This window comes from Miscanthus floridulus, chromosome 1 (assembly GCF_019320115.1).
Source record: "Miscanthus floridulus cultivar M001 chromosome 1, ASM1932011v1, whole genome shotgun sequence".
Taxonomy (NCBI): Eukaryota; Viridiplantae; Streptophyta; class Magnoliopsida; order Poales; family Poaceae; genus Miscanthus; species Miscanthus floridulus.
In genome coordinates this window covers 133,721,968-133,794,056 of record NC_089580.1, presented here as the reverse complement: position 1 = coordinate 133,794,056, position 72,089 = coordinate 133,721,968, and the positions used below count along the sequence as shown (strand labels likewise).

At 43.5% G+C, this 72,089-nt stretch overlaps 2 protein-coding genes and 1 pseudogene across 3 annotated transcripts in view; 2 read left to right on the top strand and 1 right to left on the bottom strand.

Annotated features, from left to right (window-relative positions):
* The first annotated feature begins 17,506 nt into the window (after positions 1-17,506).
* LOC136494170 (arabinosyltransferase RRA3-like) lies at positions 17,507-21,342 on the top strand. 2 transcript variants are annotated; one of them, XM_066490331.1, is made up of 2 exons: positions 17,507-17,851; positions 19,844-21,342. In XM_066490331.1, exons 1-2 carry the CDS (start codon positions 17,519-17,521, stop codon positions 20,930-20,932), a joined length of 1,422 nt encoding a protein of 473 aa, XP_066346428.1. In that variant the 5' UTR covers positions 17,507-17,518; the 3' UTR covers positions 20,933-21,342. The 2 variants fall into 2 exon arrangements, with proteins under 2 accessions (XP_066346428.1, XP_066346436.1); XM_066490339.1 differs by lacking the exon at positions 17,507-17,851 and adding an exon at positions 18,462-19,284.
* A 5,863-nt stretch (positions 21,343-27,205) lies between these two features.
* Positions 27,206-49,547, top strand: LOC136541774 (mechanosensitive ion channel protein 2, chloroplastic-like; annotated as a pseudogene).
* A 20,668-nt stretch (positions 49,548-70,215) lies between these two features.
* Positions 70,216-72,089, bottom strand: part of LOC136463570 (uncharacterized) — a 3,523-nt gene continuing 1,649 nt past the window's right edge. The window contains exon 3 of the mRNA XM_066462560.1: positions 70,216-70,331. Coding sequence (XP_066318657.1) covers positions 70,216-70,331 — 116 coding nt within the window. The remainder of the gene's footprint in view (positions 70,332-72,089) is intronic.

Below are 72,089 nucleotides of genomic sequence, written 5' to 3'. Positions count from 1 at the left end.
GACATGTGGTGAGCATCGCACGACCGGACGCTGGGCTCCTGCGTCCGGTCGATCTGACCGGCGCGTCTGGTCGCCCCGTGTTCAGTGCAGTGAGGAGCCCAACGGCTCTATTCATGGGGGATCTCTATTTAAGCCCCATGGCTAGCTCTAGTTCACTCTCTTGGCCATTTTACATTGACATAGCAACCTTGTGAGCTTAGCCAAAGCCCTCCCACTCATCTCCATCATAGATTCAACATCTTTGTGAGATTGGGAGAGAATCCAAGTGCATTGCTTGAGTGTTTGCATCTAGAGGCACTTGGTGTTCGTGTTTCACTGTGGGATTCGCCTGTTACTCTTGGTGGTTGCCGCCACCTAGATGGCATGAAGCAGCGAGGATCATCGAGCGGAGGTTGGTGATTGTCTCCCGCTCCGATCGTGGTGATTGTGAGGGGTTCTTGACCTTTCCCCGGCAGAGAGCCAAAAGGTACTCTAGTAAATTGCTCGTGGCTTGTGTGATCCTCATCTTGTGTTGGTTGTGTGGCACCCTATTGAGGGTTTGGCATGTGATGCAATTAGCGCATGAACCTCCAAGTGAGTGAATCGCCACAACGAAGACTAGCTTGCCGGCAAGCAAGTGAACCTCGGTAAAAAATCATTGTGTCATCATTTGATTCCGAGGTGATTGGTCTTCATTGGTATTTATCCTTGTGATTGATTGGTTCACTCCTCAACACGGCGGTATAACCATCTTGCTCACTCTCTCTACATTACCGCAAACTAGTGTTCAAGCTCTTTAGTGTAGCTAGTTGTGAGAGCTTGTTAGTTTGGTTAGTGTGGCTCTTTAGTTAGCCTTTGAGAGCACACTAACTTAGTGTAGTAACATAATTATTGTGTTGATAGAAACTACATAAACTAGAATTGTGATAGGTGGCTTGCATTTTTAGTATGCTAGCGCAACACTCGCTTCGCCTCATAATTGTCTAGCTGGTTTGTTAAGTGTTGTTGTAGAAATTTTTAATAGGTTATTCACCCCCCCCCCCTCTAGCCATTAGAACCTTTCAATTGGTATGCACATGAAGATTCTACCTCAAGCACACTTGGTGGTGATCTTGATGATGTTGGTTCATGCTCAAGCCATGATGATGATGCTACTACAAGCTCTCTAACTACATCACATTGCTTCATGTCACAAGGTGACACTATGGTATCTAATGCTAATGTAGTTGATCATGTTGATTCATATGATGAGCTTGTTAGTAGACTTACTAGCATAACCATGTCTTTAGAAAATGAGAAAGCTAAAACATTAAAATTGGAAAATGAAAACTCATTTCTAAAGAACGCTTGTGAAGAACATAAGAACTTACTTGATGCTTTTAAATCTTCACATGATGAGCTAAAATTAAATCATGAGACACTACTTGCATCTCATGATGAATTATTAGAACAACATGCTTCTCTCATTAAAGTGTTAACAAAGAAACTTAAAAATAGTGAGAGCTCATCACATGGGTCAATTAATCAATCACATATTGTTGCTAACCCTTGTGATGTAGACAAGAAGCATGTATCCACCTCTAGTGATGATTTATTAGAAATGCCATGTTCTGCACAATTAGATGCTTGTTCTACTTCTATGTCTTGTGAGACTAACCTTTTGAAGGAGAACAATGAGCTCAAAAATGAAGTGAAGAATTTGAGCAACAAGTTAGAGAGGTGCTACAATTCAAAAGTCACCTTTGAGCACATGTTGAAGACTCAAAGAAACTATGGTGACAAGTGTGGCCTTGGCTTCAAGAAGAAGATGACAAAGGGTGAAAGAAAGAGAGAAAGAAAGATGAAGAAGCTACAACAAAGAAAGCTCTCCCATACCATGTGCTATCGGTGTCATAAAGCGGGACACCTTGCAAATGGTTGCCCTAACATTGAGAAGCTCAAGAAGATAAAAGAAGAAGAGAGGCTCAAGCATGTGAAGTGCTTCAAGTGCCGCACTTGGGGTCATCTTACCTCAATGTGCCCAACCAAGCAATTGGTGAAGCAACTAGAAGAGCCTCAACTAAAGCCACAAGTTGAGCAAGAGAAGACACCCCAAGAGCAAATCAAGATCAACCATGAAGATGGTGGTGATTTGATGATAAAGAAGAAGAAAACTAGAAGGGGTGGAAAAGCAAGAGAAAGAGCAATGCGTCCAAGAATGAATCAAGATCCAAAGCAAATGAGCAAGAACAAAGAAGAGAAAATAGAGAAGATTGCTCGCATGAGATGCTATAGTTGTGACACATTGGGCTACCTAGCTTCGGGGTGTCCAAACAAGTTTGAGAAGAAGGCTCAAGCAAACAAGGAGAAGCAAGGCAATGAGAAGCACATCATAAGCAAGGAAGAAAAGGCTCAAGCAAAGAGAAAGTGCTACTCATGCCGGGAAAGGGGATACATGACACATTCATGTCCCCTAGGTAACACCCCTAAGCTTATTTCAATTAATGATGATTTTATGCTTAGGAAGGGTGGTAATGGTACCTCTATGGTTGCTATTGCAAAGCATCCCACTATTCATACTAAGGCTACGCCTAAATATGTTGCACCTAACTTGAGAGGACCCAAAATTGTTTGGGTATCATCAAAAAGTGGATGATTGTTTGTAGGTACCATCGGCATTGGAGACTTGATTCAATTGATCTCACATTGTTCATCATATATTGAATCAAGTTATGAAGCTTAGTGCACATCCAAACCCAATGCCAAGTGAAAATTGAGTGAAGTCCAAGTGCTATCAACAAACAAGTGCGGAATTTAAACTATCGGTATAGCCAAGACTACACCCCTCTATCTATGTTCTCTAGCACCTCGCTAAGATCCTAATTAAGCAACAAAGGTGCCGGGCTAGCTAGAGCTCACCTAACCAATTCTAGGAGCAAGGTCACACAAACCTATGCCACTAGTACTTCAAGCAATGAGGGAGCTCCTACACATGCTAGTAAGCAAAAGCACAAAGCCAACTAAGCTCACTAGCAATGCTCAATAACAAGGCAACCAATGCCAAATTAGACAGCGCAAATACTTAGCTACATAAACTAAGCAATGTGACTAACAAGGTTACACCAACCCAAATTAGCCATGCAAGGGAGCTACTTCTATGCTACACAAGCAAGAAGGTAACTAGTGAGCTACACAAGCTAACTAATTACAAGAGCAACTACACAAGCACAATGTATATAAAAGTAATCACAAGCTTGTGTAAAGGGATTGCAAACCAACAGAAAGAACAAGGTTGACATGGTGATTTTCTCCCGAGGTTCACGTGCTTGCCAACACGCTACGTCCCCGTTGTGTCGACCGCTCACTTGGTGGTTCAGCGGCTAATTGGCATCACCCGCCAAGCCCACACATCGAGCACCGCAAGAACCTACCCCGAAAGTGAGGGTAGTTCAATGACATGCTTTACTAGAGTTGCTCTTCATGGCTCCTGCAGGGCGAGCACAATGCCCCTCACAAAGCTCTTCTCTGGAGCACCGCACAAGCTTCTTGCGGGCTTCGATGGAGACCACCACTAAGCCATCTAGGAGGTGGCAACCTCCAAGAGTAACAAGCACCAATGGCTTGCAACTCAATCACCTAGTGCCACTCGATGCAACCTCATGATGCAATCGCACTAGAATCGCTCTCTCACACAATCGGATGATCACTATCAAGCATATGTGAGATGGAGGGCTCCTAAGCACTCTCAAGCATGGACACAAAGTCCCCCGAGGTGCTCAGCACCGGCCATGGCCGAGACCCCCTTCTATTTATAGCCCCACGGGCTAAAATAGTCGTTACCTCTTCACTGGGTGTTTTTTTGGGTTGACCAGACGCTCTGATCAGATCGACTGAACGCACCCTGCTAGTGTCCAGTCGCTCTACGCCGTCCACGTGTCGCTCTACGTTCAACCGGAGCCGCCCGATCTCAATGGTTAAGTTGCGACCGGACGCTGCATAGTGAATGACCGAACGCTGCTGCGCCTGAGTCCGGTCATTTCCAGAGAGCTCCCTGAGCCTCTATTTTGCGACTAGACGCATCCAATCCACCATGACCGGATGTAGACCAGCGTCAGATCAGTTTTGTGCCCATGCGCCTAACTCCAGCGCTACCTATGTCACCATACGTCAGCACTGACCGGACGCAGACCCTGAGCATCCGGTCACTCTTCGCGCCAGCGTCCGGTCACGAGACCGAGACCGCACGCTCACTGCTGCCACTGACTAGATGTAGGACCCCAGCATCTGGTCACCACATGACTAGCGTCTGGTCCACTCTATGAGACCCTATCTTTTCTATATAGGGTGTCGGTGGCACCGTTGGATTGTCCGCACTCTACGGGTGGACACTCTGCCGGTGGAGTTTCGAACCCTAGCCTCCGTTCCTTCACCGAGTTGATCCACATCAACTCCAACTTCTTCTCCTTTGCAAATGTGCCAACACTACCAAGTGTACACCACCATGTGTATGCGTGTTAGCTTTTTCACAATCATTTTCCAAAGGATTAGCCACTCAACTTGCCATGCCATTCAATCCAAGCAACGATGCAAAGTTAGGTCACTCGAGTGGCACTAGATGACCGATATGCAAACAAGTTTGCCCCTCTTAATAGTATGGCCATCTATCCTAAACCCGGTCATCAACTTCTCTACACACCTATGACCGGTGAAATGAAATGCCCTAGGTTATACCTTTACCTTGCGCATTCCATTCCATCTCCTCCAATGTCGATGCAACACATGCACCAACATGATCAACAATGATATGATCCACTTCATATCATCACATGATCATATTGGTTCATCGATCTTGACTTCACTTGCTTTTCACCATTGCCTTCGTCCATCGGTGCCAAGTCTTTCTTAAGCTTCACCGCCATGCGGTCCATCGCTCCAAAGCCTCTGACTTGCCCTTCACGCTTGCAACTGGTCCATCAAGCCAAGTTATGTCTTGATCTTCTCCACCTTGATCACATGACTCAATGTCATGTCTCATTTGCAATGAGCTCCTTCATCATCACATGTGTGAGCTTTGCAACATCTCCAAGCCATTTTCACCTTCATGGCATATGTTGCTCACACACATGTACCTATAAACTAATCACATGTGTATCTCACATAAACACAATTAGTCCACCTAGGTTGTCACTCAATTACCAAAACCACACAAGGACCTTTCAATCTCTCCCTTTTTGGTAATTGATGACAACTCTACAAAGATATGGAAATTAAGCTCTTTTGGATTCATGTTGCTTGCCCAAGCAATTTTACCATGTGTAAATGATTTTGGACAAGTACCACAAACCCGAAATGGTAGTATTAGCTCCCCCTACATATGTGCTAGAGTGTTTGATTTGAAGCTTGCACATATGCATAGATTGAAATTGTGGGAGTGTAATTACTACTAAATGATGCTAAGGTGTATAGAGTAAACCTTTAAAGTGTGATACCAATTGGAGTTGCACCTTTAAGTTCATACTTAGCACCATGGTTAGCTAGATAACACTTTGAAATAAAAAAGCACTAGATACCTCGTGAGATCAACATTAAAAGCAAGGTACTAGCATTACTTGAAAAACATACCAAGTGTCTGGCTATCATCCTATGCATGCTAGTTTTCATTTCATCAATCAAATTCTACAACTAGCATACATCACACAAGTATGCATATTGAATTTAAGAACTTATGCAATGCAAGCAAGCACATGAATATGCACATATCAAATGTAATCTATCAAAGTTCATGAGCTTACTCCCCCTACTTGTGTGCTTCTCTTGTCCAAGAATTTTGATCCATCTCTTTTCTTCAATGTTGCTCCCTCTTTGTCCATGTCCATGTCCAACCTCTACTTCTTTATCTCAATCTCTCCCAAAGCTTTCATATCTTATCTTATCTTATCTCTCTTGTACAATCTCAATCTCAAGGCTTTCATATCTTTGTACAATCTCTCCCCCTTTGTCATCAATTTCCATAAAAGGTGTGCTTCTCATTGATGCAAAGGTATGCATTTGGGGTAGATGGTTGAGGCTTAAATCTTACATTTTTTATGGACATCACTTGATTGTTGGAATGACACCACTTGTAACTTGTACCACTTGTATCTTGTGTAGGGCTTTCTTGAGATACCACACATAGGATCTTTGATCTTGATATTAATTTGTGGGACACCTCCCCCTATGTGATAGCATGGGTCATCCATTTGATACACTTGAGCTCTTTTAGGTGAGGGATGCATTCTTCATTTGATGATCACTTAAAGTTGAGGATCACTTGTGGAACCATCATCTTGCATGATTGATACCATGTGTAGATGTGATACCACCTGAAAGAATCTTTTAGTATGGAACCACTTGTTGGATTTATCAATAAAAACCATTTCTTGAACATTTGCTATCTTCATGAGTACCACTTATAGGATATCACTTGTGAGTTGATCTAGACATCACTTGTAGATTCTTGATGAAATACTTGAGTCTAGATACCACTTGTAACAAACAAACTAGATATCCATTTGCATTATTGTCTTGTGCTTGTACTCTTATCACTATCATGAGCTTCTATGGTTGACTTGAACTAAATTGATTTGCCTAAGCTACCAAGTCCAGTTTGAACCAATGACTAGCTTCTTCACACCTCTTGCAAGGGTTATCTTGCCAATGTTGTACTTATCACTTGTTGGCAATCCAAATTAAATAAAGTACTTGGGTTTACTTAGCTCATGAACAAATTCATATACTAACCACTAGATCAATTAATCATTCAAGCAATAGTGGTAGGCTATGAATTTAAACATTTCATTTGTTATGCATGATCCTATGAAGTTTGAACTATATGCACTAACCGCATACTAGTAAGAGATGAAATGATCATGCACATTACAATGATACCTTTGCTATGTTGGAGTAGAGGATAGTCACATAGATTCTAATTCATTACTCCAATAGCAATGTGAAGTCCAATTATAGGCTTGGTGAAGACCAATAGATACCATTTTGAATTCCATTCTTCACCCATATGAAATGAATACCACTTATGATCAAGTGCACTTTCTTGTTGTGGTTGGCTTGCTTCATCTTTTGATCTTTGCTTGCATGAGAGAACTATTTGGAATACCACTTGAAATATCATGACTTGCTCTCTTTTGGGTGTTGCTTAATTAGGATCTTAGCGAGGTGCTAGAGAACATAGATAAAGGGGTGTAGTCTTGGCTATACCGATAGTTTTAATTCCGCACTTGTTTTGGTTAGTCGACGTGATTAAGTTTTAGTAACGACTATTCACCCCCCTCTAGTCGCCATCTTGACCCTACAACAGGGCACATCGCACTACTGTTAGGGACATCATTGTCCAAGAACGTGTTTCTGTGGTTTGCCTTCAGGAAACCAAAGTCGTAGACTTCTCTGTACCCATGACCAATGAGCCAATAGGACCAGACTTTGACTACTCCTACTTGCCTTCTATTGGTGTTTTGGGGGGTGTACTTATAGGTTGGCACAGGGATTCATGGCGGGGCTTAAACTCTATTGTCGCTGTTTTCTTAGTAACGGTCTTCCTTTCACCAATCAACGAGGCCAACGTGTGAGGTTGTTGGCTCACCTCAGTCTACGGCCCAACCGACCACTCCTTGAAGGAAGACTTCCTTGTGGAACTTGAGGGTTTGGCCTCTACCTATACTGGGGCTTGGTTGATATGTGGTGACTTCAACCTAATCTACCAGGCTCAAGACAAGAATAATGATAGACTAAACCGTCGCCTAATGCGATGCTTCCGTCGCACCATCGATGACCTATAGCTTGCTGAGCTACACCTCATCGGTCAGCTCTACACCTAGAGCAATGAGAGGAGTAGGCCGACAATGGAGCGCATCGACTGAGTCTTTGCCACAATACTATGGTTGGAAGGCCATCCGCATCACCACTTGCATTGTCGCTCTACAGACTGCTCTAACCACACACCTTTGCTGCTGGTCTTAAGTACGGAGCCTTGGGTGTGGCCATGGTTCCAGTTTGAGATCATTCTGGTCCAAATTTGATGGGTTCCTTGATGTGGTCACAGCTGCATGGACTTGTCCCCTCCAGGAGGTTGACGTCTATAGATCCTTGGACTATAAGTTGCGTGGTGTGGCTAAAGCATTGAAGAGCTAGGGCGCCCAGTGCATCGGCAGCATCTGGCTGCAGCTGGCGGTGGCACGTGTTGTCGTCTACGCGCTCAACGTCACGTAGGAGTCTAGAATGTTGTCGTCGGAGGAGGACGACCTACACCGTGAACTCAAGGCAGCCACGCTGGGCCTTGCCTCACTGGCCAGAACAATAGCCAGACAAAAATCTCAGTGCTGGTTTCTAAAGGATGGCGATGCCAACACCAGGTTCTTCAATCTATAGGCCTGTCATAGAAAATGTAAGAGCTACATACCTACAATAAGCCATGGGGGCAGACCTTCACCTTGGAGGAGGCAAGGTCTAGTGTAGTGTTTGATTACTATGATGGCCTCCTAAGGACTAGGTTTCATCGCCTTCACCGAATTAATCTGGCACATCTTGACCTACCAACGCTAGATCTTCAGGAGCTTGCGGTTGAATTCATGAAGGAAGAAATTGCTAGGGTGGTCCAGGAAACCCCAGCTGGTCGCGCACCAGGGCCAGATGGTTTTTACTGGAAGGTTCTATCATGCCTCCTGGATGGTTATAAAGGGGGACATATGCGTTGCTTTCCACTCGCTCTGGTCGCAAGATTGGAGGAGTTTTTACCTCCTCAACGATGTCTTGAAAGCTCTAGTTTGGTTTTGGTGAATTGATGAAACCCTAAGTGCTAACCTAGTTTATCAAGTGATCATGAGATAGGTAGCACATTCCAAGTGGTGAAGCAAATGAAGATCATGACATGATGATGGTGATTCCATGGTGATGATCTAGTGCTTGGACTTGAAAAGAAGAAAGAGAAAAACAAAAGGCTCAAGGCAAAGGTATAAATGGTAGGAGCCATTTTGTTTTGGTGATCGAGACACTTAGTGAGTGTGATCACATTTAGGATCGATAGCCGTACTATTAAGAGGGGTAAAACTCATATCGAAATGCGGTTATCAAAGTGCCACTAGATGCTCTAACTCAATGTATATGCATTTAGGATCTAGTGGAGTGCTAACACCCTTGAAAATGTTTGTGAAAATATGCTAACACATGTGCACAAGGTAATACACTTGGTGGTTGGCACATTTGAGCAAGGGTTAGGAACTTCACCAGCGGAGTGTCCGCCCGTAGAGTGCAGATAGTCCGACGATGCCATCGGTGCCCTAGACAGAAAAGACAAAGGTCACTTTAAGTGACCGGACGCTAGTCTCGGTTGGACCGACGCGTCCGATCAGTGGTAGCAGAGAGCGCGCAGCGTCGGTCTCTGACCGGACGCTGGGTCACAAACTGACCAGACGCTAGAAGGCTGTGTCTGGTCCTACTGACGTGGCAACACACAGTGTTGAGGGTGATTGACCGGACGCTGGTTGTGTCCGGTCAAGCATAACTGGACGTGTCCGATCAAGAAAAGTCGTCTCTAGATGCTTACTGGAAATGACCGGACGCTGGGGTTCAGCGTCCGGTCACTTTGAGCTGCTGCGTCCGGTCATAACTTGATCGTTGAGATCAGGCGATCAACATTTGAAGAAAGGGGACACGTGGCACGCATCGCATGACCGGACGCTGAGGACCAGCGTCCGGTCACCTCGTGTTGTGCCCAGTGAAGGGGTACAACAGCTCTATTTTGTGGGGGCTTCTATTTAAGCCCTATGGCCGGTTCAAGCTCACTCTCTTGGCCATTTGCATTGACATAGCAACCTTGTGAGCTTAGCCAAAGCCCTCCCACTCATCTCCATCATTGATTCATCATCTTTGTGAGATTGGGAGAGAATCCAAGTGCATTGCTTGAGTGTTTGTATCTAGAGGCACTTGGTGTTCGTGTTTCGCTGTGGGATTCGCTTGTACTCTTGGTGGTTGCCGCCACCTAGACAGCTTGGAGCAGCGAGGATCATCGAGCGGAGAGTGGTGATTGTCTCCGGCTCCGATCATGGTGATTGTGAGGGGTTCTTGACCTTTCCCCGGTGAAGAGCAAAAAGGTACTCTAGTGGATTGCTCATGACTTGTGTGATCCTCATCTTGTGTTGGTTGTGCGGCACCCTATTGAGGGTTTAGCGTGTGATGCCAATTAGCTCGTGAACCTCCAAGTGAGTGAATCGCCACAACGAGGACTAGCTTGCCGGCAAGCAAGTGAACCTCAGTAAAAAATCATTGTGTCTTCATTTGATTCTGAGGTGATTGGTCTTCATTGGTATTCATTCTTGTGATTGATTGGCTCCTTCCTCGACATGGCGGTATAAACAAATTGCTCACTCTCTTTACATTACCACAAACTAGTTGTTAAGCTCTTTAGTGTAGCTAGTTGTGAGAGCTTGTTAGTTTGGTTAGTGTGGCTCTTTAGTTAGCCTTTGAGAGCACACTAACTTAGTGTAGTGACATAGCTATTGTGTAGATAGAAACTATATAAACTAGAATTGTGGTAGGTGGCTTGCTACTTTAGTAGGCTAGCGTAACACTTGCTTCGCCTCATATTTGTCTAACCGGTTTGTTAAGTGTTGTTGTAGAATTTTTAATAGGCTATTCACCCCCCTCCCCTCTAGCCATTAGGACCTTTCAAGTGGTATCAAAGCCAAGGTCATCGTGATTTGAGGCTTAATAACCTTTGGTGTAAAAATGGCTCAAATCAACAACACCAAGAAGCCACCCCAATTTAATGGCACAAATTATCCGTATTGGAAATCAAAGATGACCACACATATCAAGTCAATCAATATAAAAGTGTGGAAGGTGGTAGAAACCAAAATTGAGATTGGTGATCCGGAGAATCCCACCGTGGCCGAAGAAGTGCTTCTCCAAAACAATGACATTGGTCTAAGTGCCATTCATGATGCAATTGATGAGAGAACATTTGAGCAAATCAAGAATATTGAGATGGCTCATGAGGCTTGGAAGAAGTTGGAAGAATCATTTAAAGGCACTCAAGCCGTGAAGGGTGCAAAGGCATACATTCTCAAAGAGAAGTTTGTAAGCTTCAAGATGAAGGAGGATGAGAGTGTGCCAGAGATGTTCCATAGGCTTCAAGTGCTTGTCAATGATCTCAAAGCACTTGGAGAAGAGGTGAAGGACAAGGACTTCTCCCACAAGTTCTTGAGATGTTTACCTTCAAGATTTGGCACATTGGTCACTATTCTAGTGAGAAGTGGTTTGGACACCATGACACCAAACCAAGTGTTGGGAGATATAATGACCGATGATACATATAGAGATGATGATGAGAAGGAAGAAAAGAAGGAGAAGAAAGAGGAGAAGAAGAGTGTGGCATTCAAGGCCACATCATCCAAGGGCAAGGCTAAGCAAGAAACATCAAGTGAAGATGATGGCTCATGGGATGATGATGATGATGAGAAGATGGCTCTCTTAGTCAAGAAATTTGGCAAGTTCATGATGAAGAAAGGGTACCATGCTAGAAGAAAGAAATCTTCATCCAAGAACAAGGAAGAGTCAAGAAGGTGCTTCAAATATGGAAGCAAAGATCATCTTGTTGCTCAATGTCCATACAATAGCGACAATGATGATGATAACAAAAAGAACAAGAAGAAGGACAAGAAGGAAAAGAAAGAGAAGAAGGACAAGATGACCTTCAAGAAGAAGAAGGGTGGTTCATATGTGGTCACTTGGGATAGTGATGCCTCCTCAAGTGATGATGATGATGATAGTGATGATAACAAGACCACCAAGAAGAAGGCACTTGCAAGCATTGCTATCAATGAGAAGTCTTCTCTCTTCGACACTCCATCATGCTTCATGGCTAAGGCCACTAAGGTACAAACTTGTGATGATGATAGAAGTGATGATGAACATGATAATGAAAATGATAGTGATAGTGATGATGATGAACCTACTAAAGATGAATTATTTGACATGCTAGAAGATACCAAAGAACACTTTAACATTAAGAGAAGGGAATGTAAGAGCTTGAATAAGGAGGTAAAAACCCTTAAGTAAGCCCTTGATGAGATCAAAGCAACTCATGAGAGGCTAGAGGAAGCCCATGAGAAGCTTGGTAAGGCTCACAAAAAGCTTGAAAAGGCTCATTCCTCTTTGCTTAATGAGCAAGATAAAAAGAAGCATGTTGAGACTTGTGATGTAGGTTTAACTTGTGATATAATTGATGAATCATTATATATGCCTATCATTGTTGCTCCCAATAACCCTTCTTGTAGTACTTCTACTTCCACCTCATCTAGTAGTGATGATCTCACTTGTGATGCCTCACTAATGGTTGAGAATGAGAACCTCAAGAAGGAGGTCAATAAGCTCACTCACACCTTGGCTAAGGCCTATGGTGGTGAGGACCGCTTGCTTATGTGCTTGGGTAGCCAAAGAGCTTCTCTCTACAAAGAGGGATTGGGCTATACCCCCAAGAAAGGCAAGGCGACCTTTGCTCCTCACAAGACTAGTTTTGTGAAGAACAATGGTCGGTTTTGCACTAGTTGCAAGCAAGTTGGTCATAAAGAGCATGAATGCAAAAACAAGAGCAAAAATGCTAATGTATCCTCCATTAAGCTTGATTCTTTCTATATGCTTACCAAGGGTGCAAATGGTGTAAAGGCTAAGTTCATTGGTAAACCATGGATGGGCTCAAAGAAGAAAGACATTTGGGTACCAAAGAGCTTAGTAACTAACCTTCAAGGACCCAAGCAAGTTTGGGTACCTAAAAAGAATTTATCTTTTTTTGTAGGTCAATTACAAAGCCAGAGGAAGGCATTGGGTTCTTGATAGTGGGTGCACTCAACACATTACCGGTGATGCAAGAATGTTCAACTCAATCAACACCAATGGCAATGATGGTTATGATAATATCATATTTGGTGACAATGGCAAAGGCAAGGTCAAAGGGCTTGGTAAGATTGCCATATCCAATGACATGAGCATTTCCAATGTGTTGCTAGTAGAGAGCTTAAACTTCAATTTGCTATCCATGGCTCAATTGTGTGATCTTGGATTCAAATGCATATTTAGGGTAGATGATGTAGAGATCATAAGTGTAGATGGCTCTAACTTGATCTTCAAATGCTCTAGATATGAGAATCTATACTTAGTTGATTTCAATGCTAGTGAAGCTAAATTGTCCACATGTTTGTTCACTAAGTCTAGCATGGGTTAGTTATGGCATAGAAGGCTTGGTCATGTTGGAATGAAACAATTGAATAGATTGGTTAAGCATGACTTGGTTAGAGGCTTGAAAGATGTTGTGTTTGAAAAGGATAAGCTTTGTAGCTCTTGTCAAGTCGGAAAACAAGTTGGAAACACACATCCTAAGAAAAGCATGATGAGCACTAGTAAAGCATTTGAGTTATTGCATATGGACTTGTTTGGACCAACACAATACACTAGCATTGGTGGAAATAAATATGGCTTTGTGATAGTGGATAATTATACTAGATACACATGGGTATTCTTTCTAGTGGACAAAAGTGATGTGTTTGCATCATTCAAATCATTTGTTAAGGGCATTCACAATGAGTTTGAAACAACCATCAAGAGAGTTAGAAGTGACAATGATAGTGAGTTCAAGAACACTAGAATTGATGAGTTGTATGATGAATTTTGAATTAGACATCAATTCTCGACCAAGTACACTCCATAATTAAATGTCCTTGTTGAGAGAAAGAATAGAACACTCATTGATATGGAAAGGTCTATGCTTAGTGAGTACAATGTGAGTCAATCTTTTTGGGCCAAAGCTATCAACACGGCTTGCTATTGTAGCAACCGCCTCTATTGTCACCCATTGAAAGAGAAGACACTATATGAGCTCTTGAATGGTAGAAAGCTCAACATTGCATATTTTCGGGTCTTTGGTTGCAAATGCTATATCTTGAAGAAAGGCACTAGATTGGGCAAGTTTGACAAGAAATGTGATGAAGGATTCTTACTTGGCTACTCCACTACAAGCAAAGCATATAGAGTTTGGAGATAGTGGTACTCTTAAGGAAGTTCATGATGTAGAATTTGATAAAACCAAGGGTTCACAGGTAGAGAATGAGAACTTGGAAGATGTTAGAGGCATTCAACTTTCAAATGCCATGAAGAACATGGGTATTGGTGAATTGAGGCCTAGACAAGTGAATGATGATGAAGATGATCAAGTGCAAATGCTCTCTAACTCAAATATGCAAGATGATACAAATCAAGCTAGTACAAGTGGCTCTCATGATAATGAATAAGATCAAGTGGCTAGTACATCATCTCAACCCAATGATCAAGCAAGTGCAAGCAATCAAGTTCTAATACTCCAACCAACAAATATTGCAAGAGATCATTCTTTGGACACTATAATTGGAGATATTTCTAGAGGTGTGCAAACTAGATCAAGATTGGCTTCATTTTGTGAACACTTTTCATTTATATCATCCATTGAACCAAAGAAGATAGATGAAGCATTGAAGGATATTGATTGGGTAAATGCTATGCATGAAGAATTGAATAACTTTACAAGAAATCAAGTATGGGAATTAGTAGAGAGACCAAAGGGACATAATGTAATTGGAACCAAATGGGTCTTTAGAAACAAGCAAGATCAAGATGGGATAGTAATAAGGAACAAAGCAAGATTGGTAGCACAAGGCTATACACAAGTTGAAGGTCTTGACTTTGGAGAAACATATGCCCCGGTTGCTAGATTGGAAGCAATTAGAATCTTGCTAGCCTATGCTTGTGCCCACAACATCAAGCTCTATCAAATGGATGTTAAGAGTGCATTTCTCAATGGTTATATCAATGAAGAAGTATATGTTGAGCAACCTCCCGGTTTTGAAGATGACAAGAAGCCCGACCATGTGTACAAGTTGAAGAAGGCATTGTATGGCTTGAAGCAAGCACCTAGAGCATGGTATGAGAGATTGAGGGACTTCCTACTCTCTAAAGGGTTCATGATGGGCAAGGTTGACACCACTCTTTTCATCAAGAAGATTGGAAAAGACTTATTTGTGTTGCAAATCTATGTTGATGACATCATATTTGGATCAACCAATTAAGACTTTTATGATGAGTTTGGAAAGATGATGGCTAATGAGTTTGAGATGTCCATGATTGGAGAGTTAAGTTACTTCCTTGGTCTTCAAATCAAGCAATTGAAGAATGGTACATTTGTGAGTCAAGGCAAGTATATCAAGGACATGATCAAGAAGTTTGGCATGAGTGATAGCAAGGCCATTAGCACACCAATGGCAACCAATGGCAACTTGGATAGTGATGCAAGTGGAAATATGGTGGATCAAAAATTGTATCGGTCTATGATTGGAAGCCTACTCTATGTGACCACATCAAGGTCGGATGTCATGTTTAGTGTATGCATGTGTGCAAGATTTCAAGCCTCACCAAGAGAAAGTCATTTGGAGGCTACTAAGAGAATATTGAGGTACTTGAAGAATACACAAAATGTTGGTTTGTGGTATCCCAAAGGAGCAAAGTTTGAACTAGTTGGTTACTCTGACTCGGATTATGCGGGATGCAAGGTTGAAAGGAAGAGCATCTCGGGCACATGTCAATTGTTGGGAAGATCACTTGTTTCATGGTCATCAAAGAAGAAAGATAGTGTGGCATTATCAACCGCCGAAGCCGAAGACATTGGAGGAAATACACGTGAAGTCGTGTTCTAGAAAAAAAACACATATCCATAATTCCATATATGTATTCCCCCTTTTCTATTATTTTGAAAGTGAAGGCTACTATGTCATTTACTCACCATATGTGTAGTGATAGTGATGTATTGCGTTTTTATTTACACATCACCATATATGTATACTGTTGTGTATTGCATCCATTTACTCTCATCACCATGTGTATTGCATTTATATTGTATTATTACAGGACGGTATGCAAGCACTCTATTAAATGTTCTACGCGCTCTAACTTCAGTCGTTTCGTCTGGTTTTCTAAAGTTTATGATAAATTTGCTAGAAGGCACTGTGCTCATTTTCGGATGAGTAAGAGAAAGAAATATCAATTTCGCCCATGGCTCTTTCTTCTCCTCCTCCTCCCTCCCTCCCTTCTTCTCTCTAATCTTCTCTCCCGTGCACCTAATACAGGAGCAGAGAGCAAAGCCATCGGGCTATTGGGAGCACAAGTCGTGGCGACGGTGGTAGGAGGCACATGGCGAGAGCCAGGGGGTGATTGGAGCTGAGTGAGAGCCGACGGTGAGAAGGAGGTTGTGCTCACCAAGCCACACAAGCTTGGTCGCTAGGAGCTAGGATTGCAGCGTCGAAGTCCATGCCGAACACCCTCCTTCTGCCCAATTTCTGCCACAGGACAAGGAATTGAGGTCGAACACCACCACGATGCTCGAATTCCTCGTGCTAACTCGAAGCTAGAAAAGAGCCAGGGTGGCGATCAACTACAAAGTGGTTGAGGACGATCAAGAGTCGCGCAAAAGCACATCCAAATTAGTAGGGGGAGTGTAGGCGCTATCGGAGAATCAACAGAGGTGGACCCATGGAAGTTGTGGGAAAGGGCGAGTGAGTCCCCAAATTTTACTAAACAAACTTAACTGGGCTAAACAAAATTTAGTGTTTTTACTTGATATTGATTTATTTATTATCATATCACATCTAAAAGGCTGAATCGATAGTTCTCAAGATTAATAGTCACTATAGACGCACTGCTGTCAATGGGCACGTCGTATATTACTAAAAGAATAACGTAAAAAATCTGAGAATAAATATAAAAAATACAAACACCCACTCAAAGTCAAGGGTGGGCACAAGAAACTGCGAGTACCATGCCTAACATGACTCAAAGACTGTCATACATATTCAAGAGGACATTTAGATTGACACCGAATTTTCCTACCACATACTCCGTAGGTCGGCATCATCAAAATTCTATCACTAATTTGCCCAAATATTGGCAAAGAAATTATTCTTTTTCTGAAACAGCAAGGAAATTAATTTGCATGAGAACAGAGAAATAAAAACGCAATCAAAATTTGGAGGCAAGACAAGTACTCTATATGTCCCGAAAAGAATATAATTCTCATTTTCGAGGAAACAATTTTAATTTGATCAAATCTATATAAAAATATTAATTTTTATGATACCGAATATGTAGTATTGAATTAATTGTAGAATATACTTTTGATAAAAATTATTTGAAGACATAATATTGATAGTATTTTCTACAAAGTTGATCAAACTTAAAACAAAATCTAGAAATAGATTCTGTTTAGGACGGATTGACAACAGTTACTTGACCACTTAGTAAGGATCTGTTTGGATCTCATTCTTATAGTGAATGTAGAATCTGGATTAGAATAGGTTTGAGGTTCTGGATTCTAGAATGAGTGTTTTGATCCCATTTTTATTTTTCCTGCCTCATTTTCGTTTTTCTTATATGAGATGAAACAGGGCCACAACCACACCGACGAATGGGATAGGGTCCGTTGATTTGCAGACGAATGGTTGAACACGAGGCGAAGATCCACCACCCTCGTCGCATCACTTCTCCCCCACTGCAAAAGGACAGAAAAAGGTGCTCTAAACCCCACCTCCGGCTTCCCCTCCGATCTCACCCCACCGCCGCCGGCGAGATCTCCAGGATGGCGTTGCCTGGGCGGCGGGACGGCCCCTTAATGGTACGAGGCGGCGGAGGCGGGAAACCCCTGTCACGCGGGTCCCGCATCGCGGTGGCCGTCGCTGTCGGCGTCGCACTCGGCTGCGTCTGCGCCTTCCTGTACCCCAACGGCCTCTTCTTCCGCCCGTCTGCCTCTGCCCTCCAATGGCCGCGCCAGGTATTGCTCTTTTATTCTCTTTTTCTTAGTTCATACCTGCCCTGAAGATTACTGGAAAGTGGAAACGGAGATGTTGGTGGTTACTTTGCTCGTCACGGATAGCGTTCTACCTTGGACCAACTAGGAATGATGTTAAGGAACTTAAAGGGCAATCTCTGAGAGCATGCAGTGCATAGATCCATAAAAGTGCTAGCATATCAAGCTAAACTAGATTAACCTTGCAGCAAAATAGTATTTAGTCTACCTTATCTTTTTAAGGATGGTGTCGACGAGAGATTAAACGGGTAGTGTCTTATTGATGTATATCAAACCTCGGTGCATGGAGTTCCAGCATCTTTGAAGAAATGATGTGGTCTTTTGGGCTGGTTCCATTATCAACCAATTATTTTGTCTGTCAGTTACTCAGTAGTGTCTTTGGTAGGAGTACTGATAAACCCGAATGCAGATCAATGATTCTCATAGACACATTTGCATAGGTCTCATTGAAATTTGAGGTACACAGGAATTGTGTCCATGGCTGACAATCTTTGTTATGTTTACCTGCATGTGGACCACTTTACATCCCCATTCCTCACTGGCATTTTACCAAAATTTCGTGCAGTGTCCTTGATTCAACCCTTGCTACCAGTCCATCCCAATGTATCACATTAAGTATGCCTCTGCAAACTAGGTGTAAGAACATTTGATAAACCAAAAGGATAGTAAGGAGCACTGGAGCTGCATGGCTGTTAGAATAGGGAAAGTTGGCTTTCTAGGTGTCAAGGATGCATCAGCAAGCCACGGCAGGACATAGTGACAAAATGGTTGCAAAATGAATCTTGCTCTCAAGGGTGCAAAGCTACCAGTATCTGTTGCGGCTTGTGTTTTTACCTTGGATGAGGAATAGGACTGCATGGATGTCAGCCCAACATTCAACTTTTATCCTGAGGTTCTTCAGTTTCATTTGTTCATCCTGTTCATACTGTGCTCGTTGCAAAATGAATCTTGCTCTCAAGGGTGCAAAGCTACCAGTATCTGTTGCGGCTTGTGTTTTTACCTTGGATGAGGAATAGGACTGCATGGATGTCAGCCCAACATTCAACTTTTATCCTGAGGTTCTTCAGTTTCATTTGTTAATCCTGTTCGTACTGTGCTCGTCAGGACTCAAGGTTCAGCTGAATGGCCTTAAGAGCTGGTTCAGACTTCAGACTGGACTCAAGTTGAGCTCAACTTAGATCAGAGTTTGAGCCAAGTCTGGGATTATTTTTGTATGCTAACTAGAAGTATAGAAGAATACAGTTTCTAATTTATTAAGAATGTTGTTGCTTTGTTGTTCTACAAGAGAACACTTAATTAGGACTTGGCTGCATCCCACCTCCTACACTAATCCATTGCATAAGCTGTGGGATGGTATTTTGATCAAGTGGCCACCTAATCTGCTCTTTAAATGGCAGGTTGTTTCAATAGCTGTTGTGTAAAAACAATGTTTCCCTCATTCCCTGTACCTGCATTATTGGTTCCTGTATTTAATAAATACTGCTGCTAGATAACTGAACTCGTTTACCGATGAAATGCTGTGAAGTCGTGTTTGTACTTGTACTGTTGTACAGCTCGGTAGATGTAACTTACAAGTGGTTTCTTGTAGTCTGGATTTGCAGTATTCTTGTCATCCTAGACAGTGCACTCAGTCTAAAATATACTTTCAAGTGAAGATCAAAGTAGACTTTACGAAGCTACAGAAATGAACAGAACAAATTCTTCCTGGACCTACATTTTCTCAATTGTTACTTCACCTCATAGTAATTTATTTTGCTAAATTGATCTGCTTTTTCTATGATGTTACATTAGCAACATAGCTATACAAATAACTGCTGAGTATGATTATGCCATTAATTCATTTGTTTTCTCCGTGTGCTTTGTTCATTTAGTTTTTGTTCTTATTCATTTAGATGTACTCCTGAAACGTAGTTAAATTCTAATACTAATACAATGTGTATTCTGCTCATTCGTTAGGTTGACTCAACTGCTTGCGAATCATCAGGACGAGTTACCAACCTTAAGTCCCAGTTGTCATCATTGGAGAGAGAGAATGTTGAACTTAGGAGGCAGATTAATGAACTATCCATGAAACTTCAAAAAGCTGGACAAGGAAAAGATGAGACTTTGTACAAGCCTGGTCCGTTTGGAACTGTCAAGGCTTTGAGAACAAATCCAACAGTAACCCCTGATGAATCTGTTAATCCCAGGTTGGCCAAGGTATTGGAAGAGGTTGCTGTGAAAAAGGAACTCATTGTTGCATTGGCAAACAACAATGTGTGGGAGATGCTCGAAGTTTGGTTTACCAATATCAAACGAGTTGGTATTCCAAACTACCTGGTTGTGGCATTGGATGATAATATAGAAAGCTTATGCAAATCTAAAGGGGTTCCAGTTTACCGGCGTGATCCTGATGAAGGCATCGATAACATTGCAAAAACTGGTGGAAACCATGCCGTCTCTGGACTTAAGTTTCGTGTTTTAAGGGAGTTCTTGCAACTTGGATATAGTATTCTCCTCTCTGACATTGATATTATTTTCTTGAGGAATCCATTTGAGCACCTTTACAGAGATTCTGATGTGGAGTCCATGAGTGATGGCCACAATAACATGACAGCTTATGGTTTCAACGACGTGTTTGATGAGCCTTCTATGGGTTGGGCCAGATATGCTCACACAATGCGGATTTGGGTTTACAACTCTGGGTTTTTCTATATTAGACCAACAATTCCTTCTATTGAACTTCTTGATCGTGTGGCTGGCCGCCTTTCTCATGAGCCAAAGTCATGGGACCAGGCAGTTTTCAATGAGGAGCTGTTCTTCCCGTCTCATCCTGGTCATGAAGGCCTTCATGCATCCAGGAGAACCATGGATATTTATCTTTTCATGAACAGCAAAGTCCTCTTCAAGACAGTGAGGAAAGACGCTCAGCTCAAGAAGCTAAAGCCAGCGATTGTGCATTTGAACTACCATCCTGACAAGTTAAAGCGAATGAAAGCGGTCATCGAGTTCTATGTCAATGGCAAACAAGATGCACTGCGTCATTTCCCTGATGGGTCAGAATGAGGAAATTACAGATTTTGCCGGTAAAGAAACCTATACCCTCTGTATCCTACTCATTTCGGGGTTGTTCTGGCATTTGGATCTACTACATGTGGCCGATGTGGGATCTTCACACGTGCGAGAATGTTTGGCGAGTGCAACATGGATGCATTGACCTTGAGCTATTTGGATATCTCCTTGGTCTCTAGTCTCTACTAACCTCAACAGTTCTGTAGCAAATTTGTACAAGCTTAGATAGATGGCTGATCACATTTTTCTTTCCCGTGTGATTTTTTGAGGTTCGAATTTAGGAAATGAAGGCGGTTTGTTCTGAACTAGTGATACGATTTGATGCTAGCGTTTTCTTGTGTGGTGGTTTGCTTGTGAATTGAGAACCTTTTACAGTTTCAAATTATTAATTTTGATATTATCCACAGTTGAAGCACTGTTGTGGACAGGATTTGAGCACGGGATTCTTTGGTCCTCCCGTGCCTGTCATGTGTCCTGGGTCTAGAGGTAGTACAGCTAGTGATGTGATCTTGGTTTGTTTGTTTCTGCCGCGTCGCTCGAACAAAAGGCAACGTGGGGAACAGGTAGGGCGTGTTTGGGACCGCGGTCGTCGACCGCGTGGTGCGGTATGGGCACCGCGAGCTCCGAGTCACGGTGGCGTAAACGCGAGCACCATGAGCTGCTAGTTCATTTTCGTGACTCCCGTGCCGAGTGCGGTTGAAAGAATCATCGCAGGCCGTTTGGCGCGATTGTTCGATTCTTTCCACCGTCACCATGGAATACGCGGTCCCAAACACGCCCGTAGTCGTGTATAGATTCCCAGCATATGTCCGTTCGTCCAATGCAAACGTCGGCCTGGCACCTCCTATAGTGTATAGCGGGCCATGCTATCAAATTGCCGAAGGCAGGCGTGACAATAACGACATGTCCGGGACTATTCTGCTCTATGTTTTTGAGCTTTGCTATGTATTTTTTAGCTAAATAGGTGTAGCTCTAAAGATTCTGTTCTAGAAAAAAAATGTGAAGTTGAGAGAGCCTAATTAGGTGTTTCAGAAACTTTCTTTTACGGAACTACTCTTTGATAGAGTTTGTGGAGCACGGTTAGTGAAGTTTACGAAGCAGAGTTAGTGAAGCAGTGCGAAACAAACCAAAATACTACACCGCTCCACTGTGTGCGTGGTGTTGAGGCCAAAACATTCTCATGCCCTTTTCGTGTGCCCCTTCGCCAAAGTAATTTTATTTTCCACACACTTTGTGAAGTGGCTCATATAGTTCATTTAGATATCTCAGCTATTGTTCCACCAGTTCATAACAATTTATTTCCAATTTGAAAATTACTTTAAAGTGTAGAGAGTTTTTGGTCAGTAAGTTTGCAGTGTTCGTTCCACGTGAGGTTTTTTTTGTGTTCCATGTGACAATTTTTTTTCTCCTCTTATACAAAAATTGTTCCACCCGAACATTTTTTTTTTGTTCCAAGAGAACTTTGGCTTTAGCTGATATGTTCCTTGGCTAATTTGGACCGACTAACATAAAGGGTTAGTGGGATGCTCGACAAGTGTAAAATATTGTGGTTATCAATTGGTTTTGGTGCAAATATTAGCCTCTGTTTGCATGCCATGGTTTTAGAAGAACTATTATAAAAAAAAAACTATGATTTCATAAGCCAAAAACGTACAAAACTATGGCCTAGAGTGTGGATTTTTAAACTCCAAAAAACTATGATTTTACAAACTAAAAAGTCTATTGCATCTGAAACCCAACACATCTAGAAAACAATTATAGTATTTTTTTCAACACTCCACAAGCACTTTGCATCTAAACCAAGCCTTAATTAGTTGGCAAAATATTCAGTGCCAACTACATCTTTGGTGTAATCGCGAAAATTTTATTGAAAAACGTAATTGAAAGTTTTCAAAAAAAATGAAACCATGAACATCCATAGTGTATCTGTTGATGAATATTGGCACAAAGTTTGAGATTCAAACTCAAATTCATACGAAAATAACAAATTTCAGATGCATATGCACTGCTAGAAGACAAAATTCCTGGGCATTTATCTTCTAATGCATATGCACCTGAAATTTATTGTTTTCGTATGATTTTTACAAAAAACGAGTTTGAATCTCAAATTTTGTGGCAATGTTTATCAATAGATGCACTATGGATGTGCATAGTTTCAAACTTTTTGAAAACTTTTAATTATGTTTTTCAATTGGGTTTTCACGATTGCACCGAGAATGTGGTTTGCACATAATATTTTACTTAGTTAGTCAATGGATTTGTTTTTTTTTCTTATATAAATAGAAAAAAAGACATGGGTGGTCAATAGCAGATAAGAAGTTCGCTTGTGTAATAAACTCATCAATGTCCTTGTGCTGCTCGTGAAGATGTCGTAGCTCCAACATCGTTTTGATTGGGATGAACCAAATAATATGGTGCAGCGAAATAATCTCATCTACTACTCTTTCGTTACTTGAATCACCTTGTCCCACGTGTCCTATAAGATACTGTTTGGTTCAGAGTCATTATAGAGAAGTATATTCTCTCTAGATGCCAGACAACACCGTCCCCAAACAAACAGAGGTACCAACCCATCCCTCTTGCACGCGCGTGAGTGTCCACATGTGCTTCCCTCTTCTCTAGGTCAAACCGTGAGCTAGAGCCCATGGGGGCAATGGGAAGCATAGTGATGGGCGAAGCAAGTGAGGGCAGGAGCGGGGGTAAGTGGTGAAGGCGAACACATCGGCCAACTGGGGATGAGTGCAGCGAGCGGATACGAGCAAAGGGATGCGAGCAGGGGAGCGATCAGCAAGGGGGCAAGCTTCTTCGATAGGCCTCAATCTTAGCAAAGGGAGCGCCTATGGTCTGTGCGCAGGGGACAATGGAAAAGAGATCAGGCATAGAGATAGCAAATGAGCCTATGGATTGCATGTGGGGCCCACAATATAACTATTTTGCTAACGATGTGATAAACAAAAATTAGATTAGAGGTGACGCGTCCCTCCAACTAAACAGCAAAATGGGACCATTCTATCCCCTGGTTTCCAAACCAAACACAATGTGTCGGTGCAGAATGTAACCAACTAGTAAATATTTGTAGTTTTGCCGTATGTTGTGATCAGAGGTGGCCTAGCACTCAATGACACATGGTTTATACTGGTTCAGGCAACGTGCCCTACGTTCAGTTTGGGTCGGTTAGTGACTTTATTCCTGAGCCCATGTACTCGAAGTTTGCAGTGGGGTTACAAACGAGAAAGAGAAAGATAGGGTGTACGAGAGGTCCGGTCGGAAGAGCCAAGAGCGACAGGAGCTACGCTATAAGCTAAGTGTTCAAGCGTGTGCTTGGGGCATGAATCCGGCGATTCTGTGGTTGTGAGCTAGTGAACTTGATCGGTGCTTGTTATCTTCAAGAAGGGCTCTTTTTTTTTGGAGGAGGCGCATCCCCTTTTATAGATAAAGGGGATAACTTTACAAGTGAGAGGGTGAGGGTACGTATGCTACCGAGCCTTGTTGCCCACGCCTACCGAGCCTTGTTGCTCACGCCGGCGGGTACAACATAATGGTAGGCGCCTACAACACTGTTGATGTTACTGTAGAATGTCAGATGCATGTGGGAGGTCGTGCTGCCTTCAGAATGGTAGACGTCAGTTCCTGCAAATACTGTTTGATGCCTAGAGGCGAGGAGTCTCACCACATTTACCCGGTACGGTAAATCCCGGCGCCCATAACACTATCGATGCCTAGAGGCACGTGGGGGGGGGGCTTACCGTATGGGAGTTTTAGTGGCGCCTACAATATTGTAGAGGGAGATGTCGGCGCCTACAATACTGTTTGTATCAGGGTGGCTGCAGAGTACTGTTCCGTGCAGGGTATGGTCCCTGGTATAGTGGTTTTGACTTGTGAGCCTTGCCTTGCTTTTCTCCGCACGTCTCCTGGTTCCTACCGAGCGGGCGTCCCCGGTCGGATGGCTCCAGTCGGCTCTGAGTGCGCCGGTCGGAGAAGAGCGGTGAGCAGGGTTCCTGCGATCCCCGGTTGGAGACGCGGGGTCGGAGTCGGAAGTAGTGTTTTGGGCCAGGCCTTCCGATCGGAGAGACCGTCCGGTGGCGGCTGGAGTCGAAGCGGACGCTCCGATCGGAGAGGTGGGCCGAAGCAGCCGACGAGCGGGCGCTGTTCCTCTTTGGCCAGACCTTCCGGTCGGTGACTGGGCCGCCCTTCCGGTCTGTCATTTTTAGACTATTGGGCCGGCCCACGAGTTACGTGCTGTCGGCTCGGGCCAAGCCTTGGCGTGGAAGCCGGTCCCCGAGGGACCCCCGGGTTTATGAACCCGACACAATGTCTACCTCATACTTTCTTACTTCGCTCTCTCCTTGATACTTTAAATGCCCCCCTCCAAGTCTAGCATACATCAAACCCAAGTTCATCAAGAAGTTCGACATGTTATTTAGGTTGGGGTCTATGCCACCATCATTAGAAATACTCAAATATTACACCAAGAGGAGACATTAAAAGCATGGGTGACATTATTATGATGTTGGATGGCACAAAAGATACATTATAGTTGTTTGGCAATGAACTATGAACTGCAAAAGCAACAAATTATGGTCTTTGAGCAACACATACATATCTGAAACATGATAGCATCACCCCTAATCTCCCTTACTTGATTCCACAAACTGTATTTTCAAGTCATGGATCTAGGTGGACATTTTCACAAGTTTTGAGGAATAGGCTGGCACCCATTATCTATGCCACGTTGAAGGTCCAAGATGACCGAAGGGGAGACGTGGCTCAAAAATCCCCATTTTGGCAGAGTTTGGAAGGTCGAAAAGGACATAATAAGGCAGTGAATCAAGTGGGAATCATCCCGTCAGAAGCCAAGATAGATTGAAGGTAACAAATGCCTTATTATAAGCAGGGGACAAAGTGATTTTAAATGCCTTCGGCCATGAAAACACATTCAGAAAAAGGAGAGAAGTACCATACTAAGAGAAGACAGTTTAAGGAAGGCCGTCAAAGATCAGAACATACTACTAAAGGATGGAGGAGGTGGAGATAACTTCTTGGATATCCTCCACGCGTCTTGTATATAGGGATAAATAGTAAAGAACATAGGATAGGTGAGGGGTTCCCTAGACTTTGGGTATAACTCAACTAATTTTCATCCAAATGAAATATTTTGTGCCATTGTGTTGTGTTCTTCCATCCCGAAAACTCTTTGGAGTCTCTTTCGGTTCTAGGGCCAACTACCTTGGTCTTCACATCCATCAACAATAAAATTTACAAACTCGTGGGCATAATTTTCTTGGTGTATGGCCGGCTGGAAAATCTCGATGCAATGTAACAGTTACATGTTCGACTCATGGACTTGAGTCACTGGTTTTGAACACGAGTAGCAGACTCCAAACTGAACCCGGTTGCGGACCATTTGCGGAGACCAGGTCAGGTGTCAGTACTTTTCCTGGACGCGTGACGGAAAAATCCTTTTCCTTTTATACACACCGAAAGGTAAAAAAATTTGCGACAAAAAGGAGAAAGAAGAAAAACCCAACGAGTCAATGAACAACAGCGGCACATCGGAGAGAAAAAGAAAAGGATGCGGAGAAACCAAACCAGAAACTGGCGCGGCCGATAAGGCACCACGTCCACGTGCGTGGCTCGGCCCTTCCGCCCGTCGCTCTCGTCCTCCTCCCTCTCCCTGCGTCGCCGCGCGCGGAAGGCGTTATCGCCTTCGCCGTCCTCTTCCTCTCTGATTTGAATTATTTGTGTGTCATTAAAAAAAAAAAGATCGTAATGTTACGTAAGTCTTTGAAAAAATTCAGCGGTCTTCTTTTTTATGCCCTCTATGCTAACACTGTCAAACTGCAGGTGTGAAAAATCGAAAATACTCTTAAATCTAAATATTTCCTTAATTTTTTTGAGCATCTTAACGACTTTAAATGAAAAAACTCAAAACTAGAAAGTTGTAGATCACGTCGAGATCTATAATTTTTATATAAAAATTATCTTCATTTAATTTCGCAAAAAATTATAGATCTCGATGAGATCTACACCTTTCTCGTTTTGAGTTTTTTCATTTGAAGTCGTTAAGATGCTAAAAAAAATCAATGACATATTTAGACTTAAGTGTATTTTCGACTTTTCATACCTGTAGTTTAACGGCGTTAGAGTCTAAATTGACGGCAGTAGCATGGCATAAAAAAGTTAGAGCAGTAGCACTGAAGACCGCTGAACTTTTCCAGAACATTATGATTTTTTTTAATGGCAGGAATTCCCCATTTCTATTCCACTCCCTCGGTCCCTCCCTCCCCTCCTCGCTTCTCTCCCGGAGAAGAAAAAAAAATCCCAATCCCTCTCCGGAATCTACCGATCCTCGGCCGCGCCGGGGCCCTAGGCGCCACCGCCGTCGCGCCCCGCCGCGGCCGGCCACAGGACCACTCGCCGTCACCCTTCCTGACCCGGCGCCGCCACTGGTGCCCAGGTAAGGGGTTCGTCGCGCCTTTTGTTTTCTGCCGCCTCACGTACGCAACTCTTGTTTCAGCAGTTTTGGTCGGCTAACCAGCTGTTTAGATTTCACCTTGCGATCCATGCCGATATTGAGCTTAGCGTGCGTAATCATAACCCAATCAGTTATGCAGGATGCCTGGTTTTTTCCCCTTAGGAACCTGCGTTGGTAATTAGTTCCGTCGGAAGACATTGGTAGGGTCTGAGTATTATCCAACTTGAACCAGTGATTTTCCCTACGTTATCTATGTTGGCCCAATAGATTTTGTTGGGGATCCATTCATATTTCCCTCCCAATTTCTGGTTCACTGGTTGGGATGCCTCCGGGAAATGTAGAGAGAGAAGATTATAACACTCTTAACATCCATGGGGAGACAAGTTCATTCACCTACCTAGCAGTTTCTGGTATTTGAACATGGCTATAAAATCATAAAACGTTGATTGTGATGATCGAGCAATACGGCTTCGGATCAAATAATAATGCATTGGCTAGGTAGCCAAAGTTTTTCTGTTCAGCTTGTTGGTCAAATATTCAGCAAGGATCTGTAGGAAAGACCCAAAGCAAACTAAATATTGGCTAAATAGCTAGTGCAGCGTTTACAATTTTTTGGCAGGCTAAATGAGTTTCGCAGAAGCAAACATACACACATCACTTATTTATTTCGCCCCCATATTGACATAGCATTAATGTTTTTTTTCCTTTAGAATTATCGTAGCTGATGAACTTAGGGTCCCATTTTCAAATAACCAAGACTACTTATTGCTACTGAAATGAAACAATCATAGCGATATTAACTTCAGCTTCTATCTTTGCAAAATGATTGTAGTTTAGTGAGTACACTTAGTCTTTTAACTGTTTTGAGATCCACTTAGTTTCTCATCTGCCCTTCACCATAGCCTTTGTGGCGCTGATGCTCCATCTCTGCAAGAGGAATGAAATACTTTATACTTTGAATAAGATCATGTAAATGGATAATTTGACAGCTCAAAAAATCACCTGTTCTAACTTCTAACCGTGATTGTATTTCAGGGGTGTAAGCTAGCCATATTACACATCAGTGACTGATGAAAGACTGTGTCCAGTGGATGTGAATTTCATTCAGTTTGAGTTTTGCTTGAGATGGCAGTTGGATTGACATCTCAGCTGTTCCAAAGAGTAACTGCTACTGACATATTTTGCCAAAGGAACAAATTTAGGGTACACATTCCTCCTTGCTTTTCTTGTACTAATACATAGTCCTTTTTTATATTATTTTGGGATTCTCTCTGTTTTTTTCCAGAGTCCTGAGATGAGGAGTTGTCTTCCCTTGCCATCCACCTCGTTTCCTTCAGTTGCTGATGTATGGCCCATTCTTTTTAATTGCTAAGCTAACAGCACAGTACATTCATTTGTGACCAATTTTTGAAAGAGGATAATGACTAGTATGCCTCTTTTATCATGCAGAAGACATCAAAGATTTTTTGTGTATCAGTTTTTTCACTTTTCTTTTGTTTTCGAAATTTTAAATATGGTCAGTACAACCAATTTAGCTGGAGCACATGGTTTCTTCCAAGTTTGTGGATGTGTGGCAGAAAGAATTAAGTAACCACTGTTAATCTGTTTCTACGTGAGAGAAACAGACAACTCTCCATGTAGATATCGTTTTTAAGCCTATTTTTGTTTTGCAAAATTTTCTTATCTATGTTAGACCTACTCCAAAAGAATGAGGTATTTGAGTGTAGTTGGTTCGAGTTATGTAGATCACACAGCCACACACCATACCACAAGGCATTAGCAATACTCACTAGTCACTAGGAAATACATATAAACAATATGGTGCTGCATTTGATTGTAAAGGTGTTTTGTGACCTAAAGTTTATCTGCACCCCTTATGATCAATCATTACTTTCATATTTTTTGATAGTTTCAGAATGAGAACTAATTGATGTTGATAACTGTAATGTATTTTACCAGTGCCTGCATCCAGTGCCTACGCATAAAAGCAACAGTGTTCTTTATTAAATCATACTCTCCTATATGCACTTTTGGGAGTTGGAGTAAAAATCTGTCAAGCTTATTGGCGCAGTGGTAAAGCTGCTGCCTTGTGACCATGAGGTCACGGGTTCAAGTCCTGGAAACGGCCTCTTGCAGGAATGCAGGGAAAGGCTGCGTACAAAAGACCCAAGTGGTCGGACCCTTCTCCTGACCCTACGCAAGCGGGAGCTACGTGCACTGGGGCTGCCCCTGTTAGAGGAGCCAAGGGCCTATTGGGCCTTAGCCCATTAGGGTTAATTAGTCGTTTGCTTAGGGGTCAAGTCAGACCTCTCTATATAATGAGAGGAGATGTATCAATCTAGAATCAAGCAAGAGATTAGAAGGAAATCCCTTCTCTCTTGCCGGCCGTGGGCGAAGCCCCGCGGCCGGCCTCCCCTTGCGCCCCTAGCCCTAGCCGCCGCCACCACCACGTGAACAGTACCCGCGGATACTGTAGCGCTGCGGGTACTGTAGCACACACATCGCCGCCACTTCCCTCAGCTCGCTCCTCTCGATCCCAACAACCCCAACGCCATCCATAACAATATGGTATCAGAGACCATGGCCGGATCCTACGCCGCCGTGCCCTTCTCCACACCGCTCGGCGCACATCCCTGGGCTGCGCCAGCCCTGTTCTCCGCAGCGCCGCCAGCCGGATCCTACGCCGCCGTGCCCATCTCCACGCCGCTCGGCACACATCCTTGGGCTGTGCTGGCCCTGTTCTCCGCAGCACCGTCGGCCCTGTCCTCCGCAGCTCCGCCCGTGTTCACCACCGCCACAGCCACTGTGGCGCCCTTGCCTGCGCAGCAGCCTGCACCTTCCACAGGCGCCTTCGGTGAGTGGATGGCGACCTTCGACCACCTGCAGCGCCAGATGGACGTCCTCGCGACCCTCGTCCATAACATTGGCGCACAGCCGGCGTCGGTGCCGAGCAGCAGTCTCGCGCTGCTTTCCACCTCTCCTTCATTGATCCTGTCGTTCACCACCCCCATCCCCGTGCCGCCACAGCAGGACAGCGATGGCGTCTTCTACGGGGGCGTGGATGACATCCAGGCATCGGCGGCGCAGCTGCAGGCGGTGGCGTATTGCCTCCTAGCCGGCCGGCAGGGACGACAACACCCCATCTTCAAGCGGCGGCAGCCAGTCGTCCCTACAGCAGCAGCCTTGCAGCTCACGGAGAGGAAGGCGATTGCGCGGGCAAGTGCCTGCAAGGTGTTTGCGGCGGTGCGGCTGCAGGCTGCGGCGCGTGGCCTCCTAGCGCGCCGGCGGCTGCAGAAGATGCACTCACCTATGCACAAGGCGACCTTGGCGGCGGTCGACCTTAGCATAGGGGAGCGTAATCTAGCATGGTCGGTCGACCTCGCCTGGTCGGACGGCCACCAGCAACCGCGCCGACCTGCTGTTGTCTTCAGGCGCAAGCATGGTGTTTTTTTCCGTGGGCGGCGAACTCCAACTCTGCGGCATCGGCGATATGGGAGCAGCTTTCCTCCTTGTCACCGGCGGGGACGCACTGCCTAGCGCCATCGCATTCCGCCACGAGCACGTCTCCGCTGGTTGCTGTTGCCACTAATTCTAGGTGGCCATACCCGTGCACCCCTCTCGTTCCGATGGTCTCCATGGGATCCAGGTGGCTACACACGTGCTGGTCCAGCAAGCGGAGGGTGCCCGCCGTATCTTCAGGAGTAAAAAATAAAGAGTCGTAGTCTTCTTCAGGTCAATAAAATAAGCCGAGATGTAAAAGGCTTATTTTTAGGTGTTAGGTTTGTGTCTAGTGGAGGCATCGTTAGTGTCATCGTTAGATTGCAGCTCGAGGACGAGCTGCATGTCCAGGTGGGGTGTAGTGTTAGAGGAGTCAAGGGCCTATTGGGCCTTAGCCCATTAGGGTTAATTAGTCGTTTGCTTAGGAGCCAAGTCAGACCTCTCTATATAATGAGAGGAGATGTATCAATCTAGAATCAAGCAAGAGATGAGAAGGAAATCCCTTCTCTCTTGCCGGCCGTGGGCGAAGCCCCGCGGCCGGCCTCCCCCTGCGCCCCTAGCCCTAGCCGCCGCCACCACCACGTGAACAGTACCCGCGGACACTGTAGCGTTGCGGGTACTGTAGCACGCGCATCGCCGCCACTTCCCTCAGCTCGCTCCTCTCGATCCCAACAACCCCAACGCCATCCATAACAGCCCCCTTTCATGAAAATGACATCTGTAGTTCCATTGCTAAAATTACTTTACAACATTTTTGTTTATAGTTTTTTATCAACATTTTGGCATGAATACTATTTTCAAATGTGTGCTTTTTTCCAACCATAAAACTTACCTTTTTAGGTATCAAAGAACTATTTATGTAGAACTGAATACTTGTCATACTTCATCCCTCACAATCTAATGTGTAATTACATCCTCCTCTTGTTTTCATCCTAACTTGAGTCTTACATTTGTTCCAAGATAACAGCTCTGTGATACTATCGTTGTATGACACTATAGTTCTTTTTTCTTTCTAAATTTGTGCCAGTACAATAGTTAAAAACAGTGTTACTTAGACATGACTACGCGTGTTGGTGTCTGATTCTGGTGTGGGCCTGACTTGGCAAATTTTTTTTTTTTGCCATACAAAATACCACTTGGAATTCACCATGTCTGGCTGGGGAAACCCTTTTTAGGACTCTGGTGTCCAAGTTGTACAGGTTAAAAGGTACACTGGTTTTGCCTCCTAATTGTAGATCTTACAGAGTAACTCTGGTTTTCTTTGCAGAGGCGATACTGTTGGGATCACAATGTGTTAGAGAGTAGCTACAGGCCCATGCTTTATACACCTCGCAGATATAGATCTTTGGGCTTTAGATCTTGTGCCTTGCCAGTCCCTTTGAAGGAAATTCCTCTTGTCAAGAACGCATCATTAGCACTAACTAGGTACTTCCCTTGTACAATTCTTTATTTATGAACTTTCTGATTATACAGACTTGGTAATGAGCAAACAGCGAAACAGTAGTTTGGATCGGATCCTACCATTGTCGTGTTGCACTCAGTTAATCAGGACATTGGAGAAAGTCATCTACTCTATAGTACGCAGTACCACTGGTTGGTGTATCCATAAGTGGTGGCACGGAAATCATACATTCCGTAGGGTGATTACCTATACCTCTTGTTGTGAGTGTTGAGGTTTTCACTCTTCAGTAACCTGTTGAAGTTAGATAATAAAGTAACCAACTATGGCAATAAATTTTATGTTTTGGCATATGATGCAACGTATATATTTGGCAGTGTGTTATCTTTTAAATGTTTTGATTACTAAAGTAACATATGGATTAGTCTAACACTCTACCCGCTTGTTAGATAGTATAGGTTGATAGCTAACATAATGGAGCTTGAATTTTGAGCCTGTCATGCTCTTGTGTTGGCTACACTTCTTGGGCAGTTTTAATTATCTCTTATTTGTTCCTGACCTAAGTCTTTCTTAAGGTCATTACTATGACTATGCAAATTCATTAGGTTCATACTTGAATTCTCTTTAATTTTAGTAGGGAGATGCAAATATGTGCATGGAAACAGTACCATTGTTCGCGTAGTGCACTATTAAATAATCTAAAAAATAGAGATGTGAAACATGTTTGATTTTATTTACTTGGAAAACTGTCCATTTATATATATTACATCTGAATGTACTTCATATCATTTTTAGTAATTGTTTTTTTTTGCGTTGACAGGTCATGTGATACTTTACTTGCAAATGCTGCTACCTCACTTGTGGTCCCTGCAATCGGGATTATTGTGTTTGCTCTGTGGGGTTTTTTTGCCTCTAGTGCGGGATATTAGAAACCGTTTTGATGTATGTGTTCTGCTACATGTAACCATATTGTATTATTTTTCATTTATTTTTGATTTACATGATCATATACTAGGCTAGCTTTTTCTTGAAGGCATATACTACGCTAGTTAAAATAGTTCATAATGGACCTTTACAGCATGGAGGCAACTGGAAGAAGAGCCCTACATATTTGATTTCTTCGTCGTACCTTCAACCTCTACTTCTCTGGACAGGAGCAACACTAATCTGCAGGTATAGCTCCACCATATTATAATGATCCTTTCTGAAGTGGCAACTCTAGCCACTTGATATCATTGCTGCAATGCTGTGACCCTGTTTGTAATATTGAAATTATTCCTGTTTCCACTGGAATTGTACTGCAGACAGTCAGTGTTCATCTGACTGCTAAACGCTAAACAGTTTGTGACCCATCGTTTAGCCAACTATCAGACAGCTAAGAAAATTATGCACACAGTTCCTACAAGATTCATGTGTTTGAAATGGGCTATAAACATTTTCCTTAGTTTTTGTTTTCTTTTATTTATCTTTCTCTTTGTCCATGCAATGTCTTGCAGGGGTTTGGATCCAGTTGTCTTGCCTTCAGCAGCAAGCCAAGCTGTGAAAACACGCCTGATAACTTTTGTGAGATCATTATCAACTGTCCTGGCTATTGCATATATTCTCACAAGGTGCACATGCTACATCCTCAGAAAAACTTCAGTTGTTTTTTACAAGTTGTAGCTTTGATTCGATCATGCCCATTTAAGTTATGTATAGGTAATGGCACCGTTTATGCAGTCAAGTACTCAAGATAACTGTAACTGCAAAAGCACATGTTGGAGATTACAATTTACAATTTTGGCTATGGACGATTCTTTTCTCCCCAACTTTAGTTTTGTCTATCATCTTCAAGTACAAATGGTTTGCTGGCTACATAGCATGATTCTGGTACAACTAGATAAACTAATTACCTATTGGCGATAGAACTATTTACTTAAAAGATGTGGCCAGTGACGGTATATATCAAAAAATATAAAAAACCTTGACCTCGGGGGGGGGGGGGGGGGGGGGGGGGGGGGGGTAAGACAGCCCCCAGACATTGCATTAAGAAGACCTTCTCAGGTTGGTCGAGAAACCCCTGTCCCACCCATACACAGTGGCACCGTAGCCCATGTGAGAACGACCAGGGCTGGGCCTTAGACCTGTGCTTTGGCGTGGGAGACGAGGGGATTTTTAATACCCAGCCTGAAATTCGCTCCCATGAGGAGTCGAACCCAGGACCTGAGGAGTGCTACTCAAGCCACCTAACCAACTCAGCTAGGCCACTTACAACAACAACAACAACAACAAAGCCTTTAAGTCCCAAACAAGTTGGGGTAGGCTAGAGTTGAAACCCAACAGAAACAATCAAGGTTCAGGCACGTGAATAGCTGTCTTCCAAGCACTCCTATCTAAGGCTAAGTCTTTAGGTATATTCCATCCTTCCAAGTCTCCTTTTATTGCCTCTACCCAAGTCAACTTCGGTCTTCCTCTGCCTCTCTTCACGTTACTATCCTGACTTAGGATTCCACTACGCACCGGTGCATCTGGAGGTCTCCGTTGCACATGTCCAAACCATCTCAACCGGTGTTGGACAAGCTTTTCTTCAATTGGCGCTACCCCTAATCTCTCACGTATATCATCGTTCCGAACTCGATCCCTTCTTGTATGACCGCAAATCCAACGCAACATACGCATTTCCGCGACACTTAGCTGTTGAATATGTCGTCTTTTCGTAGGCCAACATTCTGCACCATACAACATAGCAGGTCTAATCGCCGTCCTATAAAACTTGCCTTTTAGCTTCTGTGGTACCCTTTTGTCACATAGGACACCGGACGCTTGCCGCCACTTCATCCACCCTGCTTTGATTCTATGGCTAACATCTTCATCAATATCCCCGTCCCTCTGTAGCATTGATCCTAAATATCGAAAAGTATCCTTCATAGGCACTACTTGACCTTCCAAACTAACATCTTCCTCCTCCCGAGTAGTAGTGCCGAAGTCACATCTCATATACTCAGTTTTAGTTCTACTAAGTCTAAAACCTTTGGACTCCAAAGTCTCCCGCCATAACTCCAGTTTCTGATTCACTCCTGTCCGGCTTTCATCAACTAGCACTACATCGTCCGCGAAAAGCATACACCAAGGGATGTCCCCTTGTATGTCCCTTGTGACCTCATCCATCACTAAAGCAAACAAATAAGGGCTCAAAGCTGACCCTTGATGTAGTCCTATCCTAATCGGGAAGTCATCCGTGTCTCCATCACTTGTTCGAACTCTAGTCACAACATTGTTGTACATGTCCTTAATGAGCCCGACATACTTCGTTGGGACTTTATGTTTGTCCAAAGCCCACCACGTAACATTCCTTGGTATTTTATCATAAGCCTTCTCCAAGTCAATAAAAACCATGTGTAGGTCCTTCTTCTTCTTCCTATACCGCTCCATAACTTGTCTTATTAAGAAAATGGCTTCCATGGTTGACCTTCCGGGCATGAAACCAAATTGGTTCATAGAGACCCGCGTTATTGCTCTCAAGCGATGCTCAATAACTCTCTCCCATAGCTTCATAGTATGGCTCATCAACTTAATTCCCCGGTAATTTGTACAACTTTGAATATCCCCTTTATTCTTGTAGATCGGTACCAATATACTTCTCCACTCATCAGGCATCTTGTTCGATCGAAAAATATGGTTGAACAGCTTGGTTAACCATACTATAGCTATGTCCCCGAGGCATCTCCACACCTCGATTGGGATACCATCCGGTCCCATCGCCTTACCTCCTTTCATCCTTTTCAACGCCTCTCTGACCTCAGATTCTTGGATTCTCCGCACAAAGCGCCTATTGGTGTCATCAAAAGAGTCATCCAACTGAAAGGTTGTGTTCATATTCTCACCATTGAATAATTTGTCAAAATACTCTTGCCATCGATGTCGGATCTCATCCTCCTTTACCAAGAGATGCTCCCTTTCATCCTTAATGCACTTAACTTGGTTGAAGTCCCGTGTCTTTCTCTCACGAACCCTAGCCATCCTATAAATGTCCTTCTCTCCTTCCTTCGTACTCAAATGTTGGTAAAGATCCTCGTACGCTCTACCCTTTGCCACACTTACAGCTCGCTTTGCAGTCTTCTTTGCCACCTTGTACTTCTCTATGTTGTCCGCACTCCTATCATGGTACAAGAGTCTATAGCATTCTTTCTTCTCCTTAATAGCCCTTTGAACTTCCTCATTCCACCACCAAGTATCTTTAGCCTCGCGTCCCCTTCCTTTGGTTACTCCACACACCTCTGAGGCTACCTTCCGAATGTTGGTTGCCATCTTGTCCCACATATTGTTTATGTCGTCTTCTTCCTTCCAAAAGCCCTCTTTGATAACCCTTTCCCTAAATACCTCTGACGTCTCCCCTTTCAGCTTCCACCACTTTATTCTTTCAATCTTAGCTTGTTTATCCCTACGGGCACGCACCTGAAAACGAAAATCTGCCACCAAAAGCTTATGTTGAGAAACAACACACTCCCCTGGTATCACCTTGCAATCCAAGCATGCTCGTTTGTCCTTTCTTCTTGTGAGGACAAAGTCAATCTGGCTACAGTGTTGTCCGCTACTGAAGGTCACTAGATGAGATTCTCTCTTTCTAAAGAAAGTGTTGGCTATCATCAGGTCAAAAGCTACTGCGAAGTCCAGAACTTCCTCCCCCTCCTGATTCCTACTACCATACCCAAAACCTCCATGAACTGCCTCGAAACCTGCGCTTGTAGTACCTACATGTCCATTAAGATCTCCTATAAAAAGCTTCTCACTACTAGGTATAGCTCTAACCAGGTCATCTAAGTCTTCCCAGAACTGTCTCTTAACACTCTCGTCGAGGCCTACTTGGGGGGCATACGCACTAATTACGTTCAATACCATATCACCAACGACAAGCTTGACTAAGATAATCCTATCTCCTTGCCTTCTCACTCCCACCACACCATTCTTGAGGCTCTTATTAATCAAAACTCCTACTCCATTTCTATTCGCGACTGTCCCTGTGTACCAAAGCTTGAAACCTGTATTGTCCACCTTCTTCGCCTTCTGACCCTTCCATTTAGTCTCTTGAACGCATAATATATTTACACGCCTCCTAGTCGCGGTATCAACTAATTCTCTTAACTTACCTGTAAGTGACCCTACATTCCAACTACCTAAACGGATCCTAGTTGGTTCGACTAGCTTCCTTACCCTTCGCACCCGTCGACTCTGATGCGAAGACCCTTGCTCATTTTTCACTACACCCGGGCGCCGATGTAGCGCGCCACTAAGGAAGCGACGACCCGATCCTTGGTTACTTGACACCATGCCCAGATCACGACACGGCGCGTCACGGGGGGTGACGACCCGGCCCTTGCCCATTTAACACCATACCCGGGTTCCGATATGGCGCGTCGCTAAGAGGGTTACGCCCCAACGATTTTCTTTCGGGTTTCATCTCCATTTAAGTGGCTAAGTTTTTACATTGGCTCGCCACGCCTAACACAACCCTCCTCCTTTACCAGGGCTTGGGACCTGCTATGCTGGGACACCAAAGGCGCCCCACCATAGGCGGAGTTTCAGCTAGGCCACTTATCAAAAAAAAAAAAAAACTCAGCTACAGGCCCTTTCGCATATATAAAAAAATATAGTTGGTGAGATTGTGAGAATAAACGAAGATTAGCTTCAGTTTGTGCTATACAAATACAAATAGATGAGGAATGTATTGGAACTTTTTTGTACTTACATGTGGGGAATGCTAGAACTTATAACTTTATAAGCATACAAAAGGTATTCAGAAATGAAATTTACTGATGTGCTGGTATATGTGAGTGCCATTCTGCGCTAACATTATCAATCGTGTTGTGATCTGTGTTAAGATAATTTTGACATTGTTTGTCAAGGAATCAAGGATGTGATATTTGTGGAATTATTTTCTTTGCTTTATTGAACATATCCAGATGAAATCAAATAACTAACATATTAGTTAAGTTACAATGGTGTTTCATGTATTGCAATGGGAAGATGTGCAGATCCGTGTTAGTCCTTGCTGCCTTGATTTGTATGAAATTTAAGGTGTCTATATCTATGTTATCATCTTGTATGATTGATTTGGTTTCATTGTGTTCTGTTTTATTCAGTTCTGTTAACGCTAAGATTGTTTTTCTTCTTTTTAGCTTGATTCAGCAGGTACAGAAGTTTCTTATGGACATGCGCAATCCCAATGATGCAAGAAAAGTAAGATCCTTATATCGTAACACGTAAAATCTTGTTATCTACCAAAGTTCTTTGTTACCCTTTTTCCATCTGCTATTTGTCTCTTTATTCACAAAGGTCCTCCCTCCCCCTTTGTAAGACACACAAAAACATAGGAATATGTTTCACTGACTGTAGAAAGTAGAACTCTTTAAGGATCTTCTTGAGTCCTATCTCTTGATCTCTAAATAAGGGTTCAGGAGGTGCCAGAACCAGCATAATTACTTATAATACTTCACTGAGGTCACCCTCATCTAAATTCCATCAGCAGGAATCTTCTTCCCCGATGATTGGTTTACTGCCTCAACTTTGAGTGCCTTATGACTTTATGAGGTTTAGGTCATCACCAGGAACCAATAAGAAAGACAACAGCGCCCATGTTAGGCTCACTGCCTTTCGCAAAGAGAGCAAAGAGAATGAGCAAGATGATATAATTAGAAGTTAGAGCATCTCCAAGAGTACCCAATAATTTGTTCCAAAAAACATGGTGTTTTCTAACTCCCAAAGAAGTATTGGGAGGAATAAATAAGACCATCTCCAACAGTTTGCAATAATTCACTCCTAAAATATAGAAGACAATTTTACATCAGGAATCCTATACTATTTCTAAATTATCCCAACCACTTTTATATATTCTCTCTTGTACATTTGCATCAGGAACCCTTTCCTACTCTTTATTCTTTTTCACGCCCTTCCACCTTTAGATTGGGAGACCGATACGTGCGTGGTAGACGCGCGGATCTTTGCGCGCGTTGGGTGATTTTTTCCAAGTGCCAAAAGATTGGGAGGTGGTATTGGGAACTCTTGGAGATGGGTTTTTTCTATTCTTGCCAAAAATCCTAGATTAGGAGGCTTTATTGGGAACTCTTGGAGATGCTCTTATAAGAAGTGAACATTTGGGAAGAAACAGCATGCAACACAAGATCCTAAGTACAAAGCAACTTTTTATGTACACATCAGGTATTAAAAAAATTAAGATGCAGCTTAAACAAACCAACAAGCTTAGCCATTAGAGTGAAGGCCGCCATCAAGATCATATGGCCAGCTGCTAAGCACCACCAATGTGCGCCAGCAGGTTACTTTTTGATCTGTGAGGAACTAGAGAAGGGGAGGCGAAAGTTCCATGTGGATGCCACATCAACATTCATTATTCAATATATTTATTAGTTGCCACCTCAAGTTATCTGGACATCATCTGACAATCTTAGTCAATGGTGATCATGAGAAAGGCTGCCGTGCAAGTCCAGGATCTGTTAGTTTGATTTTTAAATGAGGTAGATAGTTGGAGTCATGCTAGTTTACGAACCTACGGTGCAATTTTCTCGTGGTGATATGAGGGCCCTTCCAATGCACAGATTTTCTTGGAGAAGAGAGAATATTGAAAGCAATGGAATTGCACGGGAAAACAGTAGATTGATTATGGGACCATGGGGTACATGTACATATATAAGCAAGGATGATCTAGGGGTGGTTTATGGAAGTATGACCACTGTCGGATATCCTTGATTATTATGACAGCAATCAATCTATAGAATCTGTAACAGGCTCAAGGCCCATACCCCTACAGCAGGACCAGCCAACAAGGCCAAGCCTAGCGTATCTGTCTAGCATCTGTCTAAAAAATATATTTAATGTATGTTTAGAATAGCCCTTCCAATGTATAGTGTCTGAATGCCCTAATCGACACTACCTTCCTCCAGTGTAGTATTTTGTTGTTTCTACTCTTCTGGATTTTGCAGCTAGAACCTAAAAGTTTCATGGATTTATCCCAGATTTAGTGCAGTTGGCACTGTTTGTTTGGGACTGAAATATATATTGGATGTGAGTACATTGAGGAAGTTATTGGCCCACTCTTTTCTTCAGTTTTTAATATGGAATTAGAGACTGAAACTTTTGCTGAATGATTGGTTTATTGGAAGCACATAATTTGATGCCCAACAGTTACTTGGCAGCAGCCCTAAATTCTCTGTTTGCTAAACTTCTGAGGGCCCATTTGTTACTTAACCTTACCAAGTCTAGAAATAAGTAATGAAGTCAAGATATTGTTCTGATATTTGAATCACATAGAATAATATTAGTACATTTTTTCCTTCAAACTGCAGTATTACTTATGTAAGTTTGTTTCTGGCAGATGGGGTTTGATTTTACCATGAAAGCTCTTTATACTGGTGTTTGGATTGCTGCTTTTTCTCTCTTTATGGAGTTGCTGGGTTTCAATACCCAAAAGTGGATAACTGCTGGAGGGTTTGGGACAGTGTTGCTTACACTTGCTGGTCGTGAGGTACTACAAAACATGTGGCTGATATGATTAATTTGTGCTGTGGTGCTAATATCTATCATAATTTGTTGCAGATTTTCACTAACTTCCTCTCGAGTATCATGATCAATGCTACACGCCCATTTGTAGTCAATGAATGGATTGATGCAAATATAGATGGTGTTGATGTCTCTGGCACTGTTGAGGTATGCCTTGATTTAACTTTGGGCTAAAACTACACCATCTAGTTATGATATTATTTGTAACATGCTTTAAGGTTTTATTTGTATGTACTATCAGTTTTTCCCATGGAAGATTTGGTCAATACTTTGAATCATTTCTCTAACTTGAAGTTATTTGATTTGATTTTCAGCATGTTGGTTTGTGGTCTCCAACAATCATTAGAGGTGTTGATCGAGAAGCAATATACATTCCTAACCATAAGTTTACAGTTTCTATATTAAGGAATAACACTCAGAGGACCCATTGGCGTATTAAGACCTATCTTGCTATTAGCCACATGGATGCCGGAAAAATTGGGGTAAGTACCACAAGGAATTACTTAACATAATCCCCTTCTCTTATCTGTTCGATTTTTTTCCAGTGTATTAAAACTCTATCTTTCCATACATCTTTGTTTTTCTTTGGCAGACTATAGTTGCTGACATGAGGAAAGTGTTGGCAAAAAATCCGCATATAGAACAACAAAAGCTGCACAGAAGAGTATTCTTTGAGAAAATTGATCCAAAAAATCAAGCACTTATGGTAATTCCTTACATCGAGTAATTCCATCTTTTAGTTGAAGTACTATTGCACAATCAGTCCTCGCTAAGATCTATGTGATCAGCATTGGTACATCTTTTTAGTATTGAGTTGCATGCACCAACCTGTTCAACCCAAAGTCTTAAGCTGATGGGGTGAGGTGGACAATTCACTTAGGGCAGCTCCAGTGTCGCGTCGAACTGAACTGCGACTGTCAGGCCACACATGCAAAGATTCCACTCCTCTGTGAACGAACCGAGCATGCTCCAGTGTAAGCTCCACTTTTCTCTCCATGGGGTCCACAACAAACAATAAATAAAAGAGAGATCACAGCACATTTGAGTGGGGGCTCGCTCATTTGCATGCGCAGAATCAATATTCTATTCCCTTGCGTCGAACCAAGGAATCTTTTCCTACGGTTCGGTTGCTCCAGCGTATGAAGCGAACTTTCACTGCTTTCTCTTTCCCCTCGGTTCGTTTCTCTGGCACACTGGAGCTGCTCTTATACTCCAACACTCCCCCCTCATGTGGAGGCTCCCGCAGGTCTCACACGTGGAATAGGAGCGAGCAACAATTATTTTATTTACTTGCGCTAACCAGGATTTGAACTCAAGACCTTTGGTTTTGATACCATATTGAGTTGCATGCACCAACCAGTTCAACTCAAAAGCTTAAGCTGATGCAATTCACTTATACTCCAACACTTAGGCATAGCCTTATTAAGCTGTCGGGCAAAGACCTCCCCTATATTATTACCATTGGCCTTTTCACCGATGTTTAATGTAAATTTAGCCTTTTTTACGTTTATGTTACCTAATAAAACCTACCTTAGCTAGTTAACTATGCAAAATACCTGGTTCTTCGGAATCATTTCATTGTGTTTTACTCTGAGAACTTGTGCTGGATGGGATGCTAGTTTCTAGATGGCTGTAGCCTATAGGTATCTGGTCTTGAATTGGCGTCGGTTGCTAACTTTCAAGCAGCTACCAAGTTGGTTTAGAATTATCCATAACCACATGAATACATGGATCATATGTTGGCCTTATTTTCTTAAGGTCCTGTTTGGATGTTTGTTTATTTTTCACACCTGGAATCAGCTTCCAGTTATAATATTCTGTGCACAAGATACAACCGGAATTTTTTGACTTGTAGAATGTCATTTGGGTAAATGCTGTTAGGAAGCACCTGGATTGAACTTAATGATGCCCAGATAAGCTCTCTGCCACCTAGCTCAAGATCCTCTCAGCCACAGGCTTCACATCCTTGCCATCAGAATCGAGCTTGCTGCCACCGAGCTAAATGAGCTAAATGCCACACAGAACGAGCTTGAGCTCCAGTGCAGTTGTTGATTGAGGCCCTGGCAATATGAATTGAGGCCGAGGTCATGCCATGGTACCATGTTCTGCAACTACTACAAAATAATCAGTACCAAGGGAGGGGTAGGTAGGTAGGTTAGCATAGCTAGTATAACTGAGGAGAGCAACCACGCTGAGACTCCGAAGCGAACAATCTTCAGTCCTTTGCATCAGCGCTTCCTTTTGTGCCCGAGTTGATACCCAAATCATACAGAGACTTGACTGCAGATGCAACAAGCGATTAAAGCATAAAATTGAACTTGGAGTTGAGAGAAATTTTAGATTGGAGCTCTCAAGATGGATCCCCAAATCATCCAAGATCTTGATTGCAAATGCAACAAACAATTAAGCCATTAAATTGAACTTGGGACTAAAGAAATTTCATATCAGAGCTGTCAAGAGGGATCCAGATCTTGATTACAGGCGCAACAAACGATTAAAGCATCAAACTGGACTTGGAACTAAATAATTCAGATTGGAGCTCTTAAGGTGCAGATTGTTTGGGACGATTGGCGAGCGCTTCAGGGTGCCCAATGGCCAATGCAAGTCGCTTCACCAGCGTTATGCCCTTTGTGTGTGGAGGCAGCGCAGGTGGAGGCTGAGATGACAACATGCCGTGGATTGAGGCTTCAACAGTGATGGCGGTGATTGGGAATTTGATCGATTGGCTAGCTGTCGCCTCCAGCGTGCACGGACGAGGGAATGGGCGGCGCTCCTGATAGTTGTCGTTTTAATTTCCTAACCTCCAGAGACTATTATTTTTTACAACAGCATAGGCCAAATTTTCAGTGTGCTAACCATTCATCTAAACAAATTTTCAGGCTCACAAGTTAAAAAAACAGGGAATGCAATTTACCGGTGTTTTAGCTCTAAAACCTGTCATCCAAACAGCCCCTAAGGATTGTTTAGACGAGGGGGATTCTCTTGGAATAATTGGTGTTTAGTGCATGTTAAAATTGAATCCCAAGGATTTGGATCCAAATCAAGCAGGTCCTTGCATTTTCAGAGAATATTTTGATTTGTCAAAATCTCAGAATGAAATCCTTATGTTTTGATGTTTAAGTTGTTTCCTAGTCCAAATAGGTCCTTAGCTTTTTCATAGAATATTTTGCATTCTCAGTCTCAGCATGAAATCCAGTCTGCGCTGTTCTGATATTTAAGTTGGCCTGCTTTATGAAATGCTGGCAGTAAAACCACCAACCTATTGGTTATTTTTTGGTTTTCTTTTGTTAACCATTAAATTGTTCCTCTTTCTAAAAAAGGCAGCGCCTCGCCTAGCACCTAGTATTCTGTCTAGGCATGGTGCCTACGCGCTAAGCACTGTTGCACCGCCTCGCCTAGCACCTGGGCATTTTGTCTAGGCCTTTTCCACGTAGATGCGTTTTGGGCTTGATGTATGCATGAAAATGGGGCAAATAGAGATGGAAGAAGTTTTTTTTTCTCAAACACACAGGAGAGCTGTGTATCGTTATGTTAAGAAGAAAAAAGGGTATAAAGGAATGAAGATATGCAAAAGGCTATTAAGGAAAAGAAGGAATGCTATAAGCGCTTGTATCATGACAGGTATGCAAACAACATAGAGAAGTACAAGGTGGCAAAGAAGACTGCAAAACGAGCGGTGAGTGAGGCAAAGGGGCGGGCCTACGAGGACCTTTACCGACGTTTGAGTACGAAGTAAGGAGAGGACATTTATAGGATGGCTAGGGTTCGCGATAGGAAGACAAGGGACTTCAACCAAGTCAAGTGCATAAAGGATGAGAGGGAGCAGCTCTTGGTGAAGGAGGATGAGATCAGACATAGATGGCAAGAGTATTTTGATAAATTGTTCAATGATGAGAACGAGAACACCACCGTTCAGCTGGACGACTCGTTTGATGACACTAACAGGCGCTTTGTGCGGAGGATTCAAGAATCGGAGGTCAGAGAAGCCTTGAAAAGGATGAAAGGGGGCAAAGCGATGGGCCCTGATGGTATCCCAATCAAGGTGTGGAGATGTCTCGGGGATATAGCTATAGCATGTCTAACCAAGATGTTCAACAATATCTTTCGATCGAACAAGATGCCTGAGGAGTGGAGAAGAAGCATTTGGTACCAATCTACAAGAACAAGGGAGATATCTAAAGTTGTACTAATTATCAGGGAATTAAGTTGATGAGCCACACTATGAAGTTATGGGAGAGAGTCATCGAGCAGCGCCTGCGAGGAACGACGCAGATATCAACAAACCAATTTGGTTTCATGCCCGGAAGGTCAACCACAGAAGCAATCTTAATAAGACAGGTTATGGAGCGGTTTAGAGAGCAAAAGGACCTCCACTTGGTTTTCATTGACTTGAAGAAGGCTTATGACCTAAGTTGCACGGATATGGATATGCGTATCGGTATCGGAAGGATACGGATACGCGGATACGGCAATTTCCTAAGAAACCCGATACGCGGATACGTTTTACTATTTTTTTAATAAATAGATAACAATGCATATGAAATTGCAAAATAGATGTTAAGTTCAACATAGAGACATTTAAGGTCTATTACACTCAAAATAACATGATAGCAGGTTCTAATATAGGAAATTAATAAAAGGTCTATTATACTCGTAGCAAACTAGCAATATATGAGGAGCAGCTCACAAATCCCTATGTGATCTGCAAACGGTACTGATTTGGCTACATTGCATAATCCACCCCCGCAACCAGCAATCGCACCAATAGACAGTGGAAACAATGAATGAAGCCGCATATGGATTGGGGATCGAGCAACTTCCGGGTGGACTTACCTTGGAGCAGCGGAGGGGCGGGTTGAGGTCCTCGGAGAAGAGGAAGTGTAAGAAGTCGTCAACGGTGAGCGCCGGCCTCCCGAACCGCGGGGTGCGGCTGCGATCCTGCAGGATACGATCGATGATCTGCTCCGGGACCTCACCGTCGGCCCCTCCCCAGGCGGCGAGGTAGCGGCGGAGATCGTCGGCAAGCATGTACGGCGAGCCGCCGGCGTAGCGGGAGAAGAGCGCGCGGACGTCCTCCGGCGTGGTAGTGTCGGCGAGCGCGAACCTGCGCGTGAAGAAGATGCAGCACTTGTACGTCCCCGCCTGGTCTGCCTCCAGGGCCTCGCTGTCCGTCCTCGGCGGAGGTGTGTGGGGTGGGGAAGCGCGCGGGGAAACTGCTTTGTCTCGTTTGGGCGGAGGCTGGTCGCCGGCGAGGTCGGAGGCGGACTGGCGGCTGCGTGAGGCGGAGGCAGAGGCGGGCAGGCGGCTGCGCGTGGGGAGGCGGCTGTCTGCGTGAGGCCGAGGCAGAGGAGGGAAAGGTAACCTATTGGGCCGGCTGGGCCGAAACGTATCCCATCGTCAGTTTCCGACCCAACTTAGCTGGGATACGCGGATACGCCGCGGGTACGTATCCGGGCCGTATCCCAGGCGTATCCGTATCGGATACGTATCCGATACGGGATACGCCCCTTCCCTGCCGTGTTCGTGCTTCTGAGCTTATGACAAGATACCAAGAAATGTTATGTGGTGGTCTTTGGACAAACATAAAGTCCTATCAAAGTACGTGACCCTCATCAATGACATGTACAACAATGTTGTGACTAGTGTTCGAACAAACGATGGTAACACAGATTACTTCCCGATTAAAATTGGACTTCATCAATGTTGTTCGCTGATGATGTAGTGTTAGTGGATGAAAGCTAGGCGGGAGTAAATAGGAAACTAGAGTTATGGCGGCAGACCCTTGAGTCTAAAGATTTTAGATTGAGCAGAACTAAAACCGAATACACGAGATGCGATTTTGGCGGAGTTGTACAGGAGGAGGGAGATGTGAGTTTGGAAGGTCAAGTAGTGCCTAAGAAGGATACCTTTCGGTATCTGGGATCGATGCTACAGAGGGATGGAGATATTGATGCGGACGTTAGCCATAGAATCAAAGCAGGGTGGATCGAGTGGCGACAAGCTTCTGGCATTCTCTGTGACAAGAGGGTACCACAAAAGCTAAAAGGCAAGTTCTATAGAACGGCGATTAGACCGGCTATGTTGTATGGAGCAGAATGTTGGCCTACAAAGGTTCGACATGTTCAACAACTGAGTGTTGCAGAAATGCGTATGTTGCGATGGATTTGCGATTACACAAGAATAGACCGAGTTCGGAATGATGATATACGTGATCGCCTAGAGATAGCACCAATTGAAGAAAAGCTTATCCAACATCGGTTGAGGTGGTTTGGCCATGTCCAAAGGAGACCTCTAGAGGCACCAGTGCATTGTGGAGTCCTAAGCCAAATTAATAATATGAGGAGAGATAGAGGAAGATCGAAATTGACATGGGAGGAGGCAATAAAAAGAGATTTGAAAGCTTGGGATATACCTAGAGATCTATGTTTGAATAGGAGTACTTGGAAAGCAGCTATTAAAGTGCCTGAACCGTGACTTAGGGCTCTTGGTGGGTTTCAACTCTAGCCTACCCCAACTTGCTTGGGACTGAAAGGCTATGTTGTTGTTGTTGTTGTTGTTGTAAAGAAACCCTTACAACACATACCCACACACTCCTAAGGAGCGAGGTGCGAATACCTCTACTTGGAAAAGAAGATGAACTATGGTGATATTAATCATAGATACTGATAACACCATTTTTTTTGTTTTGGTACGCTAAATTTCCTTTATTTAGCATGGAATGAATCTGACTGTCCATAAAATGTATAAACGCTTAGCAATTCCTGGGTGCTAGGCAGATCCCAACCGCCTGCCTAGGGCCTAGCACTTTTTGAAACACTGAGCTGTGCACTTGTTTGCATTCGACTGGTGTCAATATCCTGCTTTCATGCATATTTATCTATTTGTATACATTTTTGGGATACAAGACTATCTTCCCTTCTATTGCTTTTGAGTTTCATATTGGCCACCAATTCAGTTCATTCCTTTTTTTGTGTGTTTCTTGTAGATTTTAGTATCCTGCTTTGTGAAGACATCACATTTTGAGGAGTATCTCAATGTCCAGGTAATATGCCTTTCCATTTTTTGATATTTGTCTTTCAAGAAAGCCTAGGAACATGTTATGTTGGCATTCGCCTATGGTGTCTGCTGAAAATATATGGTCTGTCACTCTGGACCCTTATTTTCTAGCTTGTGTTGTTCAAATAAATTACTCAGGTCAGTAGGAATGCTTATAGAGTAAAGCATTTTCACAGTTTCACCCATTGAATGTCACTATGTTGAAACTTTCAGAACTATGAGTATTTTAGTTTAGATTTTACAGTTTCCTTCCATTCTGGTGTTAGTGTTCTGAGCAGTTGCCAAGATGACTGAAAAAAAAAAGCAAATTAAATCTTAGCCATTCAACCGTACATATTCCTTTCGAAGAAAAGAAAATTTTAAATAAATGGGCATAGAACTGCATGACTACTTTAGCATGTCCTAAACTCCTAATGTTTGAATCTTGGGCCCAGTACATGTGGTTTTACTTGAACTCTGCCATTGAACCTTGATTATAACAAGGGTTTCTGAACTAATCTGGTTGCTTTTGACCTGTTGTGCATCAATATTTTGGACTTCCTTACATGGGAAAACTATTCAAATTTTCATTGGAGAAGCTTAGGATGCCATTTTGGCATGACATCCATTTGAATCGAAAAATTTCAGCTTGATTTTAGGCTGCATTTTGTTTAAACTAGGAGGCATCACACCATGCTAAAAAAACCATACTAAAAAATAATTAACATGGGTTTTCTGTGTTCCAAATTACACAGGAAGCTGTTATGTTGGATCTTCTTAGAATAGTTGGGCATCACAAAGCAAGGCTTGCTACCCAAATTCGAACAGTTCAGAAATCATATGGCAATGCAGACTTTGATAACATTCCTTTTGGAGAGGACATGTATAGTCGCGTCCGTGGCCGTCCACTTCTGATTGATACATCTGCAAGGATCAGTGATGACAAACCCAAGCCTCGACCTGTATCATCACGTGAGGAGCCGAAAGTCAAGACAAATGGCTCGGTAGAGACCAAGTCCGCTTCACCTGAAAATGCTAGTTTAAGCAACTCTGAAAAGCAGGAACAGAAAAAAGTGGTACCTGAAGATGCTCGGGTGAAGAACATTAAGAGTGATAATGTGACGCCAGTAACACCGTCTTTAGATCCTGCTACGTCAACTTCTAAGGCTGGTAAAGGGAAGACACGTGAACCAGAGCCCACTGAGCGGCAAGGCGATGGGTCAGTCTCGGTGGCTAATCCAAAGAAAGAATCTAGACCAGTTTTTGAAGATAACATTGTTCTGGGCGTAGCCCTTGATGGCTCCAAGAGGACACTGCCTATTGAAGAAGGAAATCCTTATCTAACACTATCTGAGACTGAACTGGACACCGAAGAGGCCGCTTCATCACCGAAGGATAAGATAGGTCAAAGCCCAAAACTTTGGGGTCAAGAAAAAAGCCGTTCAGAGGAATCTCGATAGGTCATCCGAGTTCAAAGTGTAATCCTTGTGAAGATTTGTCACCAAGCCTACCTTTTTTGTGCGCTTGTGCAAATGCAATCTACCACACATCAATCAGTGTTCTATGTTTAAGGTGTAAATTGCCACTGATGCTGATTCAGGGAACATTATCTGTTGAAATATATCAGTCTTATTGCTATAGGCTTGAAAGAAGCAAGTGCTTCAACAAGCATTTTTGTATAGATTCTGCTATTTCTGATTTAAGTGGCTTCTTGCATATGCATCGGCAATTCAGCATGCGCGGCTGCAACTGTCGTCTCCGTTTCCAGGTTTGGCTTACGTTAGTTTTGTTGCCAATGCAATCTGCTTCGAGCTGAAACATCTTTGTCTTTTTATTTTATTTTATTTTATTTTATTTGAGTTTACCTCTGCCAGTTGGCTGGCGGCAAACGACCATCGCAATTAGCCCCCGGCACTCAGGGCTCCACAGCGTGGCCAAAGACGCGCACCGCTGGTGGCGCGCAGATCAAGACGAGGGTGAGGGTTGAGTTGAGGTGCCTGTGTGCGTTTGGTGTAAAACATTTTTGGCATGGAATTAAGAGGTTTTTGAATTTCGTATAAATGGTTTTAATTGCCTTATTATTATTAAATCGAATGAGTTTTAGTCAATTTGAAAGGTTTCCATAATAAATTGAAAGTTTGGCGAAGAAAGTTAAGGTAGGTTGGAGGTTTAGGGACTGGAGTGGCGCTGCAGTGCAGGGGTACAACATTATCGAAGCGCATTTGCTCTCTGGCCTCTGGCTACCTCACCGGGCGCTGCTCCGCCGTTTCCATTTGACATGACATCGATTCTCTTTTGGATGGTATGGTATTATCCTCGTTAATTGAATTAGGCATCACGTCCTTGATTCTTTTCGATCCGGTGGTCCCCATTATTACTTGAGTTGAAAATTGCACTGAACAACGATGTCAGCCTTTTCTTTCTCGTGCATACAAGTTAAAAGTATTTGTTTGTGCCTTTGTGCATCTGTTTGATCACTACTGCGTGTCTAGCTGCCGTATATATCTTACATTCTTTTTATAGCAATGCGCTTGCAAAATCCAATACTGTAACATCCGTAGCTTCAGCAAACTCGCAAGAAAACACATTCGCCTAGCCAGCCAGCTGTAACTTCACTTTCTCCGACCCCGGCCCAGTACGTACGTGGAAGTTTTGCATGTTCCATCTCACCATATCTAGTGTGCAGAAACGTGTGCGTGCAACATTTGTTTTGTGATACTGAAACTCCAGTTTAACAGTAAAGGGTGGATTGCAATTCCTCCCCTTCTTTGTGCAAGTATGTCTTTATGTTTATTTTAGGTTCTGGGCAAAAGTGGCAACTTACTCGTGCATTTTTGTACAGCTAGATAGGGCCACATGCACGATAAATGTAGTAGCCTTTAGTCTACTACTACTGCACCGCCACACCATGCATGCATATCACTGCAAAAGCAAACAAGCATGCACTGATGCATGGCGTGGGTCACACTCACTCACACTACAGACGAAAGGAAAAATAAGCAGTGCCGATGCGCAAAGAAAGAAGGTGGTGCGTGGTGGACGATGGGCCCCAAGGAGGCTAGCAGCAGCAAATAAGCCCATGCGCCATAACAGAGAGAGATCCTGCTGGGCAAAGTGCATCTTGATCCTTGTGGGTGAAAAAGGGAAGGACCAAGTTGCTTGCATTGTGTCTATCAGTGTCTCTCTCTCCAAGCCTAGCTCCTCCATCTCCATGCATGCATGCGTGCATGCCCTGCAGGTGCCCAACATCTCGATCTCTCAAATAAACCTAAAAAGGGGCTCCCACTACCTCCTGTTACCATGCTCTGGGCTCCCATGCATCCCGGCCGGGTATCGTGGTCCAAGCTCTAGCCCACCTGGGCACCCAGCCAGCGATACATCGCGTTGCTGTTGCTACCTAGTGCGAGGTAGAACCTCGAAAGCGAGCCCTCCCTTACCTTCATGGTGATATGATGATTGCTACACTTGCCCGGTAACAGTACGTAGCATGATTTGTATCTAGAAAGATGAAAGGGCGTCCTCTAGTAGTAGGCAGCAATATTTTCCTCCATAAAATATCCATTTCCGCGGAACATTCATTTAGTCCTTTTTTTTCGCTAGCTGCTCTTTCACCTACGATCATTAATTATCAGTACCCGTCCATTTTTCGTAATTTCATATGAGCACTACATATGTATTCTCTGTACCTATCATTATGTTATTTTCTCCATATAAATAACGGTGTGTTTGGTTCTAGGGATGAGGTGGCACTACCCCAGATCTGGACATCACTGTCGATTCAAAAACCCCCTTCACTGCCGGATTTTGAACCGACAGTGGCTTACCGGCAGTGATGGGGGGTTGACATCACTGTCGGTTCTTAAAAACCGACACTGATCTACAGGAAACAATGTCAGTTTCTTGCTCCACCCGACAGTGTCTAATTGAACAACACTGCCGGTTTATAGTCCTAACCGACAGTGATGGTTGCTTCAAGAGTGTCGATTCATGGCTCAAGCCGACAATGTTGAGCTAGCCAACACTGTCGGTTCATGGCACAAGCCGGCAGTGTTGAGCTAGCCAACACTGTCGGTTGATCGGCAGTGTTGAGCAAGACAACACTATGGGTTTGTTGATAACCGGCAGTGTTTTGCAAGACAACACTGTCGGTTTATTGATAATCGGCAGTGTTTTGCAAGACAACATTGTCGGTTCGTTGCTAACCGGCAGTGATGGCCCATTCGCATTTTATTGTTTTATAATTGATTTTAATTTATATTTTTTCATGGAATCGGGTTTCGCTTTATATACGCTACGTAGACGACATGTCCATCAATATTAAACATTACAAATGTTACGGTTACAGTTCAAATGTTCTTATCCAGATCTCGATCCCTCAAAATAAAAAAAATGTTTTCGGACTTCTTACAATAATCTGGCGAGCCGCTCTGGGCCATACTGGTCATTGTACCTCACCGATTGTGCAATGGAAAATACTCTATCTTTTTTCAATACCTCGGCTAAGATGAATTTTGCGAGCTCCGATTGCAGTGCGACGATCTCCATGTCTAACAGCCTTTGGTGGTTATATTTCTTGCGCTGTCATTCAAAAAAGATGATATCCAAAGAGAAACAGTAAATTATTTTGTTGAATTATTAACAGTCATAAATGAAAATGGGGATTATACACACCAACTTATCGGCTTCTTCTGATTTCCCGCCGATGTAGCGAAGCATTGCCCACATTACATAAAACCCGCATTCATTGTTTCTCGCCGACTGTGACAGGTACTTCCCCTCCATTTCGACAACCTTGAATGGGATCGGCGTCCCACCGAAATGTCTTCTTCGGACACTGAGCAACATTAAAGGGAGAAACATTAGAAAGCGGTATGTATGATTAGAAAATAATATATTATTAGGATCGCTTACTAATTCAACACTGCCACCAGTGCATCCAGATGATGAAATAGTTTTTTTCTTCGAGTCCCACACCTCGATCAAATTTTTGACAAGATTGACACAAATGAAGATGAAATGGTTGCTACAATCACAGAATCCTAATTATCGAATAATCTTAACGAAAAAAGAAGCATAAAATTAAAAGCCGAGAACACATACTCGCAGCTGTAGGCTAGAAGTATGTGGGTTTTCTTCTTCATCGTGAATTCATCGAAAACAACAATCAATCTCTGTTTTAGGTCTTCCACGTCACATTCATAGAGGCCTAGACATGTCCTCTCATTGACTCGCAAGGGGTCCAAGAAACCTATGTAATCCCATTTGCTTTTTAGAATGCAAAATTTTGTTATACACCTACATAAAATCATGGAAAGTGCTCAAAAGTTAACAATTTGTCTCGAGAGAGTAGTTAATTGTAATATCGTGCGTGTAGGGTACTTACATAGTCTACAGCGTCAACATTTGAACATCGAGAGAGCGTTTTTGGTATAGCTGGAACAAGCACTCCCACTCGATATCGAACTTCTCTTCTTCAGGATAATGGAAAACATGTGGCGAACAGATAATAACCTCAAAACCAAAGTTGTCTGTCTGTGTTGCTTGAGCCATGTAATATTCATGCAACTGGCGCATATATGTTGTCAAATTTTTATACTCGTCATCGGGAACCAAAAGATTGCCCCTTTCATACTTCATTGCCGGTGTTCCCGTCCCTTGTACATCATAATAGATGTTCACGGCCTCTTCCATGGTTAATTCTGGGTTGTCTTCGACGTACTTCTGTATGTTCCTTAAATCTTTATTGTGTATTTCTTCGTCTCTTGTTGTAGCGTATTTATTCTGTGTTTGCCTTTTGAATTCAGACTTCAATAAATACGAAGGCAGTGAGGCACAGAGATTGAAGAAACTAACACAATCTTCCTTCGAGATGTGTGCTGTAAATTTTTCTTTCATCAAGGTGGTAACGCTGCCACTGAATGGCCTTTTTCTTTTCTGTTGGTCCACTTTGGGAGCATTAGCGACCGAATCCAAGGACCTTTTCTGCGACTGCGAGGATGTCCTTGATCTTGTTTTGGGCTGAGGTGGAGGAGGAGGAGGAGGATGAAGACGAGAATTCTATTTTTCCGACGCTGATGAAGATAGAGGAGGAGGAGTCTCTTTTCTCAGGGCTGATGAAGATGGAGTCGGACGAGGAGGAATAGAAGGAGACCTCTGTCTTTTCGGGGGTGATTGCTCCGGATGAGGAGGGAAGTGATCTCTGTTGGGAGATGGTGAATGATCATCGTGGGTGGACGAAGACTCGCAGTCGTCCTCATCATCAGAGGACAATTGATGGTCAAGCTTAATGAAGCGCTTGCGCCAAGCCACTTGAGAGCCCTTGTTTTGACTAAGTTTCGGCCTGTCTTCCGCTACAGGGTACTCAATGGGTATCTTATTAAATTTCTTATCAAGTATTCTATCAATGGTGACGCGAGCGTACCCCTGTGGAATTGGGCGGCCATTAATTGTCCCATCTCCCATAGGCCAAGCCTGGCCAAGCGCCACCTTGTCCTTTGTCCATTCCTGACAGATGTACAACTTGACATTGACGGGTTCAGTGATGCCGTCCACCGAATGAGGCACATTCGCCTCTTCTTCGTCGAGCGGGGTAGATCTGCAGCTGCTGCGACTCCTAAACTGTGGGCTAAAGGCAGTAGGAGTAGGGTTTTGTGGTACTCCTGACCCCTTGGATAGCAAAATTTGCTCGACTCGTGCTTCAACAGTCGCCTCAATTCGTGCTTCCATTCTGTCTTCCATCTCTTTTAGTCACCTCAAATACTCTGCCTCCTGTTTCGCTCTACCCCTCGAGCGGCTTCGGTAAGTGTTAGATTCTTAGGGGAATGCTAGTTTCCAAGGAACAACACCGGTTCCTCTAGTGCGACCAGGGTGCTCCTTGGTTCTAAGTGCTTGGGTGAGCACGTCTTTCTCCCTATTAGAAGTGCGAGTCCCTTGCCTTACCTCCTCAGTTACCTGGGAGATCCTCTGGATGAGTTCGCTCGTGGGTTCATTTGTGGAGCTAAAGCTCCCATCCTCGGCGTGCCGTACATTCCTCCCCATATAGTATAATACCGCTCAGAGTCTTCAGTCTAACTATAAATCCCCCAACCATCGGCGCGAGGTTCTTTCACAAGTATCAGTGCAGGTAAGCATCTTTCCAAATTAGTGATACTTTGGTCTGAAACTTACATGGTTGGTAGGGGCAAATATGCATCTCATACTATCCCAGGAAAGTGACATGCAAAAACTCATAATAAGATAGGATTGTTGAAAAATATTTCTAGTTTAATGCACAAGGCTACATAACTATGTATTACTTGTAATCTTGCATAAGTTAATAATTATGCATATTTATGCTGATAGCATGGAGAATTCCATGACAAGTTTGGACATATATTAGTTCTATAGGTCTAAAGTATATAAACTCCATCCTCACATCCAAAAACATTGAGCATTGGTGGCACAGTTCCAAAAACATTGAGTATCCGCCTGATGGGAGCGCAGTTGCAATTGCAAGCTACGAGGTGAGGCCAGCCATTGGTTTCACATATGTATCCAGCCAAGCTCCAATGATGCACAAGATGGTTTCACAGAGAAAATATAAGTTTGTTTCACAGAGAAAATGCAAGTATTCCGAAAACAAACTACCATTAACGTTCAGAGAGCAATTTTTGTCAAGTATTATGAGTCCCTGCTATGTTTATCCTAGTAACTAAAAATAAAATTATGCTTTTGTTCTTATTAGTATACTGATGAATAGAACTGAGCAACGTGCTACTAAGGAACAATATACTACTTACTAGCAATGCGTCCAGAAACACAAAGAATCAGACAGCACACACTGTGTGGCAAACCTAGGTTCTAGCATTCACAACTGCATGATCAAACTATATGACAGCACACACTGCATGATCAAACTGATTCAAGTAAGCAGTTGTGGGATATTTCATCAGACACGTAGCGGGTAGTGAGCCACGCACTCACCGTGGGGGTGGGAAAGCAACTGTCCGCGCGCTCCTAAAGGTCTCAACGGTGGGACGGACGACGCGGTGCTCCATACGGCACGGTGCTCTGGCTTGGGGCGGTGGACGGCGTGGGGTGGTGCTCCGGCGTGGGGTGGTGCTCTGGCGGCGTGGGGGGAGGGGTTAGCGTGGGGTTGAATTGAATTGGGATAATTTCAACCCGTGCCACTTTTATAGCAGTAGCTCATCACAGCCGGTTCTGCTTGTAAACCAACAGTGATGGGGCACATCACTGCCGGATCACTACCCAACCCGACAGTAATGTGCTGTAGCAGTTATGTGTTAGGTAGGATAAGTTTCCATTTTCTTTCGAACTCCTCCTACTGGCGCAACGGTTAAGACCCCTCAACTTAGCCCCTGGGACCCGTGTTGGAGTCCTAGGCGGCTTAAATTTTTTTGTTCTATTTTATAAATTATTAATTTATTTCGGGAAATAGCTCATCACTGTCGGTTTTGCTTGCAAACCGACAGTGATGGGGTACATCACTGCCGGGTCACTCCCCAAACCGGTAGTGATGTTGTGTAGCAGTTAGGTGTTAAGTCAGGTGTTAAGTAGGATAAGTTTTCGTTTTCTTTTGAACTCCTCCTAAGGGCGCAACGGTTAAGACCCCTTAACTTAGCCCCCGAGACCCGTGTTCGAGTCCCAGGTGGCCCAATTTTTTTTGTTCTATTTTATAAATTATTAATTTATTTCGGGAAATAGCTCATCACAGCCGGTTTTGCTTGCAAACCGACAGTGATGGGGTACATCACTGTCGGGTTATTCCCCAAACCGGCAGTGATGTTGTGTAGCAGTTAGGTGTTAAGTAGGATAAGTTTTTGTTTTCTTTCGAACTCCTCCTACTGGCGCAACGGTTAAGACCCCTCAACTTAGCCCCCGAGACCCATGTTTGAGTCCTAGGGGTCCCAAATTTTTTTGTTTTATTTTATAAATTATTAATTTATTTTAGAAAATAGCTCATCACTGCCAGTTTTCAAAGATAAACCGACAGTGATAACCAGTATCACTGTCGGTTTATTCTCATCAATGCCGATTTTTTGAAACCGACATTGATGTTTATATATATTAAAATTTTTCTTTTATATACTGAATAAATAGAAGCATATGTATTCTTATGTCAAAATGGCTTGAAATTTTTTTGGCAAGCTTGTACACCCAAATTAAGACCCCACACAGGATCTTAGGTTTTTCTGATCAGTTTTTTTATTTATTATATTTTTCTGTGTGCTGAATGAGACAAAAGAGGGTGAATTTCATCTTGGACCCAATAGATTTTTTCATCCACCTCCAGAAAATTCTTATCCCTATGGCACATTAGAGACTGTGTAAAAGTTTGGCACCATTCCTGATCTTTTCGTGGGTAGACTCAGTTCAACCTATAATTAATCGGTGTCGTCGTGCGGAATGTGAAGCATGTATACTACGCCTATGTCAAAATGGCTTGAATTTTTTTGGCAAGCTTGTACACCCAAATTAAGACCCCACACAAGATCTGAGGTTTTTCTGATCAGTTTTTTTTATTATATTTTTCTCTATGCCAAAAGAGACAAACGAGGGCGAATTTCATCTTGGACTCAATAGATTTTTTCATCCAGCTCCACAAAATTCTTATACCTAGGGCATATTAGAGCCTGTGTAAAAGTTTGGCATCATTCTGGATCTTTTCGTGGGTAGACTCAGTTCAACCTATAATTAAACGGTGTTGTCGCGTGGAAATTCAATTAAACCTCAGAAAGTAGCAAACCATCTCCGAAAAATCCCAAACTTGGTGTTTCCTTCACACGTGGCACGTGCAAGCCTGAGAATAATTTTGAGACCAATATGACACCGGAATGTATATTTCTAGTTGCACAACAAATGTTACACGAATTACATGCATGACAATAATTAAATACACAAAGCCGTACATATTAAAATTAGAACCCAATTAAACTACGATATTGAAAACCTAGCTAAATAAACATTAATTACTATCGGAATCATTATCGGGATCGATCGGGTCACGCACATTAGCATGCCTCTGTAGCCATATATGGTAATTGATGTCACAGATTATGTATCCGCTTGTATCGATGAAGTCCAATGCCCGTATGAGTGCACTCTTTCGTGCCTCACAATACCAAAAGAATGGTCGGCCATAGATGTAACCTACTGAACGACCATTGCCCCTGTTAGTAATGCTTATGCAGTACTGGCGTCCTTCTATAGTGAGTTGGCCGAGGTTTCTATTGCAGAAGTCCCAATCGTACCCGAGTTGCTCCATAGCTTGGTCTAGAATGGCCCACAAGCCACATGCAGCACAGATAAGGTCCTGGAGCGCAATCTGCATACGGAGAAAAAGAAAAAAAAATAGAGAATGTTACTACAATAATAAACAACAAATAACCACGACTCAGGTATAAGTGACTATTTTACCACATCCGCATGGTTGTAGCTCGCAAACCATTCGCTTGCTTGCAGGACGGGGATATCACCAGCATTCAAAGCAAGTGCCTTGAAGTGCGAGAAATCAGGCACATCATAGCAAATACGTCGAAGTGCCTCTAAACAGATGTGCACGACACTTAATTGGGCGCTTATCACATCTGGGCTCTGTATTCCCGTCCCGTGGATATGGTTCTGATGATTTGAACCCCTCACAGGGATGAAAAAACTGAGTTCACACGTCCATAGCCAACCACTTGCATTAGATGCCGTGTTCTCGATGATGTCCAAGATAAAGAACCAGCTAAGTGCTGTTCGCATCCAATCTATTGGGGATATAGTCTGCGACATATATGCATGCAACAATAATATTAAACTAATTATACTTATTTGTTAGCATAAAAAACAAAAGATATTGGAAAATATTTCATACAATAGCTAGAATAGGGAACCGTGGAATGGCCACATTAGAAGCGAATGGCTCATCGCCAGGGTGGAAACCTGGTTCTTGTGGTGGGGGAGGTCTGTTGTTCATACCACCTGATCGATAAAATGCAAAAAAATATAAACATAAAATATATGCACAAAAAATTCTTCTAAGTAAAATTTGGCAACATAATTAAATATAGATCGAATGCAAGGAATAAGAATATATATAAATGTAGAATACAAAGAAAAATGAATATAAATATAGATCAAATGAATATAGATAGAATGTTGGAGAAGACAACATATCAATACCATTGAAAAATGCAGGAGCCATGACCAAATCACGTAGAGAGAAAGTGGATGTCTTGAGAAGTGAGAGTGAAACGTGAGAAACGAGACTGAGAGAGTTCATGGGTGGGTAGGATAGATGTATGTGGCCGGTAGTTTATTTTATATAGGGGGCATGAACATCACTGTCGGTTTGTTGTGAGAGGAAAACATTGTATCATGGCTGATAAGGCCTGGCTGTAACCAACATGCATGGAGAGGCTAGCTCCTGGCCGAGGGCCATTTTATAGGGGCTAGCAGTCGTGGTATATTTTTATTTCTGAACTAAAGTTGTTAGGGTAGGTGGGAGCAGTGTTCCAACTGTTGTGGTCATGGGAGCACTGTTGGCATGTGAGGAGCATCTACATATCACTGTCGGTTTTAGTTTAAAAATCGATAGTAAATTGGGCCTTCTGTGTTGGTTTGAGCAACCGACTATGATAGAAGCTATCACTGCCGGTTTTAAAACTAATACCGGCAGTGAAGGGCCCTGCCGCCATCTTTCAGTAAAAAATATAAAAAGTTTGGCCCGCCTGAGATTTGAGCGCGGGTCGCGGGGTCGAGAGTGCGCGGCCTTAACCGCTGAGTTAGGATAGGGAGTTCGGTTAGAATGGTTTTATTTTTTTCTTTTGTCCCATCGTAATGCACTACTAAATAATAAATGCAAAATCAAAAAAATTTGGCCCGCCTAGGATTCGAGCGCGGATCTCAGAGTACAGAGTGCGCAACCTTAACAGTTGAGCTAGGATAGGGAATTCGGTTAGTTTGCTTTTCTTTATTTATTTATTAATAGAAATAATGCAGTTAGTTTATATTCTAAAATAAGACAAAAAATTGTGTCTTGATTATTTAATTCTATGATAATTAATTAATGGTCTATAATTATCAAATAAGAGTGTTTGTGAATATCATCTTAATATTTGATTATATAGTCAATAATTAAATTATAGAGATGCGCATAAAATATAAATTAAATATTCAGTACGAATTACTGATACAACGTCTGCATAATGATTACATAGTTAACAATAATCTAACTATCTTTAGGTGCATCAACAATGAGGGCCTCATTGTGATCAATTCATATGTAAGCAGGTTCGTCACCCTCTTGAAGGATAGGTAGGGGTACGTTCGCCACGAATGGATGCATTTCCTGATAGCCCCTATAGTCTTCTTCGTCCGTCACTCTATCGACATCGACAATCTTTATTTTCCCTTCTAGGACTACTTTTAGCCTTCCTTTTGTCTTGTTATCCCTTGCATAGAAGACTTGCATAACATCTCTTGCAAGGACGAAGGGGTCGTCTCTGTATGCGGTCTTAGTGAGATCAACAGTAGTGAACCCTTCGCTGTCAGTGTTGATTTCCTCGAGCCAGACCCACTGGCAGCGAAAAAGAGTTGCCTTTAATGGACCATAGGCTAGCTCCCATATCTCCTCTATGAAACCATAGTATGTCGCCTGCACATTGCTGTTTTCGTCGTGAGCATCAAAACGAACACCACAATTTTGGTATGTGCTCTTTCCATCTTGCTTTTTTGTGTAAAATATGAATCTATTGATCTCATGCCCTTGGTACTTAAGATATATACTTGAAGGCCCCTTGGCTAAGGCATCTAGTTGATTACCCAACTTTATTCCAAGCAAGCGATGTCGCAACCAGCTGATAAATTTCTCCTTATGTTTTTTATCCAGCCAAGCCTGTGACCTGCTCGGATATAGAGTTTGCAACGATTGCCTATGCTCATCAACGTATGGCATCACACCCTCGGCTTGCTGGAGAACAGCGAACTGTGCGTGTCTGAAATAAACAGGGTCGTCTACTATAACAGATTTCTCCCCGATCATTCCTTTGCCATGTAGTCTTCCCTCGTGATGAGATTCTGAAACTCTGACCCTTTTGATGTCTAGATAATATGTGTAGAACTCAATGGCCTCCTCCGTTGACCATCCTTCAACTATGCCCCCTTTGGCCTGAATCTGTTCCTAACATACCTCCTGAAAACTTTCATCAATCTTTCAAAAAGGAACATCTGATACAGGTACATTGGGCCAAGGGCTCTAATTTGGTCAACAAGATGAATGAGTAGATGCAATGAGATATCAAAGTAAGTCGGCGGGAAATGCATCTCAAGCCTAACGAGAGTTTCGGCTATGTCCTGCTGCAGCTGCTCTAGCGTGGACACATCAATGACCTTTTTTGAGATCGCGTTGAAGAATGAGCAAAGCTTTATGATTGGGGCACGGACCTTTGGGGGGAGGATACCACGCAGGCCAACAGGGAGCAGCTGAGTCATAATGACATGACAATCATGGGCCTTCATAGGGCCATAGTTGAACTTGAGTTCTCTCATGTTTACTAGCCTCTTCGGGTTCGCATAGTAGCTCGTTGGGACTTTGAGTTCAATGAAGAAAGAAATAAGTGCATGCTTTTCTTCCTTCTTCAATATCCATGACGCAACCAGAAGTTCTAACTGGCCATTCTCTAGCTCCATGGGATGCAGCTCCTTCCTGATTCCCAAGTGTTGCATGTCCAGGCGTGTGGCTAGTGAATCCTTTAATGTCCCCCCGGTGTCCATCAAGGTGTTAAGAGTGTTAGCGCACACATTTTTAGTGATGTGCATGGGATCAAGACAGTGGTGTACACTCAGAAATGGCCAGTAAGGTAGTTTCTAGAAAACCATTTTTTTTCTTCCAAACGCTCCCATCAGGCGCTGCTACTGCATTGTCCCCCTTCCCAAGGACAACCTCCAGTTTGTTGAGTTCTCAAAGTATCGTAGGCCCGTCTCAATATTTTAGAGCTAAGCATTTCTCAATAGTACCGTTGAAATCTTTTCTGTTCCTGCGGTAAGGGTGATCCTTAGGTAGGAACCTACGGTGTCCCATATAAACTATCTTTGAGCTATTTGGCAGATTTACCGCATCGGTGTCGTCCAAGCACTCGACACATCCAGTATAGCCTTTTGTCTTCTCTCCGGACAACGAACCTCGACCTGGTAGGTCAGTGATTGTAGCGATAAGTACTCCCTTAATCATGACATGTTCCTTTTTGTACCCGTCCCAAACATTCGGCACACCCTTTTCAAACATCTCCACTAGTTCATCGATCACTGGTTCTAGAAACACATCGATGTCATTCCCAGGTTGTCTTGGCCCTTGGATCAGTAGTGGCATCTAGATGTATAACCGCTTCATACAGACCCAAGGTGGAAGGTTGTATATACATAGCAACACTGGCCAGGTGCTATGATTGCTTCTAACTTGGTCAAAAGGATTCATCCCATCTGTGCTCAAAGCAAACCAAAGGTGCCTTACCTCTCCACCGATGTCCTTATAGAACATAGTATTGACAGTCCTCTAGTCATGCCCATCGGCGGGGTGCCTCATCATTGTATCTTTCTTACGCTCTTCGCCATGCCAGTGCAATAGCTTGGCTGACTTTGCACATACAAACAACCTATGCACCTGGGGAGCTATAGGGAAATACCAAATGACCTTTATGGGACCTCCTCAGGTCTTGGTACCCTCATCTGATGGCCCTTCCTTATACCGTGGAGCTCCACACTTTGGGCACTTGTCCAAGTCTTTGTATTTTTCTCCACGGTACAATATGCAATCATTGGAACACGCGTGGATTTTATCAACCTCGAGGCTGATGGGGCAGATCATTTGCTTGGCCAAGTATGTCTTTTCTGGCAACTCGTTTTTTTCTGGGAGCATTTTCCTTAATATAACTAACAACTGATCGAAGCCTTTATCGCTCAATCCGTTTGTCGATTTGAACTCTAACAGCATGATGTCGACTTCCAGTTTGCTCATTGGACAATCCCTATATAATGGTATTTTGCCATCTTGTCTCATTTTCTCTAGCTTTCTCAGCTGTCTTTCACTAAGACATTCGGTCTCTACATTACGTAACAGCTGAGAAATGCCATCGTTATCCTCGGTGTCGTCAGCTAGCGTGTTCCTAAACACATTATTAACTATGGGCATAGGTTCCGTGTTGACACCGGGTTCCTCGTCACCATGGTGGATGGCTACGTTAGGCATATCCACATCATCATCGTTTTCCTACAGAACATTCACACCAATCTCGCCATGCATAGTCCATATCGTATAGTTTGGCATGAATCCCCTGGTAATCAAGTGCGATCATATAGACTCAATTTGGTGAAAGTTCCTTTGATTCTTGCAATCTTTGCATAGGTAGAAGATAGGGTTCCCATTCCCAGCATGGGCTTTGACATCGGTGATAAACTAGCTGACGCCATGCATGTACCGCTTGTCCGTTCGGGACAGATGCATCCACTCTCGATCTATCTCTGCACAAAAAAAATACTGAGACAATAATTACAAAGAATTAATAAGAAATCGAGCTTTATGAACAACAATTGTAGCTCGAAAGTACCATTTTTGGAAAATATTATTGTACACTAATTATTGGAAAATTGAAATTGGTAGCCCCGGCCCTGTAAATTGAAAATCATAGTAAAAAACAATTATTGCACAATATTAAAGAACAACTATTCTACTCTACTTCTAAGAACTAATTATAGCATCACATACTAACAATGATGATCTTGACCACCATGGAATAATTAGCCATGGATTTAAATGTGTTCATAGACACCAACCATTTGGATGATAGATTCACAACATTTTTGAGCCTTGCACAAATGCCCAATTGAAAAAGTGCTCTCTAGAATGGAGAAAGAACTAGAATGAGAATCAAGCAATGTAGCCATCAAAACGAAGCTAATTAAGCAACTAAATCAAAGGAGTGGATGTTTGTTACTAACCTTAAAGCAAAAAGATCAAACCATTCTTCAAAATCTAAGCGCTAGCTTCATGGTGAAGAGCAGCCGCAACAATGGAGGGAAGGGCCCAAACGCGCGCCTCTGTTCTCGGGATGGAAGAGAGGAGGAAGAAGAGGACGGCTGTAGCCTTTTTGTGCTGTAGGCTTATCATCGTCAGTTCTTGGCTAGAACCGACAGTGATAGAGCCCAATCACTGCCGGTTTGTGGCTTCAACCGGCAGTGATGAGTGGTCGCCAAAATACTACCGGTTCAAGCCACAAACCGGCAGTGATGTGGTGCTTCACTGCCGGTTTTAACCTAGCCCCAATCATTTTCTTATTTTCGAGCTCATAACCGATAGTGAAGGAACATCACTGCCGGTTCTCACAAATCCGGCAGTGATGAGGCCGGCAGTGATATCCAAATCTGGCATAGTGTGGGAAGGGACGGGATGAGCCCATTTTTTAGATGTTTGGTTGGGAGTCAGGAATATCCAACCTGAAATATTCGGTGAGATCTGAGGCCGAGCTCGTCCCTAGGAAAAAACCCGGACTCGCTCGTCCTCCTTTCACATTTGTGTTCTTCCCTCGCTTGCTCCACTCAGCTCACGGCCACTGGCGTCTGCCTTGGCCCTGGCTCCACCATCCTCACCCTACAGATCTCCGCGCTGAAACCAACCTAACTCCTGCTCCATCCTCGCCCCTTTCTCTGCTTACACCCGTGAGGACACCTTGTCTCCCTTGCTTCCAAAATATTAAAGAAACAATAATGGCAACCTTCCGAGTCGATGAAATTAATAAAATTATCCACGAACGTATTGAACAATAGGAAAGTAGGGATTGAGAATATCGGTTGCATAGTGCAAGTGGGAGATGGGATTGCTCGTATTATAGGTCTTGGTGAAATAATGTCTAGTGAATTAGCCGAATTTGCAAAAGGGATGGGAGGTATTGCTCTGAATTTGGAATCCAAAATTGCTGGAATTGTATTAATGGGCGATGAGTTGATGACACAAGAGGGAAGTTTTGTAAAAGCAAGAGAAAGAATTGCTTAGATACTTGTGAGCGAGGCTTACTTGGGTCGAGATGTAAATGCTTTCGCTAAAACTATTGATGGGAGAGGCGAAATTGTCGCTTCAGAATCCCCGCTCCGGTGCCACCACCCTTGGCCTACTCGCCCCTGCCTTGGTCCCGGTCTAGGCGAGATCCGCAGGGGGAGACCTCCGGCCTAGCTGGGTGTTGACCTCTGACGTGGGGGTGCAGGGAGCACAACGACCATAGGTGTGGGACCATGGGGACGACGGCGGTAGTGGTGGACAGAGTTAAATGAAAGCGGAGCGGTAAAGAAGCAACCGGGGAAGACGAAAAGAAAGAGAAGTACATGAGGATGACAGATGGGTCCATGGATGCCTGTGTTAACAATTTCAAAACACAAAGTTAGCCATCCTCTCAATCCATTCAACCAAACAGAAAACTAGGATAACTCTATCCCGTCAACTAACACTAAAAGGTGGAACGGTCGCATCCAAAAATCTAGGACAGGACTATCTTATCCCACTTCATCCGAGTTTATCTCCAAACCAATGAGAGGCTATTGTGTTTCTTTTTTTTTGTCCTGAAATATAAAAAATCTAATTAATTTTGTTGCAAGTCAAAGTGTCAAAGTATCCAAATGTAAGGATATCTTATAAGTCTGGCAATTTAATGCGGACATCTATGGCCATTATATCTTCCACTAGACATGGTGTCCTTGTCAGTGACTCAGCGTGCTTGGCTGTTGTGGACGTAGTTTTGAGACAAAGAGGGTTCGATATATAAATAAATACGAACATTGTCCATATTTGGTTGGTTGCTAGATTCATTTTAGTTTACACGTACGGGAGCCTTTACAATTGGCAACTACACCATGTACTTAATGATGGTTCGCACGGGATATATATACACTATATGTAGGCAGAGCCATCCAAGATGTGAACTTTTCACACCTTATTCGTTCGACGTGCCGTGGCGGGTCCAATTTTCCGGGCCGCTGGCTGCAGCTTTTTGTTAGTGATGATAACAGATAACTATGTCAGCATAAGAAGCTTTGTAGCCTTCTTTTACCCGCCCTAAAATATATATAATATCCTCGCTAGAACATGCAGCTAATATAAACCCACGCTTGGGGCGCCCATGCCACAAGGCTTCCTCCTCTCTTCCCTGCTTCGCTTTGTTCACCTTCACCTTGTGCCCTCCAGCATCGATCTCTTTGCTGTTAGCATTATATTGTCCTTGCCCATTGGGCCTGATCAAATGCCAAGTCAAGTTGGAATTGGGTTAGATCGGAAAAAAGTCAGATTAAAATCTTTGGCTCGAGTATGACCCGACACACTAATGAGTTTGGCTATTAATTACTTGGATTTTTCTACTTTGGGTTGGGTCATGAGTCAAAAATCATGACCTAAACTTAACCTGACACACTGGCGGGTGAGATCAAATGAGAGTTTTTTTAGTCAGAGGCCAGGTTGGGTGGCAATGGCATGATCAGGTCTAATATCCAGTCGATTGAAATCTATGAGACATGCGTCACTTGTTCAAATTGTGAATAAAGTTTTTTCATATCTATCTAAGCATGTTTTTCATTAAGAATAAGACAAAGTAATATACAGAAGCAATAGTAAGCTCTGGCTCAAAGCATCTCCAAGAATATCTCTGAAACCTACTTTCTAAGTCATTATTTAGAGAATCATTTAGATAAAAATCATTTTTCTATATTTTTGTTGTCCATCTTTGGCCAGTGATAAATTCAAAATAGAGGAGTGCTATATTTAGATATCTAATTAAAGAAGGTGTTGGAGGGTATCTTTGCACTAAAATCTCTATTCCTAATTAACAACTAAGAGGGATATAGAGAGTCTCTTAGAGTTATTTTCGCTCTCCGTCTTTGGGTAGCAAGAAATTCAGAATAGAGAGGAGGGCTATATTTAGATATATAATTAATTAAAGAAGGTGTTGGAGGATATTTTTGCACTAAAATCTCTATTCCTAATTAACAATTAAGAAGGATATATAGAGTCTCTTCGAGTTAGAGCAACTCCAAGAGACTCTATATATATCACTACTGGAAACAGGGACTTTGCCGAGTGCCTACGGCACTCGGCAAAGGCCTAAAAACACTCGGCAAAGGCTTTGCCAAGCGCTGCACTCGGCATAGGCCACTCGGAGAAAAAAAAGTCGGCAAAGCCTTCTTTGCCGAGTGTCATTTGTCGGGCACTCGGCAAAGCCTTTGCCGAGTGTCGACCGGACACTCGGCAAAGAAAAGTAGCCGTTAACGGCGCGCTATCATGATGGTTGCTTTGCCGAGTGTCTCAAGGACGACACTCGACAAAGAATTTATATAATTTTTTTCCCGAAATTGTTTGCCGAGTGTCGGCTCTCGGCAAAGATTTTTTTTATTTTTTTTAAAAAGTCCCTTTGCCGAGTGTCTGCGGTGACACTCGGTAAAGCCTTCCCCTTTGCCGAGTGACGTGGCCTGACACTCGGCAAAGAGCCTAGCTTTGGCGAAATTGTTTGCCGAGTGTCGGCTCTCGGCAAAGATTTTTTTATTTTTTTTAAAAAAAGTCCCTTTGCCGAGTGTCTGCGGTGACACTCGGCAAAGCCTTCCCCTTTGCCGAGTGCTATGGCCTGACACTCGGCAAAGAGCCCAGCTTTGCCGAGTGTCCTTGCAATTACACTCGACAAAGCTGGGAAATCTGGTGTTTTCCTCCAGTTTTTGCCAGCTTTGCCGAGTGCAGTGGCCATTGCACTCGGCAAAGAGGCCTTTGCCGAGTGTGACACTCGGCAAAGCATCTATAATTGTTTTTTTTTTCTTGTTTTTACATTCCAACACTTCCATCACACATTCAAATAGAAAATTTCACAGATATTCATCACATTCTTCAAATCCATGACATTCATCACACATTCATCACTTACATATCACAAACACCATTTAGAAGTCACAAACATAAGTGTCTGAATATATCACATCGAAATTCACAAGTTCAAAAGTTGTTCATCATCTAACATCCAGTTTATTACCACAATTCCATGAACATGGACAAGTTCAAACTCATTACCAAATACGCCTTTGATCTGGCGGTGACTGATACGGATCCTGAGGATTAGGCGGATTATTGGAACCCGCCGACTGAGGCTGCACAAAGGAGTATATATTCTATGTGTTAGACATGTACTTGGCTAGCTAATTAGAAATTACTTGCATGTAAGAGACTGCAATTAACTTTCATACTCACAGGTGTAGGTCCATCCCAGGGTGAGGCTGCAGGTGGAGGTGGTGGAGCGAGCAGCTCAGGTGGCACAGCAAGACCCGTATGTTGCCCAAGGCTTTGAAGAAAGCCCGTGATGCTCGACAACCTACTCTCATAGGTCTGACGCTGGGACATCAGCTGCGCCTGTAGCTCTTGACGCTGCCGAGCTTCTTCTTCGAGCTGGGCCTGCAACATTTCACTCCAATGTTTCAGTAATGCATAGCTAATTACGGTGTGTAAAAGTCAATATACGATGAGTCAAACTGAAATTACCTCGAGGACATCAACCCGCTGCTGTGCAACGGTCGGCCGTGTGCGTATGGCCGGGCTCTCGCTCGTGCTCTGGGCTCGGATCGTGGAGAGGTCGGGGACAGCGGTCGAGTCGATTGTGCCATCGGCAATCCACATGTGGCTGTGCTTCTTCCCTCCTCCCAACCTCATGACGAGCTCCGTATCAATCTCCTGCGTGCACGGGTCGAAGTCTGGCCCATGGACTGACCTTGCCGCCGACGTGTACTCGCTGATGCGGGTGTGGACGCTCGGGTTCGTGTACTCCTAGAGCCCGTCCTCCAGGCTGAAGGAGACGTCGGACATTGCCTTTCCCTTGTGGAACATGCACCATGCCTGGAAGTCCGAGCACTCCTAGCCTTGATGTGCCGCCCTCTACGAGAAAGACATCAAGAAGATTAGAAATCAGTCATAATTGCGCATCAGAATAGATAAATGAATTCGTGTACCCATGCGTCTCTGTATCCGACGAGGTTGCGGCTGCCTTGATGGTATGCTGGTCCTTGCATCTCCAAACGCCGTTCCCTTGCAGCGTTGTGCATCGAGGCATACCCCTCCGTAAACCAGTTGTCCACGATCTTCTCCCACGCCTCGGGATACGATCCGTACCACCAGGGAATCATCTGCATGTCATCCGGTAATTGACATATAAGATGATCGAATTAAACCTACTTATTCTCAAAGCAAATCAATCCGGATGTTCTCATGTACCTCAATGTACTGCTCCCGGGTCAGGTCCATGGTTCTGGTGTCGGCCTTTTTGACCCTCTGTCCAAGCTTCGACCCGTAGTAGGTGACAACGGCCTGGATCTTCGCCTCGTGAATCATGTCGACGATGAGCTTTTTGCAGGCTTTGGTCGCCACCTGATCCTTCCTACCCTCAAATCCCTCCTCGCATTTGAAATAAGCCTGCAGACAAACACGATATTTGTATGGATATTTTTTAAAGAAAAAGTTCAATGAAAGAAGCAATGCTATGCGAGGAGACTTACCCAGAACTCCCCAATGACCCGTGCTGCCTTGTTGGGGTACGGCTCCGTATCAGCGGCGATGGCGTAGTGGTCAAACGAACAGGCCGCCAACGTGTTGTTCTTGTACGTGACGACGTCGGGGTAGTGTTGCCTGCACAGAAGACCCAGGATGCCATTGGGGGTACGTGCACCAGCACCGGACACAACCACCCAGTTCCTGCACATGTGATTAAGAAAAATTAGTAGTTCATCGTTGTTTGAACTTATCATATGAAGTAGGGGCAAATAAAATGTCAAGTTTACTTACTTTTGCCCTTCAGGGCGAATCACTGGGCGGCGGTGAGGAAGCGGAAAAGTAGGGAGGCTCGCGGGACCTCGCATGTACACCCTCGGAGTAGAGGAAGAGGAACCCGTGCCTCCCACCAATGCCTCCTGCTCGTCGAAGGACGCCTCCTCCTCGTCGCCCTCGGGGGGCACCTGCAAAACCTCCTCCTCCTCCTGCTCCTCCTCCTCATGCGCCCTCTCCACAGGCGTCGCCGGCTCCGCCTCCTTCGACACCTAGAGATGTGACGGGGGCCTCCTGCTCCTCGGGTTCCTCCTCCTCCTCGCGTCCGACCCCTCGGCCTCCTCCCCCACTTTGTAAAGCGACCTGACGGGCCTGTGACGCCCACCCGCCATCTTTGTTGAATCATCTGAAAAAAAGAAAAGTATTACATGTATTAGAAATAATATTCATGCTTACAAAACACTTAATTAGAAATAGATGCAAAATGATAATCAACTTTAGTATTACATTTATTAGAAATAATCGTCATTATTTGGATTAGCTGGATCATAGGTCTCATCATCGCTATCAACATTGTCCAAATCATCAACACTAATTGAAGGAGGAATGTTGTCTTCATTGTCATTGCCTAAACATAATCGCTCAAGCATTTGTAGGTCATCCACATTTTGGACCTCATCTCCAGCATCCTCATCATCAACCCTTTCATTGTCTACTTCTATTTCTATCGCTTCGGTTAAGTCTATCACAAAGCTTCCTTGTAGCCCCTCTTCTTGAAAGAACTCTCCCTCATATGTGCTTGGATTGAAGTTGTAATCTTCATCGTTTGGGGCAGGTAGTTTACCATATGGTGATACCTTGTGCACAATAGCCCAACCCTTAAGCTCTTCGTCTTGGCACGCGTATGGCATTTAATACACCTGGTAGCCCTATTGAGCCACAATATAGACATCTTTTCCTGGGTAGATGGAATCTGGTTGAATCTCCACTAGCCCAAGATTAGGGGTCCGTCTTGTTGCTCCAGGATCAAACCAATGGCATTTGAATATGACAGGATTAAGAGCTTTGGAACCATGAAATGAAAGTTCATAGATTTCATCAATTCTTCCATAATATTGGACCTCATCAGTGCCTGGTGTTAAAACTCCACTATTTGTGGTCTTTCGATTGGGCCGACTCTGCTCGTAGCATGTTGTTTGAAAGCGATATCCATTCACGTCATAGCCGTTAAATGACTTGACCCTAATGGCACAGCCATTTGCAACCTATCTTAACTCGTCACTTATAGTAACATCAGTTTGGGCCTTCCGTTTGAACCAAGAAATGAAATTGGGCCTCCCTGGCCCCGCACCCTTTGAAAGAAGGGTATCAGTTTCCTGCAGGGTTGGATCCCTTCGTCCTTGCCAGGTTTGACAAGTGAATTCCCTGTACCAAAGAGAAATAAGGGGTTTGGATGTGAAATAGTGTGACGGCGTATCGAAACAAGGGGGTTGAGAACTTACCCAATGAACGGCTGCACCTCGACAAGGTTGGTCAACACATACAGCATGATACTGCGCCACTCTTCATTTTTCAATTGCTTAGTGGTCGATGCACTTGCGCTTCCGAGCTGCCCTTGGAAAAGGCTGAGCTTCGATTCATTTTCGCCAGCATTGTAATGAGGGGTGGATTATGCACGCTAGGAAGGAGGTTCGGTTTGTAGTATTTCTGTGTGAAGGTTCCCACCTCCTCCCTAACGGTTTCCTCTGCAATGGAAGCCTCAATTTTGGACTTATTTCTACATTTTGTTCGAACAGTCTTCAGACATCTCTCGATTGGATAGCACCACCGGGCCTGCACGGGCCCCCCCATATGTGCCTCATAGGGGAGGTGCACAATCAAATGCTGCATCGGTAAGAAGAAGCCGGGTGGAAAGATCTTCTCCAACTTACAAACCAACACAGGTGCCGCTTTTTCCAAGTCATGAACGATGGACCGGTCAAGCTCCTTTGCACAAAGCTAGCGAAAGAAATAGCTCAACTCTACAAGCACTTGCCATATATGATCAGGGACATAGCCTCGAACCATCGCTGGAAGAAGCCGCTCAATCCAGATGTGAAAGTCATGACTCTTCATCCCGTTGACTCGCAGAGTGCCTAAGTTGACTCCCCTCCTCAGATTCGCTACATACCCATCAGGGAACATTAGCGTTTGGATCCATTGAAGTACTTCCCTCCTCTGATCCCTGGTCAAGACGAAATCGACCTTAGGCCGCCTCCATGTCTTGTTGCCTCTAGGAGGCTGCATCTCTTGCTTTGATCTATCACATAACGTTGCCAGGTCCACTCTAGCCTTAGTGTTGTCCTTAGACTTTTTAGTGTCCATGAGTGTTCCCCAAAGTGCCTCG

What these genes read in the sequence shown, in the direction of transcription:
- LOC136494170 (XM_066490331.1), top strand. Translation starts at nt 17,519, where the DNA reads ATGGTTGAACACGAGGCGAAGATCCACCACCCTCGTCGCATCACTTCT. An exon ending in CCCTCCAATGGCCGCGCCAG is followed by an intron (nt 17,852 to 19,843) that starts GTATTGCTCTTT and finishes CTCATTCGTTAG; the next exon opens with GTTGACTCAACTGCTTGCGA.